At 55.1% G+C, this 67,290-nt stretch overlaps 4 protein-coding genes across 5 annotated transcripts in view; 2 read left to right on the forward strand and 2 right to left on the reverse strand.

The window, feature by feature from the left end:
• Positions 1 to 3,242: 3,242 nt before the first annotated feature.
• On the forward strand, positions 3,243 to 13,117 carry LOC104477599 (microsomal triglyceride transfer protein). The gene is made up of 19 exons (XM_010117753.2): positions 3,243 to 3,264; positions 3,718 to 3,792; positions 4,716 to 4,897; positions 5,066 to 5,209; positions 5,645 to 5,752; positions 5,973 to 6,089; positions 7,302 to 7,441; positions 7,594 to 7,747; positions 7,909 to 8,066; positions 8,394 to 8,559; positions 9,015 to 9,122; positions 9,250 to 9,462; positions 9,593 to 9,807; positions 10,417 to 10,514; positions 11,329 to 11,450; positions 11,596 to 11,823; positions 12,109 to 12,233; positions 12,489 to 12,659; positions 12,941 to 13,117. The coding sequence occupies exons 1-19, from the start codon at positions 3,243 to 3,245 to the stop codon at positions 13,086 to 13,088; spliced, it is 2,694 nt and encodes an 897-aa protein (XP_010116055.2). The 3' UTR covers positions 13,089 to 13,117.
• A 4,701-nt stretch (positions 13,118 to 17,818) lies between these two features.
• LOC147600060 (steroidogenic acute regulatory protein, mitochondrial-like) lies at positions 17,819 to 19,870 on the forward strand. The gene is made up of 7 exons (XM_086752381.1): positions 17,819 to 17,882; positions 18,050 to 18,163; positions 18,624 to 18,769; positions 18,879 to 19,040; positions 19,209 to 19,393; positions 19,580 to 19,673; positions 19,769 to 19,870. Exons 1-7 carry the CDS (start codon positions 17,819 to 17,821, stop codon positions 19,868 to 19,870), a joined length of 867 nt encoding a protein of 288 aa, XP_086608507.1.
• Positions 19,871 to 22,036: 2,166 nt separating this feature from the next.
• On the reverse strand, positions 22,037 to 48,109 carry ADAMTS14 (ADAM metallopeptidase with thrombospondin type 1 motif 14). Of its 2 annotated transcripts, none has more exons than XM_086751906.1 (22): positions 47,995 to 48,109; positions 46,956 to 47,362; positions 41,488 to 41,644; positions 40,297 to 40,493; positions 34,400 to 34,483; positions 32,774 to 32,930; positions 29,524 to 29,629; positions 29,255 to 29,398; positions 28,668 to 28,800; positions 28,438 to 28,551; positions 27,786 to 27,934; positions 27,407 to 27,582; positions 27,128 to 27,261; positions 26,786 to 26,909; positions 26,598 to 26,678; positions 26,286 to 26,449; positions 25,308 to 25,473; positions 24,477 to 24,609; positions 24,159 to 24,366; positions 23,906 to 24,032; positions 23,427 to 23,528; positions 22,037 to 22,790 (listed from the first exon to the last, which is right to left on the reverse strand). In XM_086751906.1, exons 1-22 carry the CDS (start codon positions 48,065 to 48,067, stop codon positions 22,453 to 22,455), a joined length of 3,474 nt encoding a protein of 1,157 aa, XP_086608032.1. In that variant the 5' UTR covers positions 48,068 to 48,109; the 3' UTR covers positions 22,037 to 22,452. The 2 variants fall into 2 exon arrangements, with proteins under 2 accessions (XP_086608032.1, XP_086608031.1); XM_086751905.1 differs by having other exon boundaries at positions 26,598 to 26,681.
• An 8,350-nt stretch (positions 48,110 to 56,459) lies between these two features.
• PALD1 (phosphatase domain containing paladin 1) overlaps positions 56,460 to 67,290 on the reverse strand; it is a 14,446-nt gene continuing 3,615 nt past the window's right edge. The window contains exons 2-20 of the mRNA XM_086752595.1: positions 66,645 to 66,842; positions 66,388 to 66,490; positions 66,027 to 66,206; positions 65,795 to 65,950; positions 65,506 to 65,666; positions 65,322 to 65,397; positions 64,938 to 65,089; positions 64,755 to 64,848; positions 64,559 to 64,663; positions 63,230 to 63,325; positions 62,878 to 63,012; positions 62,035 to 62,151; positions 61,771 to 61,950; positions 61,157 to 61,354; positions 60,904 to 61,044; positions 60,674 to 60,745; positions 60,344 to 60,484; positions 58,112 to 58,267; positions 56,460 to 56,677 (exon numbers count right to left, since the gene is read on the reverse strand). Of these exons, the coding sequence (XP_086608721.1) occupies positions 56,528 to 56,677; positions 58,112 to 58,267; positions 60,344 to 60,484; positions 60,674 to 60,745; positions 60,904 to 61,044; positions 61,157 to 61,354; positions 61,771 to 61,950; positions 62,035 to 62,151; positions 62,878 to 63,012; positions 63,230 to 63,325; positions 64,559 to 64,663; positions 64,755 to 64,848; positions 64,938 to 65,089; positions 65,322 to 65,397; positions 65,506 to 65,666; positions 65,795 to 65,950; positions 66,027 to 66,206; positions 66,388 to 66,490; positions 66,645 to 66,832 (2,601 nt within the window). The 5' untranslated portion in view covers positions 66,833 to 66,842 and the 3' untranslated portion in view covers positions 56,460 to 56,527. The remainder of the gene's footprint in view (positions 56,678 to 58,111; positions 58,268 to 60,343; positions 60,485 to 60,673; positions 60,746 to 60,903; positions 61,045 to 61,156; positions 61,355 to 61,770; positions 61,951 to 62,034; positions 62,152 to 62,877; positions 63,013 to 63,229; positions 63,326 to 64,558; positions 64,664 to 64,754; positions 64,849 to 64,937; positions 65,090 to 65,321; positions 65,398 to 65,505; positions 65,667 to 65,794; positions 65,951 to 66,026; positions 66,207 to 66,387; positions 66,491 to 66,644; positions 66,843 to 67,290) is intronic.

The following is a 67,290-nucleotide window of genomic DNA, read 5'->3' on the forward strand; positions in this document are numbered from 1 at the left end:
CCTTCTCTACCGCCACAATGAGGAAAAGGGAGGTGGCAAGGCAGGAGAAAGTGCTGTGAGGGGCATGATGGGGGGCTTTGCGGGTGAAGGTTGCTTAGAAGGGAAGAAAGAGGATCCAACAGGGAGAAAAAAAAAATAGTTAAATTCAGTTGGAGGCTGCTCCATCACTTCTCTAAGACCTGGGTTTTTTTGAGTGGTTTCAGCACTTCAAGAGATGTTGGGAGTCTCCTTGGGAAAAGGGAAGTTTAAAAGAGCATCTCTCAGGGTGAATCCTGCTCCCCAACCTAAGCTTTGAGCTTTCGCATCCTAAACCCTGAGCCCGTGCCATATGCATCCCTTTATCATGTACAAACTCATAGTCTCCGGAGCTCTGCAAACCACATCCCTGCGGTACTGGAAACCTGCCTTCACCACTCTAAGCCAGTGCCTCCAGCAACCAAAACGAAGGGGTTTGAGCCAAACCGAGAACTGGTTCAACACAGCCTGTTTCCCCTTCTTGAATCAGGAGCCCGGTCCTGCCTCAGCACGCAGCTGAGCCGACATGGTCCCATCTCCGACACCAGCAAAGATGGACCAGGATTTATCAGCGGCTGCACATGAAAGGCAAGGAGAACCATGAGGGAAGACCACAGAGGAACGCGGGGCATGGCAAAGCTGATATGGGGCAGGAGTGAAGGGACTTAAGCAGAAGCTAGAAGGAGAGACCTCTGCACATGGGGAATAAAGCGTGACGGGGTGCTCAGCGTCCTCTCCTTCCAGCAGCAAGAGCTCGTGGTCAGGAAAAGGGACTGGAGCGGCTGGGCAACAGGAGCTGGAGCTGAGGTGGCTGTGACAGCCAGCCAGCCTGGTTTCACAGGCTTCTGGTCCAAAGTGGAAAAGACGAGTGGCACCAGATGGGATGTAAAGCCGCTATCGGTTATCCCATCATCTGCCGTGTCTAGCAGAGCTGAGGAATTTCGCCTGGTTATCCTTGTGTTGCTGGACGTCTTCCAGCAAAGCCATCCTCCTGGCTCTGAGGTTCCCGAGGGATGGAGCATCCCCTCATTCCCTCGGCCGTTTGCTCTGCAGTGAACCATCCTGGCTGCTCAGGGGACCTGCTGCGGGATGTCCTGGTGAGCAGCAGCCGCTGTCCCTCAGCAGAATGACTCTTCCCCTGCTCTGGAGACGCACCTTGCATCCTTTGCTTTTTTCCACTGAGTCACGCTCTAAAGATTTACCCACAGGGCCTGTTATGTACTCTTTGTTGTCTCCTACTCCCACCTCCCACTGGGCTATCTGCATATTTTAACAGGGTGGGGTTTTTTCCTCCTTGCTTCCAGGTCTTTCCTAAATATTCCTGAATAATAAGAGGCTGGAGCGGATACGTAGCTAAAGTCCACGTGCGAGAAATGGGAAAGGAGCAGAGCCCTTAGGTAGCCTTCCTTTCCACCTCACCATCTGCCCTGTGGTGATCAGATACTTGAAATAGAGCTGGGAACTCCCCACCCAGCCAAAATCTGTGCTGGGAAATCCCTGAGATGGCGCAGCGACCTCCCCAGTTCAGACCCCAGTACAGTAGCCTCCAAGCCTAGAGACTGGCTGCTGGTACTGGTATTCCCCTGGGTAAGGAGCGCTGGGGTCTCATAATTTCCACTGCATGTTTTTAATGAGGATTTACACCTAAAAATCCCCCCAAAACACCCACAGGTTGGGGCTGGCATTCGCTAGGCTTTGATGCAACTGTCCCTGTTGCCTCTATCCTGCGTTCATCCAGTTCAGGCTCCGGGCACGTTGACCACCCTTTGCCAAAGTCCACCCTGACATCACAGGGTGGCGAAGTCCCCACGTGCCTCTCTGACCCTGGGGCACGGTGACACTGACCCTCTCTGCTCCGCTCTCCTGCCAACGGGTTTCGGAGCTGCCTCCGGGGATTGACACCGACCAGCCCAGTGGGTACCTGGTCCAGGGAACCAAGCAGCAGGGCTGGGGATCCTACACTCCGGGGCTCTCCCATCTATGGAGAAAGGACCAGCACGTGGGAAGAGATATGGTAGGGGATGCTGGTGAGGTTAATCTTGCACAAATGCTTTATTTCACCTCGGTTCGGCTGCGGGATGGAGTCCATGCTCTCCGACATTTATCCCATATGATGTGGCGCTGGGCGGCAGCGCCTTTGCAGAGACCCACAGCGTCGGATAGTCCCTACAGAGTGGGACTATCCCTGGGGATTTTCCTTGCCCATTGCTGTCTTGTCATGAGAATGAGATTATAAAAGAGGAGATCAAGACATGACACAGCAAGACACCAAGCAGATTTCGAGTGGGAGCTTAGCATCTCATCCTCAGTAGCAGAGGCTGGGGGAGGAGGTTTCTCCCACTGGGATTTGGGTGTGGGGCACTGGATCCACTCCCTTCCTTGGCAGCGCTGGGAAAACTCTGCTGAGTGACTATCACATGGTTCCACCTCTCAAGCTTCCCGGCGGGTGGAAATCGGCAGTCCAGAGCTGCCTGTGGGAAGGCGGGTTGCAGCTTGTCGGCTTCCCACACCCCGGTCCTGGAAGGACTCAGCAGCCCAGTCTAAACAAGCAAACCTGCCAAAGTTCAGTTCCAGTTTAGGGCCTCTTTATCAGCAGGGTCGTCTTCTATTTGCCTTTCCTCTCCAGGTAGTGTGTTTAGCTGCAACCAGCAAACACTCTGGGACGTTATTTTGGGGATTTAGAGCCTCAATGGCCATGAAGAGCATCAGAGCACCAAGTGGAGACACCACACATGGGAAACCTCTAGCTAGACTTTCCCTGAGGAGCCCACAGCTGGATCTGCCCTGCTTTTCAGCTCACAGCCACAGCCCAAAAGCCTGGTGGTGGTGCAGAGCTGGAAGATGTGCTCTTGAAAACACCGTAACACCAAAACTGCCAAGTTTTGGTCCCACCGGCTTACGCAAATCTCTTCCATAATGACATTGGTGCCTCTCAGATCCCTGTACAAGGGTGCGATGTGCCCTGCTCTCTCCCATTCTTTTTGGCAAAAAAAAAAAACTCCACAAGACGCTGAGCCACATCGCCACCGCGTAGGGACGTTGGCCCTTCGAAGCCTGTAGTGCCTTCAGGAACCAATTAAACTCATAAGCAGGAAAAAAAAAAGGAGAAAAAGGAGAAAAAAAAAATGTGTAGTTGGTGGGCCAGGGGGTCAGCAGGCTGTGTGCCGCACAACCAGCAAAGCACCCGTCTCCAAAAGCCTTTCCCACACTGTTTTTGGGGAGTAACCATGTTCACCGCCCGACCCGTTGGTGGGCTCTCCCCGTCCCCCATCCAGCCTGGCCCTTTAAGTAACTTGAGCCTCCAGGCTGCAAATCCCAGTCACTAAAAGAATGGAAAAGCAGTTTCCCTCCTTTCTGGGTCTTTTCTTGTAAATGCAACCATTTCTTCCCCTTTCCCAGAGGCGGTTCAGCAGGGGAGGGAGCAGCTTACTGAGCATCCCCCCCCCTCCCGTATCAAAGCAAATTAGCAATTTCTCCACCCTCCGATATTTCTTCCAGCTCTTTTTGTGCAGCTTTCCCCCTTCTCCCACCGGCCTGTGGCAGATTTCCAAACCCTGCGTGGCTGCTGGGGGTTGGCACAAAGGTTTAATTATTTGCTTTTCCCCGGGAGAAGGTCGGGCCCCATCGCCTGACGCCGTGACTCTTGCCCACTTTTGTTGTACGGACCCTCTCCCACCCCTTCCTTCCCCGTCTCCCGCCCAGCTCCCACCATGAATCCGCGGGCAGTTTCGGGATACGTGTGCCTGCTTTGCTTTTCCCTCGCGAGCGCAGTGAAAGGTAAGGTTTCGGGCTGCTTCGGGTGCAGGGACATGATAGGGGTCCAGGTGTTCCGGGAGGTGGGATGCTCATCCCGGCACACAAAGAGCTTCTGAGGACTCGCTGTAACGCAACATCTCCCCCATGTCCGGAGGGGAAGGGAAGAGTTATTGCCACAACAGCAAGTGGCCTGGGCATCTCCTGAGGCGGGGAAATGTTGGGGGGGGACCATGGAAGTACTGGAAAACCAGAGAGTTAGGGCTTTTTCTATATTTCTGCACCGTGTGCAGTTTAAACTCTTCAGTCTGGAGTTTAAGCCCCAGGGAGCGAGCTGGATTTCCATCAATTCATTTATCATTATAACCAAAGTAGCCAAACTGAAAAAAAAAAAAAATTTCAGAAGCCCAACAAGCGCATCAGATTTGCAGGAGAATCTAAAATTACTTTAAAAAAAAAAATAGATTAGACTGGCTAGATCATGGCAAAGGCAACCCTCTCCCCACAGTCATATTTGTATTTGAACAGAGGCTCCAAATAATTCTAGATTAAGATTAAAGCAAGGAGTTTTGATCTAAAGCTGCTCCGTCAACTTTATTTTGCTCCATCGAAGTCAGTGATTTCGTGAAGAATTGCCGGTTCTGATGGGAAACACACAAAAGGAAGAGTGTGGTTCTCCCCTAATTAAAAATGTTAGCGTTGCCCTAATTAATGCCCGAGGTTGAGAAGACACTTCAAGACATCCCTCCTGTCCGTGGGCACGCTCAGGAAGCTTTGCTTCAGGATCAAAGTGCGTTTCTTGGGCAGTTTTGAAAAGTCCTGGAAGCGAAGTGATGCAGCTCACAAGCATCTCTGCAAGTCTCTCCGGGATGGAGGACGCTGGCTGCGGCAAGCGGAGGGACCAAGCTCTTCCACCACGTGTCTTCAACCTTTGCATCTTTCCTCAGGGGACCCGCAGCCACTTTCTTTCCAGCCCAGCACCCTGTACCAGTTCCGCTACGCCCTGGATGTCCAGCTGGAGCACACGTCCGCCCCGTCCCCGCGGGGAGCCTGGCTGCGGGCTGAGGCGTCGGTCCAGCTCCGCCGGCTCTGGAAGGACCCAAGTGGGGAAGAGCTGCTCCAGGTGCAGGTACGTGAGGTGGTAAAGCCATCACAATGGCCAAGCGCTCCTTCGGGGAGCAGCGATGCTGTTTTTCCTGACCTCCTTCCCTTTCTAGCCCAAGCCACCTGAAAAATTACATCAGCCTCAGAGCAGACGTGCTTGGTCACTGCGTTCTGCCATCTTCTGCTGTCACAGATCCGCGACCTGAAAGCCCAGCATGAGCCGGAAGAGGAAAGGAGCCAGGACGGTGCGGGAGGTTCCCCTGAGGAGATTGCACTGAGCCAGGAGGCACGGGCAGAGCTCCAGCAGCCAGTGTTCATCTCCTGGGACAGCGGGAAGGTCAGCTGGACACCTCTTGGGCTTGCTCGCGCCCTCCGCAGAGCGCTCCTGCCTGCATCCCAGATTTTCCCGGCTCTGAAGCCCATGTGAACTCCTCCTCCTCCTCTGATTTCACATCAGAGCACGAGGAACCGGACAGGGCTCATTGGGGAGCATCCTGCATGAAAAGGTCCTGTGGGATGCAAGCTCCTTTCTGGCCTTTTTCTCTAAGGCTTAGGAAAACCATGGTGGGGGAGAAAAAAAAAGGGAAAATCCATGGGTACGCATCCACAAAGCCCGTGCTGTTGAGGGATAGGGTCCTCCTCGTGAAAAATCCTCAAGTATCGATTGCTTAGATTGCAGGGGAGATGCCTTTCAGCAGGGAAGGCAGCAGAAAGCACGCAGGGTCCCCAGCGCCGTCCCCGCAGCCAGCTCAAAGCCCTCTTGCCCTCCCAGGTCAAAGCCTTTTACGGGGACGAAGCAGAAAGCATCCTGATCTCCAACCTGAAGCGAGGCGTCATAAGTCTGCTCCAGCTCCAGCCCCACGCCGGCACCGCGGTGGAGGTAGGCGCAGAGCCGGGGCCAGGTCCTGCCCGAAAGCCGGGGACCGTGCCGCAGCAGGAGACCTGGCTCTGGAGCACAGCCGTCCCAAGATAAAAATCCAACACCCCCAAATATATCCCGGTTTCTAGCTTTTTGATTCTTTTCCTATTTTTTAGTTTGTCTTTTGTATCTGATCGAAACCAGTCAGCCTTAACCATGGTCGCTTACACCTGTGTTTCAGGAGGACGTCTCCGGGAGCTGCCAAGTCACATACGCCATGTCCAACCATTCCATCATGAAGACCAAAGATCTCCTCAGCTGCACAAAGCCGACCTCCGGATTCACCTCCGTAAACAAAGCAAGTCCATTGCTCTCATGGTGCTGGGCTCAAATTAGGTCAAGTACGCCAGGGCTGTCCCCAAAATCTTCCTGCGGGTGGGCTGTGAGTGCCACTCCCAGCTGGCTTCAGCCTTCTGCACCAGCCTGGGATGGGGGCTCTTGTTCTTAGGCCCGTACCCAAAGTAGGATGCTCAACATAGCTCACGAGAAACGCATGGTTCTGAGGTGGGTAGGAGCAGAAAAGATGTCCCAGGTCATCCCATCTCCATCCTTGTTATCAACTCCTGACCTGTCAGTTAATCCCGCTTGGGAAGGTGGAGATACGGAAATGTTTTCTAGACCTCAGACTCATCGGATTGGGGATTAGGTTGACAGGGGACAGGATCAAAGATTTGTTTCGTGTAAAGCAGTAGCTCATGTTCAGCCCTGAAAAACAGATGAAACTTGATGCAGTCATGCTCACCGTGATTAAAATTGATGGGTTTTTAAAAATGTAAAAATTCTGCTGAATTCAATATAAAAATGGACATCACTGCACAGAGAGCCCGTGGGCTTCAGCAGAGGTCTCGACACCTGGCAGTCAAACTCTGAGCTTTCTGGAGTGTGAATCATGGCAAACTTTCCCAAGACAGTAAGAAACCCTGCATAGCACATTTTTTGGCGATAAGGTTTTCCCACAAGCCTGCCGCTGGGATTGAGGCGGCTCCCTGGACCTTGCCTGGATCTGTAGCTGTGACAGCAAAATAATGAAAGGCAAAGTCTATGGATAAAAAAAACCTCTCAATTAAAATAGCGATATTATTATTATTAACCCCTTTTGTGGCCAAAAACCACCGCTTGCACGTGGTTCAGCTCTTCCCCTTCCCCAAGACCTGCCACCTGCAAGCCCAGCTCCTCCCATAACATCTCCCGGCGAGACCGGCGCTCCCCTCGCCGGGGCTGGGAGGTGGAGGTGAGGTCTGGCAAGTGCGTCATTTCTTTCGCAAGCCAAAAAAAAAAATAAAGTAAAAAATCCAGAGAGCTTCCCCAGGCCGTGGTCCTCACCTAGTGCTGCCTTCTCGCTCATCTGTGAAGAGGGCTCTTCTGTTTTTTCCTTTCCTACATTTTGCAAGCGAAGCAGGTGACTTTGTGGACCAGAAAGCGCTTTTGCTGCTAACAGAGAGGAGAGCAATCTCCTGGGGAGAGCAGAAGAGAGAAGAGGTTGTGGTTTTTTTCTCTCCTTTTTTTCAAGATTTTTGGAGTTGAGTGGCAGCCCAGCAGCAGAAGCCAGTATGTGGTGAAAGACAATGTCCCCCAGTTGGTGCTGGCGGAGGAACGCCACGTGCTGTCTCCAGCCCTGAGGTCCACCACCGGCGTCAAAATCACTTCAAGGTGAGTGACGTCCCCGTACTGCTGCCTGAATCGGGCGGCCTGGCACAGGATGAAGGCGCATCTCTTGGAGTTACAGCCTTCACTGCTCTCCTGCCAGCTTGGCTCGGTGTAAATGACAAAGTGCTTCCCGATGGATTCTTCTCCCTCCGCAGGCAGCAGCTCCAGCTAGTGTCACCTCCAACGCCTGGGCCGACAGAGGTGGCCAGACAAAGCCTCGAGGACGTGCTGGCTGGCACAGAGGGACGGCACCAGCCCCTGGGCATGGGCAGCCTGGCCTTCAGGAGGGTCTGCACCCGTTGCCCATCGGTCAGTGATGCTACCCACCCCCAAAACTCACCACGTGCTCTCCCCCAAGCTGGGCACCCGGGCAGGCAGAAGGCCATGGGATTTGGGGTTACGTTATCCCACGGTTCAGGATCAGGGGTAAAAAGAGGCTAAATTCCACCTAACGAACCTCATCTTCGCAGCTGAGAGCCTACCTGAAGGGTTTTGACAGCCAGCGAGTCAAGATGGACACCTCGAAGGCGGCAACCACGTGGCAGTTCCAGCGGTTCATCCAGATGCTGCGCCGCGCCAAGAAGGGAGATGTTCTGCAGCTGCTGAGGAGAGCACCTGAGGAGATGCTGTGAGGATCCCAGGAGCTGTCTTGCCAAAAATTGGTGCACATAGGGTCATTCCTGGCCCTGGCAACTAGTGTCATTTGGTGCTGGTCCATACCTGGTCCGGGTGCAGTGACTAGTGCAAACATACTTGTGAAATACCTGGGTGTGGGTGAGTTCAGAGCAAAAGCCAACCTTCTAGGATTTTTTAACCCATGGTCCAAAGCTTCCAAGAGTTAAACCAAGAGGAAAGCATGGAGAAGAGAAAGAGAGATGAAGAGCCACCAAGGCACCTTGTTTCTTCTCCAGCTCTAACAGCAGGCCAAGCCACTGATGACCTCTCTCCTCTCCAGCCCCTTCGTCGTGGAGGCAGCGGTGGCAGCGCAGTCAGAGGCATCCTTGGCAGCCCTGTTGGACTTTCTGGATTTTGGCAAGGAGCCCAAATCCCTGCTGGAGAAGTTTCTCTATGCGGCAGCTTTCTCTCCCCGGCCTTCGGGAGAGCTTCTCCGCCTGGTGTTAGTAAGTACAGACGTTTCTCTTCCTCCCTGAGGGTCCTGAGTCCGAGATGGATCCTCACCCCGTTTCAGCCAGGAGGGAATGGCAAGCATATTTTCCTGGAAAAGGAAAATATGTTTTTATAGAAATACATCTTGCTGCTTTTGGGATTATTTTATGGGCTTTTAATGGGGCGCTGGCGATGGCAGTAGATGCTCCTCAGAGAAGCATTCAGCAGAAAGTGCTTTATATCAGTGCATTACAGATAACAACAGCTTAATTAGAAGCCACTGAAAAATCCGCATTTTATCCCATTAAACCATGCATTGCCTCCTTCAAGGCAGGCAAGAGGTAGTTTTTCCTTACTCTTTTTGTAAATGCTTTGAGATAATAGGTAAAACACAGTCCTCATCTCTCTTTTTCCCCATTTTTTTTTTTTTTCCTGCATCCTAATACCCCTTTCCTGGTCTGGTGCCCAGGACAAGCTGGATGGGAAGCAGCTGGCCCCCGAGGTCTGGGAGACGGGTATAGTTGCCGTTGGCTCACTGGTCGGCAAGCTGTGCCAGCAAAAGCTGTGTGGGCTGCAGGTGGGTCCTCTGCAAACTCCTACCCTTGGCTTTTTCGGTCTCCTCCCCTTCTCCGGGGGTGCCCAGAATGTCTCCAGTCCCTCCCTTCATTCTCCTTCTCTTCTCCCCTCCTGCAAACCCCGAGCAGGAGGTGGAGCGTGGGGTGGAAACCATCCTCGCGGGTCTGAGAGGTGCCAAGGAGGAGCCCGAGGTGGTCATTTACCTGCTGGCCCTGGGGAACGCGGTGCTCCCCGAAACCATCCCCATCCTCCTGGACCACGCCGAGGAGGGTCCCACCGCCGTCGCCACCGCGGCCATCTCTGCCCTGCGGCGGTTCCCCGCTCGGCACATCTCCAGCAAGGTACAAAACAAAGTTGCCAAGGCTTGGTGCCCCTCTTCCCATTCCAAGCCAAACCGTCAGGGTGCAAACAGAGCTGCCATTCGCACATCGCCACCCTAACAGCACCATTTTCATTGCCCTCTGGCATCAGGTGAAACGAACAATGAGGAGGATTCTCCACGAGAAGAGGAAGAGCTATGACAGAACATGTCGCCTGGCCGCTGCAGAAATCCTCCTAGACAACAAGCCCTCGCCCATGGATGTCATCAACATCCTGCTGGCCGTCAACGAGCTGGAGATGGAGATGGCAACGTTTCTGCTGCTGAAGGTCCAGAACAGCCTCCGTGCCGACCACCACCCCGCAAGGTGGGTCTGGAGGGGAAGGTTGCATTTTTTCCCCTAGCTCTACATCACTTTTTTTTTTTTTTTTTATTATTCCCTTCTTCCACACTCCAGCTGTGGCTTTTGACACCACTTCTTGGAGCTGGCACTGGGGCTGGCTGGAAATTCCCAGCTTCAGGAGAAAGAAAACAGCAGGGCTGCTAACACCGATGATGCCCAGCCAGCCGAAACCCAGCGTTCCTCCTCGCCCTGCCCTGTGGCAGCGGGACCCAGGCTCGTGGCTTCGGCAGAGACCTTGGAGGCCAAAGCTCTGGCTCACGGGGCAGCGCACAATTTGTAACAGCGTTAATCTTCCTATCTGCACAAAACAAACCCAGCTCTAACATTTTCCCGAGCTAAGCAAAAGCTGCACAAGAATATCGGGCTGGTTTATCCGAATAAACCAGAGGAGAGGGAAATTCCAGGGTGGCCCATGTCTGCTCGTTTCCTTTTTTGCTCGCGTTTCTCTGGGCAACTGAAAGAAATAGTTTGGAAATTTATATTTCCTTCTTCGTACAGCCTTCTCTAATGACCACTGACACTTTCCCTTCCTTCCTTCCTGGTGCTGACATCCCCTTTCCCTCTTGCTTCCAGGAAGATAATGAAAGACATCATGAGAGACCCACGGATAAATAATTACAACTTCTTCTCGAAGGCTGGCATCTCCTCCTCTTTCTCAGGACCTCTGACAGGTGACACCAGGGAGGACACCAATCCCTTGGTCCCCTCAGATGCCTAAAGGAGGGGTTGGTGGGGAAAGGCAGCTCTCACAAGAGACCTTGGCATTATAAAAACTCCCCAAAATCTCGGTGTGAGGTTTCCGAGTATGTGTCCCAGCGCCAGCTGAGGCTGGCTGGTGGCCATCACCTGAGGTATGTGTACCTCTCTCTGACACCCCTGCAACCACACAGCAGCAGGGCTGGGCTGTGCCACGTATCTTTCCAAAATCCTGCTAATTTGGAAGAGGAACTTCAGCTGGAGGTGCAACTAATGATGGGTTGTCAGTGGGAGTTTCCGTGCTTTTCCTGATAAATCAAGATATTTGGCTCCGTTCCTCAGTTCCTTAGGTATTTTTAATAAGCTCTTCAAAGAGGAGAATCCTTGTGTCCTGAATGAATTTGCTTTATCAGATATTTAATGGCTGACACACGAGATTCGTGGAGGTCAGCCACACTGGCCATAGGTGGGACGGGTCTACAGAAGGCTTACAAATTACCAAGGAGCTCTCTAAGGATCCTGCTTTTGGATATAGTTGTGACCTCCCAATTCCCGCAGTCAGTCTGGAGGAGCTCTTTTAAGAAACCGCCTCATCCTCCTGGGCACTGAGTTGGTGGCACCGGGCACAGGGGACGCGCCTGCCAGGACGCCAGCCTTGCATATCCCACCTGTGGGCTCTTATTTTCTTGTCAGCCTTCGTCCCCTGCTGCTGCTCTTGGAGCATTTGTGGTTCACCACCGTTCAGTGACTCTTTTGCAAAGAGCAAAAATTTGTCTCTTTGCCTTTCAGTCACCCAGGACCTGCTTTCCACTTTCGGGCTGGACCTGCTGTTTTTGGAGGGTGGATTCCTGAGGAAGAGCATCTCTGACTTCTCGCTGCTCAGCCGCGGCCAGCAGCTTCGCGCAGCTCAGGTGGGCTGCTGGGAGAGCGACTAGGGGGCACGTGTGCAGAGAGGGGGTGACAACACTAAGCCAATGGTGACACTGCCCCATCTGTGTCCCCTCTTGACCTCCGTATGGTGCTTGACCTCACCACTGCAAAACCTCTGTGTTTCAGGTCACTATCGAAGCACAAGGGATGGAGTCGATGCTGGGAGAGAACGTCTTGGAAGGGGAAGAAGAGCCAGAGCTCATGGCTGGGATGTCTGCCATCTTCTTTGATGTTCAGTTGCGGCCTATCGTCTTCTTCCAGGGATATACAGATTTGATGGCCAAGGTCCTGTTAAGCAGTGGAGAACCCACAAGTGTGGTCAAAGGGAACCTCCTGTTGATGGACCATCACCAGGTATTGGATGGCAAGGGGTGACCTGTCCCAACACCAAATCCTAGTCAACCCCGTAGCATGAGCCAGTGGATTTTAGGTATCTTACTCACCACAGATACAGATCTAAGAGCCAGGTGGCACTGCCAGATGTCTCTCGAGGTTGTAAAACAGCAAGATGGCTCGGTCTACCATGGGATACACATAGCTTGAGTTCCTCCCTTGCAAGCCCAGCTGCAGGGCCGGTATCAGCCACTCAGCCAAGAGCAGTGCCCGGTCACAGCAAGGTCTACCTTCTCCATCTTCCAGGTCATTCCTCTGCAATCTGGCCTCCAAGTGGCCATCAAACTCCAGGGCGGGCTGGGGCTTGACATCTCAGCCAACATGGATGTGAGCATTTGGGATCAGGAACTGAAAACCAGCATCAGCACAAGGTCAGCGGGCAGAAAACTGTTTGGCTCCGGGGTACCCGGTGGGCTCAGCACGAGGGATGCTCCACCTTAGGCTGACTTGCCACAGCCTCCTCCTCTTCTGGTGGGTCTAGCCATTCCCGGTGGACAGGTTGGGTTGGAGTCTGGTGGACACTGGTTACACACTTCTTTTCCATGGCCAGACCTAAAATTAAGGTGCTTGTGGGGTCGTTTGGTGCCATTGCTCGGTGACCAAACTCACATGCTTCTCTCTTGCAGGGGAAGCCTCACCATGGATTTCCAGGTGGAACTGGATTCCCCTTTCCTCCAAGCCACCCTGAGAAACCAGGTGGAGATGGAGACCTCAATCCACTTTGACACCATGCTGAGGTTTTCTGGCAGCCCGGTGCTCATGTGCCTGCAGCTGAGAGAGGAGCAGGTCCCGTACAGGTAATCTCTGGATGTGGCCAGATACTGTAGAAACATCATGATGTGCTTGAGATAAAGGAGGACTTCTTGGGGAGAGGAGGGAGATAATGGTTGTACACTTATTGAGCGGGATGGGTTGAAACCGATAGGGATGGGGAAAGGACACCACAAGTTCATCATGACATGGGTGGAAGCACCATGCCTAGACCATCGGGAGATGGTGAATATGCTGGTCTGGGAGGTGGATGAGGTCCACCACCACCACAGCCTCCTGACCATCCTGCTGTCACCTTGTCCCACAGAGAAATCTTCACAGTTTCTAAGGTTGTTGGGAGCCAGAGCAGCACCACTCGAAAAGGCAGGCAGGGCACCATGCCCGGGCGGGAGTTTGCCTTGCACCGGGCTAACTCCAAGGTCTGCAACATCCTGCTGACAGCGGAAGAAGAATAGGGGAGCTGGAGGACTTTGGGACCGGATAACTGCCCCCACTCCTGCCACACACCCCAGCTCTCTGTGAACCCAACATGAGCTGTCAAGGGTTCAGCTTGACAGCTGCCCAACTCCTCCACAACCATCTTTTAATAAGAACAATGCTGCGATAAGGACACCAGAAGACACCACAAGAGGAACTGCTGCGAGACAGCCAGAGGCACCCCTTGCTTGGGGCTGGAGGAGCCAAACCTGCCCTCTCCTCCTCACCTCAAAGGCCAAGATTGCCCCTGCCTGAAGACTTCTCCTTCACAGGGAAGGGCTTGCGGGAAGCCAAACTGGCCCCTGTGAAAAACAACCTCCTTCTGCAAGCTGATACCCAAAAATGTTGTGTTTTCTCCTCATTTCTCAGAGTAGTCAGGAGGGAGCACACGTGCAGCCGGCAGGGAGGAGGTTCCCCACGGAGGGAGTCAATGACCCTCCTTTAATGCTCAGTTTTGTGGCTCCCAAATTGTCCAGGAACATGGAAAAAGTTATTTCTGGAGGAGGTGTTGAGCTTTTTAATTTTTTTTTTAAACGCAACCACAGAAAAATCAGCAAATTGCAAGAGACTCTTCTAAAGAGCATGCACCAGCAGTCTCAATCCTCATGTTGAAACGGGGAAAATTGCCTTGAAGATAGAGCTTGAAAATGTGGAAAAAAATGCTGGAGACCCACCAGCTGCTGGGGAAGGCTGGAAGGAGGTGGGGGACTGCCTGAAGGAAAAGAAGGAAGAGACATTGGTGTTAAAAGCATCTCATCACAGCTCTGCGTATCCCCTTATGATGCGAGAATCACCCAGGGGTCACAAAAAAAACACCTTGTAATTAAAAAAAAAAAAATCACAAGAGCATGGGGCAAAGATGCTGGAAGTAGAAGAACTGCTGGCCTGACAGGGGTGGCACGCAGAGCTGGATCTCAACTCAGCAGTGCTCAGCTGGGGAACCAGATGATTTCAAACCATGGGTACAACCTGGCGAGGTGTTTGGAAGAGCCTCTGTCCTTTGGGTTTTGTTTTCTTTAATGAGTTATTGGTGGCTCAATCCATCTTATGGGGCAAATGCAGATGCTGGTTGCCATGGAGGGCAAGAGATTGTGTTTGACTGCCGCGGCTCCTTTCTGGATCCGAGAGCTTGGACAACCACTGCAGCTGTCACTTCAGGTATTCATCATTCAGGGCAGATGTCATTCAACCCGAACTGAAAAAGCGAAGTAGGAGGGTCCCACCTCCGTCCCACCCACTCCCTCCTCTTCATGGAAGCCCACGCAAACTAGGGGTGCCTTTTGCTGGTGCACGTAGATTCAAAACCCATCTGGTGAGAGATGGCTTCTCCCTAGAGCCTCTCGTCTTCCTTTTTGATCCCAAGTTTACATATTAACGGGGAAGCCTCTGGCCTCCCTTATCTCCTGAACAGCAGCTCCCCTTCCCTTTCAGTCGAGGCAGCAGATGGAGATAAGCTTGCCTCAACCCTACGCGGAGGAAGGCAGCGTTCCAGCAACAAAGAGGTACAGCAGCTTCCCTTTTCTGCTGATATTTGGGCTCGTTCGGTCACCGTTTGTGAAAAATCACAATTGGCTCCAAGTAAATATTGTTCTTCAGTTTTGCCTTCTCCTCTCAAGTCGGATCGTCGTCAGCCCCGGCCACCCAACACCTCTCCAGCGCTGGAGGTAGGCTCGCAAGGAGAAAGCAGTATTGTTTCCTGAAAAGAACATGCCTTGGAATTTTTTTTTTAATTTTTTTTTTTTTTTTTAAGTAAAGAGGGACATCAGCATTTTTTTTTTTTTTAAATTATGAGCCTAACAATGTAGCACTGAGTCTCCTGGTTCGGGAGGAGGAAATGTGTCTGGTTTTCCATCTGGAGACACTAACTATGAGTCCTTTGGTTACATGCAGAAATAAAAGCCACGTATTTTTATATTTGCTCTGCTTAACCCTTAACTTTTCTGGGCGTGTAGTTGGGAAGGTGAGAGGCAGAGAGCAGGTCCCACAGCACAGGCACTTCCAGCAAGAGCAGCGCAGCCAAAACCACCTTTAAAATAGTCATGCTCCCCACAGACCTGCTTTCCGGGTCTGTATTTAGGGCCCATCACGAGATCAAGATGAGGTATGTGAGGTCTACCCCTGCTCCTGGAAACCCCCAGAGCGCCGTTAGGGATGACAGCAGCCTGGCAAGAGGGTTCCCGCGAGGCCGAAGGTGCTGCCTCACCCCATCCTGCCAGCTTCTGCGAAGGTGTTAGAGGCCATCCAAGACATGCTTAACATCAGGGCTTCCCCTCCATCAAGGCTCTGCTGATTACGGAGCGGTCTCGCTCAGAGCTGGCCTCAAGGACGCGGAAAGTAATTGCCCTGGGGCTTGCCCTCGAGCCTGAACAGGAGGATCCCTGCGTGACCGCGGGAGGAAGGAGCCCGTATCGCCCTGGTTGCACTGCTCAGCTTTCTGCTGGGCTGCCGATAGCAGCTCTGAGTCCCGCTAACTCCCCGTCTTCACCCTTTTCCCCCAGGAGCATCCCGTTATTTCCCAGTCCTTTTGTCTCACTGGCGGGATTTGGGCTGACTCTGAGCATTTTTACACGCCGGTGAGCTGCTATAACCTCTGCTGGCGTGCCCCATCCCCGTGACCGCCTTTCCTGCGGACCCGCACAAGCCCTAATCCCCATCCAAAACCACGCTGCTCTGCCGGCTGGGCTGAGGAGGACTACATGGACCCAAAACCTTTCTCAGCCTCAGCATTTGCTCCTCAGCCAAAGCTGAGGCACCAGTCCAGGTTTTACTCAAATGCTGAGCGACAGCCTTACCCTAAACATGTTGAACTTTAAGTCCTGAAGGACAATTCTCATCCTGCCAGAGGGGCCAGGTCCTATAGCTGGGGCTGGACCTGCAAATGCGCTTCCACCAGCCCCCTTGGAAACGGTGAGGAGATTTCCACAGGGATTTTACCGGTTTGCGTTGCTGCTGGAAGCTTCGCTCTCTGAAGTTTCCTGGGTTTCTCCAAGAAGGGACCTTTCCGCCCCAAACCACCAGCACTAATTGTATGGAGCCCACAGAGCCGGAACGCAGCACGGTGTGCTGCTAAAATTCTGCCTTTGCCTCCCAAGCGCCGGTTGTAGGCTCTGCGTTTCATGTTCGGTGGTGCTGGTTGCTCAGGAGCCGTAGGATGCTCCCTGAGCCGGCGCATCCCTCCCAGGAGATCCCACGCTGAGCTGCACAATCGGAAATGATGGGTCCCCCAAGGGTCCTTGCATCCAGGAGCAGGGGACAGGGATAACTGGGGAGGGCTGGGAATGCCAGATCTTCTTTCCTAGTGGAGGTCCTACATCCACCCAGCATGTAGGGAGTGTGCAAAGCAGCCCAGGGCCAGCACCTGGGAGCAGGGCTCCTGCCTACCTGCTTCTCCAAAAGTGGCTTTGCGTGTGGAGCCGCAGGCCAGCAGTGACCTCCAGTGGCTGCAGCCCAACCTGGTGGAGATGCCAGGCCAAAACCACTCTCCTGTGGCCACAGCAGGGCCTCAGGCATCCCACACCCCAGCCCTCAAGCTCACAGGACCTTCACATCAGCAGATGACAGACCAAGGCTGACCCACAGCAGCCCCTCACCACTCTGAGCTGGGCTCTCCTGTGGCAACACCAACCTCTCCTGGCCTCCAGCCTTGCCACCACAGGCAACTTTCAACTTTTTCTTTTCCCCTGGAAGTCACTCCATTCCCAGGACACCTCAGGAGAGCAGATGGACCCTGCTCACCCAACAGGGCAATAAAACCTTATCTGCCCACCTACTACAGCTTTCTGCAGAGGCAAAACCAACACAAGAACACATGTGCAAGAGCAAGGGGAATATCTGTGAGGGGATAGCCCATCAGCAGGGACCAGCTCTCCTTGGGACCTATGTTCTGGCCCTCAGTGACTCCCCAGACCCCATGAAAAATTCCAGAAAAAAAAAAAGCAGTTTGCAACTCACCAAGGTGAAAAAGAAAACTCTGGCAACAACAAACCTTCCCAGAGAGCTGCAGTTAGGCCATGGTCCCCCTCCCCAAGCCCCTGCTGCTGAGGGGGCTGCTGTTATAACCTGCCTGGCAATCAGGGATGGAAGGGGAAAGCTGTGAAACATCAATGGGATGCAGCTGTGCCATGAGGTTATCCCTGCAGGAAAATCCAATGGGAGGAAGCTCAGGGCTGGGGAAACAGGCAAGGGGTCCACGAACTGGTGGAGCTGAGCCATGCCGTGCCCAAAAGCCACCTGCAGGCGCCTCTTTTGCTCCCCCGTTCCTCATAACACGTGTAATAAAGCAACGTGCGATGTTGTATGGATTCCCTGGACCGTCCTTGTCACCGCTGCGACAGCCCCGCGGCCGCCGCGGAAGGGCCTGTTCGGAAAACCCACCAGCCACGGCCACCCCAGATCGCAAGCCGTGAACTCTCTCCTATCCCTTCAAAAGCCAAAAAAGCCCACCTGGCCCAAATATTTGGGGCAGGGGCCTGGGGGAACACAGCGTGGCTGTGTTTTGAGGGGTCAGCTGGAGGTTTTGCGTCCAACCGTCTGAGCGGGGCCGTTCAAAACACGCTCCGCTCATCCGGAGGGAAGCGTGGCCTTTCCCTCCGGTCCCTCCTCTCGCTCGCCTTGTCCTTGAGCGCTCCTCATTCCCCGTCCTTCAGACCGGCTTATAAAGGGGCGCGGGGCCGCCGCCCGCTGCCGGAGGTGGCCCTGCTCTCGCGCCATGCTGCGGGCCACCCTCAAGCTGTGCTGCGGCATCGCCCACGACCACCTCCGTCGCCCGCCCGGTAAGCGCCGCTCGCCTTCCCCCCCGCCGACCTCTGGTAAAAAAACGGAGGGTCCTACGGGAGACGCGGAGTCTGCAAGCAATGGGCATCCCCTTGGGAGACGCGGGGCACCACGGCGTCTTCCCGGCACGCTCCGTGCTCACCGAGCTCCGCATCTCTCCCTTTAGGCTTGAAGATGACGGCCGTACAGAAAGACGGGAGGGGGCCAGCGGAACGGGGATCCCGGCAGCTGCCTTCCCAAATTCCTCGTTGTATTCGGAGGCTGATGAGGAAGGAGACAGGTAAGCTCAGCCCCGGGCGCTTGGGTGCCGTCTCGCAACCCCCTTGCGATGCGTGCTGGAGGGGCGCATGTCGAAGCGCACCCCCTCTCCCTATGATTTGGCTCACATTTTGAGGGGACAGGTAACGGCCTCCTCAATTTAGCAGAGGCTCCAGGCACTTATTGGTGTTTTGCTGCCTGTCTGCTGCGTCTCTAATTCCACCACGTACCTAAAGGCTTGAAAATTGGTGAATTCATCTGTGTTTTTGGGGTTTTTTTAATTTTATTTTGACGCATGGCTTGCAATTCCCAAAAGCTTCCCAAGCAGTCGCAGTGACTGAATGCCAGGGACGCTCCCGACAGCGAGGTTTTCCTGCACCCAGCCCAAAATGGGAACCAGTTGCCTGCTGGAAACGGCGGCGTGAAAGATTTCGGGTCAGCAAAGCTTGGTTTCTCACGCCGCCCTGCCTTGCTCCCCGCAGCTGCCCGCCCCGAGCCCTCCGCAGACCTCGGTCCCGGCCGCATCTCTGGCGCGGACCGCTCCTACGTCACCCAGGGAGAAAGGGCCCTGCAGCGCGCGCTCAGCATCCTGCAGCACCACACCGGCTGGCAGGCAGAAACCACGCTGGTAACGCCCGGCCGCCCCTTCGCCTTGGCTGCTTCGTGCCCGAAAAGCTCTCGGGGGGAGAAACGAGTCTGGCTTAGCTTAGGTTGACGCGGGCTCTCCGCTCTCCCAGGACGCCGGAGCCGCCGTCGTCTCCAGCGCCGCCCTCCCCGGGCTGGGCAAGGTGTTTCGGGCAGAGGTGGTCCTGGCCGTGCCGGTGGGACGGCTGCAGCGGGAGCTGTTTGAGGGGATGGAGCAAATGCCCCTCTGGAACCCAGCCCTCAGCCGGGTGAAGGTAAGGTGGGATTTGATCATCACCAGGGTGCCAGCCCCGAGCCCCCACCTTGCTCCTGCTTCTTCTGCCCACCCCACCACGCCGCTGTCCCCCGAGGATGTGGGGGTGTCCCCGGAGGGGCTCCCACCAGGAACCTCATCCCCCCGACGACGCTCCTTGCTCTGGCAGGTGCTGCAGCGCGTCGGGACGGACACGTTGGTGACACACGAAGTCACCGCTCCCAGCCCCGGCAACTTGGTGGGCCGGCGGGATTTCGTCAGCGTGCGGCACCGGGGGAGGAAGGAGACGGCCGTTTACCTGGTGGGCACCGCCGCCCGTGCCGAGCCGTCGCCCTCGCAGGAAGGGTGCATCAGGTACAGCACCCTCCCCGAAATCACCGTCGCGGGGCACCGCGGAGGCCACCGACGCAGCCATGTTTGCAGCGGGCACGGCGAGGGAGGCACGCTAAGTGCCACCTCCCCGTTGCGTTTGCTCTGGCATCTCCTCACCCCCTTTTTTTTTTTATTTTTCCTAACCGCCCGCTCCCTCGCGCGCTGCAGGGCCGAGTCGCGGCTGAGCTGCATCGTCCTGCAGCCGCTGACGGGGGACCCCGGCCGTACCCGCTTCACCTGGCTCCTCAGCGTGGACCTGAAGGCAAGCGCCACCCGCGTACGCATCCCGGCGTGCAAAGATGGGCACCCCAACTCTTGGAAGCAACGGGACCAAATTTGGTGTTTTCTCTCCCAAAGGGCTGGATTCCCGCCTCCGTCGTTAACCGCCTGCTGCCGCAGTCCCAAGCGGACTTCATCAAGCACCTCCGCCGGCACCTCTGTGCTGCCGCGCGTCCCTGAGCGGCGGGACGAGGGGCTCTGCCCCGGCGTGAGGGGACACGGCCTGAGCTGCAGACCCCGCCGCGGCCGGCGGCGACGGTCGCGTGCCCACCGAGCAACCCCGAGCGCGGAGGGCACCCTTCACCCAGCGCCGCGCTTCCGCTTCGGGGATGGGAGCGGCGCATCCGCGAGCCAGGGCGGCCGAGGCGTTAGGGATTGCCCAAAAAAAAAAAAAAAGAAAAAAAAGCGGTGAAACTTCGGCAGGGTCGGATGTTATCCCGTGCCCTGGGAAGAAGGACGCTGTGCCAGAAAGCTGCTGCTGGCCGCGGACAGAAACGAGCCTTGCACGGGCAAATCGAGCAGCTGGGTGTCATGAAATGTTATTACGGGGGAATAAAAAAAAAGAAAAAAATCTCAAAACAGCGACGTGAAAATCCAGCTGAACGGCTGGGTCGAAATAAAATAAAGAGGTGGCGGCTTGCCGTGCGAACCAGACGCAGGTCACGCTCATCTTCCCCCCCTCCTCACACCCCCATCCCCCAAATAAATCACCAGAAAGAGATTTTGATGTGGATTTTTTTTTTTTTTACATTATGTTAGAGTTCAAAAAAAAAAAAAAAAAGAACCCAACAAAATTAATAAATATTAAAAGTTAAAAAGCTCTGAATCTCGTATGTACAAAACTTTATACATCACCGTAACACTGGACAAGGTTACATCACGGGAATGACTCGGTGCGCCCACCCGGCGCATCGCTACGTCCCCGCGGCGCAGCGTTCCCGAGGTCGGAATAAATACCCAGAGCGGGACCCCAGCCCCTCGGCATCGCCACAGCGGAGGGACCTTAAATCATCTCGGCTGGAGGTGGGGGTCAGCACCCCCAGCGCGGCCCCCTCGCCCCAAAGACCCCCCGCAGGGACACGAGAGGGGTCCGCAAAATATTCCTCAGGCCGTAAATGCGCTAATGCCCAGGGTGGCGCCGAAGGGAGGGGTGTGACTGGGAATTCGGGAGCGAGCGCGTAGGCACGCACGTCTACTGCGGCCTGCAGCTCATTTTGGGGAGGGGGGAAAAGGTTTTCATCCTTTAATCCGGGGCAGGGGGCTGAAGGCTGGAGAAGCTTCGGCAAAGCGAGCCGAGCCGCGCCCCGAGCCAGCCCAGGGCTGTCCCGCCCCGCGTTCCTCGAAGAGTAAACGAAAGTGTTATCTTTGGCACCGAAAAGAAAATAAAAATCAAAAGCCGGCAGTCCCGCGGAGGGCGGTGGTGGCGGATGGGCCGGCACGGGGCACGCGGCGGCGGCCGGCACCCTTGGGTAACTCCAGGAGAACGTAGCAGAGGCAGGGCCGCATCGGTCCAACACCTCAGGAACGCGCTGGAGCCTCCCTGACCAAGGAGATCTGGAGCAAGGGCTTGCCCTAGGGATGCCCCTTCCCGCTCCTCGGACAGCGGCCGGAATCCCGCATCGCGACGCCAAACGGGTCCATCCGCCGTTGCCTCTCCTCGAATTCCACCTCTCCAGCCCCAAAACTTCTTCCTGGGCACCCAAAGCAGGGCAGCCCCCCTCGGGGGACACCGTGAGCCCGCTCCCGGGAGCGTTTGAGGACTGTAACCCCCCGGGCAGACCCTGTGCCCCGCGCCGGCACGCGGCTCCTAAAGTGCTGTGCATACCCTTAGCACAAATAATTTTTTAACGGCGTTCATGGCCTCCCCTGCTTTTCTCCCCCTCCCCTGTGACAAAAAAAAAAAAAAAAAAGATGCAGACGAATCTTCCGCTCTCCCTTTCTTCCAAACTGCCCTTCAAATCCACTCCCGGCTTCCCAGTCATCCCCGTTCGGCACCGGGACCAGGCTGGTGGTCACGGGGAGGCCGGGCTCGAGGCGGGCGGGACTGGTGAAAACGTCACCGCCAGGTGACAAAGGCATTTTTTAGACGAATTTTTGGTCTTTTGACCTTCTTATCGCTCACTTTAGGGTTGCCTGGACCACCTCCTGCCTGTCCACCAACACGGGACAGAAGCCGGTCTGTGGTTTTCACGCTCCGTCTTCCCCCAGACACATTTCCCAAACTCTATCCCAAAGAGGGACAGCCCAGGCCAGCATTTTGGGTTATTTCCCGACATTTTTCCCCCACCCCAGCACCTCACCACCTCCCTCCGGTTGCTGGCACCCCCCCCTGTTACCACCCCCCAAGCTCCAAGCACCGGGGCTGAGCCAGGACCCCCCCTCTCCAGCACATCTGGGGCAGGGGGAAGGAAAAAGCAACATTTAATCCCTCCCTCCCAATCTTTTTAGCACCTTGGAAGGAAGCGGCCCATCGCGGGTTACCCGCAGCCAAGCCGCTGTTGCCTTTTTTTTTTTTTTCTTCACCTTTTTTCCACAGCACTGTCCCGAAAAAAAAAAAAAAATGTGCCATGGCTGGGAGGGTGGGGAAACCACGAGAAAAAAAAAGAGGTTTTCCCGGGAATTCCTGGGCGAGCCAGGTCATTCCTAAACCTGGCAGTGCCACCCGTGGAAACCATTGCGGGAAGTGGAGGAGAGAGAGGAAAAAGAGGAGGAGGAGGAGAGGGAGGCAAAAGGCTGCCCCCGGCCCTGCGGTCCCGAGCGGGTTACCTGGCTGCCCGGTCCCTGCCCGGCTCGCTCGGGGCTGGCAGCCTCCCGGGAAAAGCATCGCCGCCCGGCGTCCCTCCGCCGGCAGCCGGAGCGGGGTCCCCACCGGATCCCCCCCGGGCAGGGGTGGTGGGGCGAGGGGAGAGCGACGGAGCCGGACTGGGAGCGGCAGATGCCGGGGGAGCGCTGGGGCCGGTGGCGGGGGGCAAGCCGGTGGCGGAGGAGGTTTTCTTGCCGCAGGACTCGCAGCAGAGCTTGTTGTAGCCGGGGATGGAGCAGTAGCGGGCCAGGACCTCCATCTGGCAGAAGATGGACTTGTCCCCGAGGCAAGGCTCCCCTGGAGAGGGACAGAGCAGGGAGCGGCATCAGACAGCACGAAGGACGAGGGCGGCACCAGGCTCCCACCCCTGCGCCCTTCCAATGATCCCAAAGGACACGGGGTGCCCGATTTGCGGGGTGCTGCCAAACCTGCCATTGCCCTCTGCCCCGGGGCAGCAATTTGGGGAGGGGAGGAGAAGGGAGTTGGAAAAACGAAGCCAAAGCGCTCGAGGTGTCCGTGCACAGGAGAACAAAAAAGGAAAAAAAAAAAAACCAGAGCAAGGGATGCTCCGAACCAGCATCTTAAATCCGATGGGGATGCGCCCTAAGCAACCCCCTGCTTGGAGCAAGGAGCAAAAGCCAGAAGCCACCCGCCTGCTTGGGTCAGCGCAGGAGGCCGAAAAAACCTCAGGGTGACAAGGACACGGCATAAAATCCAGGAGGCGAAGGCGGCGTGGCGCCGCGCCCGGCCAAAGGTAGCGGAAACTGCAAGATCCCAGACTCCACGAGGTGGCAACCGAGCGGCAGGCTTCGCAACCGGCTGGGACGCAGCGGCGGAGGGTGAAACTCCCCAAAATCCCCGCTGGACGCGCATCTCGCCCTCGGGAGGGTTATCCCGGGAAGCATCGCCCTTACCCCAGCAGCGGGTACTTACTGGAGGAGATCTTGCTGACAGGGTTTTTGGCCCCGTCCTGGGGCACCCGTTGCCCTTTGGATGCGCTGTGGTCGCCGGCGTCGGTGCTGGCGGAGAGATTCCCTGCGGAGAGAGCGCCACGATGCCACGGGGGGTCTGGGGCACTCGAAATACTTTAGGAGGGTGTTTCAGTGGGTTGGTTTTTTTTGCTTTAAGGGGTCTCCTTAAAAAGGAGGTCCCTCGGGGAGCACACGGTTGGCCCTGCATTTAAGCCACCCTGAAAAAAAACCCCGAGATGAACTCCAGGGTGTCCATCTCCATCAGACCCTCAGCTCATCGCATCCCCCAAACTGCCAGAAAACCCGAAACCACCCACAGCAAATATCAGAAAAGGGTGGTATTTTGGCTGGCGTTTAACCCTTTCCCTGCCTGCTTTGCTGGCATCCCCCTGAAGCTGAGATGCCCCCACAAGTGCCACCTCCTCCTCCTCCTCCTCTCACCCGGGCAGACGGCCACCTGGCAGCCCTGGACGGCCTCCGGCTTGTCGCCCTCGCAGCGCCCGCCGCTCTCGCCGCCTTTGCAAACCACCTGCCGCTGCCGGACGCCTTCCCCGCAGCTCGCAGAGCACTGCGCCCAGACAGACAAGACGGACAGACGTCAACCGGAGAGCCGCCTCGGAGAGGGATTCGCAGACCACAACGCCTGGGGCGGGTGGATATCGTTTGGGGGCTTCCTCCCCCTTCCCCAGCTCACCTCGGACCAGGCGCCCGTCCTCCACTGCGCGGGGCAGGGCAGGCGGCTGCAGGGCCGGCGCGTCTCAGGCCGCTGGCCGGAGCAGTACTTGGTGTGCAGGGTCCGGTTGGTGCCGTCTTGCAGGCGCTGCACGCACTGCACCGCCCGCGCCTGCACCCCCAGCTTGCCGCAGGACTTGCTGCAGGCACCCCACTCCTCGGCCACCCAGCTGCCAGGGGAAAAAGATGGACGTGAGAGGCGATGCTGGTGCCGGAAAGCATCCGGCACGCTCCGAACACAACCCCAAATATCCCTGTAGAGATACCGGGGAGGACTTACGCCGGCTGGGAGCACTCCTGGAGGTTACAGCGGCGCCGGATCGGCTTCGGCTTCTTGCCGTTGTCGCAGAAGTTTCGGTGCACCATGCGGTTGACGCTTTTCCGCCGGCAGCCGTACTTGGTGTACTGAATGCCTGCGGGAGAAGAGCACCAACGGTCAGGCAACGGGTGCAGAGGTCCCACCGGCTCCCCGCTCCATCCCTCTCCTCCATCCCTGCCGGGACGCGTGCTCTCGGATGTCACCGCTCAGGTGGGACCCAAGCTGTGCTTCGCCCAGGCTCGCGGAGGACGCCCGTGTGGGAGCGGAGCCGGGTGGCTCGCTCGCTTTTCAGCTTGGCAAGTCCTAAAGCCTTCCAGCTCAAGGTGGAAGAGCGAGGTCTTCTCCATCATTTGAGGTCGGATCCCACCAGTCGCAGCGAGGCAAGGCTTTCATCAGCAAAACCCTCCCGACGCCAGCGTGCAGGCACAGGCGCTTCCTCCCAGAGGGAAAAACCCAGCAAGAATCCAGCCAGGAGCCCACATGTGCTACCTGCCCTCCATCACAGCACCTCCCGGTGCGTCCACACCTATTTCCAGGCAAGCTTTAGAAGTCACCTGCAAGATCGCTACTCAACAAGATCCCCCAAATCACAGAGATGCAAAAAACCACGGGTTTGGGTGTGGAGAAGAAAAGCCAGGCCTCCCAGCAGTACCAGGTCTAGGTCTAAAGCCTTGGGGAGAAATGATTTCCATGTTTCCAAACCAGAGATGCCCCCAAGGGCCCAAGCACCACCTGACGCACCCAAGCATCCTCCCAGGCACGCGCCATAGGCTGCTACAAAGGGAAAGTTACCTCCTCCGCACGCCTTGGAGCACTGAGACCAGCTCTTGAGGGCCCACTCGTAGGAATCCATCTCCTCGAGCAGGACGTTGTTGTTGCCGATCATGGGCAGCAGGTCTTCGTGGATGATGTAGCGGTACATCAGGCTGCTCCTGGCCTCCTCCTCCTGAGGGATGACCTGCAGGCAGAGAGAGGACCATCAGAGAGGGGGACAGAGTGATGCCACGGGAGATGGAAGGGAAGAGGAGGCCATCAAAGAAAAAAAGAAGTGAAGAATGACCACACGGTATGGTACACACAAGAGTAGGAGAAACAAATCCTGTTACTACCTCCAACATGATTAGGTGGGCTCTGAACGCAGAGTCTAACCTTCAGGAACGTGCCTCTCCAGTTGTGGAGAAAAAAAACAAACCACACATGTAGATGCAGCACTTCAGACATGGTTTAGTAGGCATGGTGGTGGTGGGCTGACAGTTGGACTTGATGATCTGAGAGATCTTTTCCAACCTTAATGATTCTACGATTCTACGAAAAACGCTGCTCAAGCATCCCAACTCCAGCCCTGGGTCGCGTTCCCTTGGCCTCTCCTCTGACCTGCAGGACCACAGTCTACGCCCAAAGCCTCTGCTGGCCACAGGGATGGATGGGAGCGCAGACCTACCCTTCCCTGGGCACCCAGAGAGCCCAATCCCTAACTCCTCCAGACACCAGTATAACTAAAACGAGACCTGGTGTCGTAAGCAATTGCTGCACAGAGCAAAATACAGCTGGATTCAAAGGCAAACAGCCAAGCGATGCGACCTTATGCTTCTCCTGCATGCAGCTCATTGCCTCTTGCTTTTGGCTAGCTCATTTGCCATGCCCTACGCCCTTTCTCTACCAAAATCCTTCCGTCCCCTCCTATGCCCTGCCTCACACCATCTCCTGCCCCTGTACCTCTGGGTGACGGTCAGCCCCGAGGCGCCCAGAGAACGCATCAGCTATGCTCACCAAAACGCTGATGGCCTCGTGCAGAGGACCGCTGGTTTTCAGGCTCTCCTTGCCATGTTCAACGGTGTATTCCCACTCCAAGCCCATCTCAATGAACACTTGGCTTTTGGCTTCCTTGCCTTTGGCGTCCAGGATGAAGTTGCCCGTGGCTTGATTCTTAACGGCTGGAGGAGAAAGGAGATATTTCAACGTCATTTCCTCCGGTCGCTGCCTTTGGAATGACCCAAATAAGATCCTTTGGGTGGGAATTGTCAGAAGAGAGGTGAGAAAGAGCTAGTGGGCGAAGGAAGAAGTGAAGTACGGCGTACTCACCGATGCTGTGGGACGCCGGCTCCACCTCTTCTATCTGAAGGTGCCTCGCCCCAGCCGGAATCTCAAACATCTTCAAAACACCTGCTGAAAGGAAGGGAGGAAGGATGGAGGGAAGGCGCGCTCACACCCACGTGAGAATCCAGCTGACCCTGACCAAATCTGCTCCCAAACCCACCCAGCCTGCTCACCCAGCTGCTTAGGGGTCTTGGCCAGCGTCCCCTTCACCGTCCGGCAGTGGGAGTTGTCCCCGCCGCAGACCCCACACTTGTCGTCCTGCTTCAGGGAGCCGACCTCCTTGTCGCAGCCGACATGCTGTCACCCGCGGGGAAGAGAAGACAAGCGCGACGTCACATCCCTGCAGCCCATCCCATCGTTGTGCCCTCCACGCAGCCCTTTGCTGCACAGGGGGTCGGTCCCCGCGCTAAAACACGCCGTTCCCCAAGGGGTAGCGGGGCAAGGGGATGCGCAAGGTCTCTCCTGGGCTGGAAAAGGAGAAGGGGACGGTCGCGCGGCAGCCCTCGGCTCCTCACCACGCACTCGCCCCGGACGCAGATGCTGTAGGGGTCTCGGTAGCTGCAGCGGGTACCGTCGTGAACGACCTGGTTCATGAACACCACGTCCCCCGTGCCCTCGGACTGGCAGATCAGCTCGCACTTCTGAGCATCTGCGGCAAAACGGAAAGTAAAGAGAGGGTAAAAAGGGAAAAAAGGGGCTTTGTGGAAATACGTGAGGGTGGTTGAAGATGGAAACCCATCTCAGCTCGCACCCGTGAGGGCGGCTAGATTTCCAAAGCCCGCTCATGTGCTCACCGTCGTGATGCTCATAGGGAAGCCAGGAGTGCTTGCTGTTCTGGTGGGTGTAGTAGGAGTTGCGCTTGGAGCACTGCTGGGCGCGGAAATCCTGGTAGGGCCCCGGGCACTCCTCGGCGTTGCACACTTGGTACTCGTAGGTGGCTCCTGGGCAGTGGCGCCCGCCGTATGCCGGGCTGGAAAAATAAAGCAGGTGGGTTACGAGAGCGTCGGGACAGGGGATGCTGCTCAAACGTGACGCAGCTCAGCGCCCACATACGCACGGCACGGCGCAGGAAGGACGTGTCCTCATCCCCCCCCCCGACGCAACGCGCAAGAGGAAGAGTGAGGAACCTGTGGCTCTCGGCCGCGTCCCCCGCGAAAAGGAGGCGGAACGTACGGCGGGTTGTCGCAGCTCCGGCTGCGCGAGCGCACGCCTCCCCCGCAGGTCCTGGAGCAGGAGCCGAACTTGGACCAGGAGCTCCAGCTGCCGTCCTGGCTGTACGGCTGCTCCGACGTCTTCCAGATGCAGTGGCCCTTGAAGCACCACTGGGAAGGAGGAGAAAGAGGGGCGAGCTCCACGCCTGCCCCTTCCAAAGCGCTCGGCGCCCAGAGCACTACGAAAATGGCTTGCGGTTCGCAAAGCATCCATCACACCCTCAACCACCTTCCTCCCATCGGCAGCAGAACGGTTTGGGGATGAGCGGGCTGCGCTATTCCGTGACCGACCCAGGAGGGCAAACAGCCTGCAGCTGCAAAAACCTGCTCAAAAACTCGTGCAAAAAGCAGCTGGAGGGGCACACAAAGATCCCTGGGATCAACCCTGGGGATGTCTCCCCGCCGGCGCAGGGCGGGATGAAGCCAAGCTTTTGCGCGGAGCGCCGCAGCAAGCGGCTGGGCGTTTCGGTGGAATGGAATCGGCAGCACCACGCTTCTTCCCGCGCACCTTGCCAGCGCCCGGCACGAAGCTGCGGTGTCACCCCACGGCCCTGCTGCCCTCGAGGGCGTCCCCGTCCCCTCCCGAGGAGGGGGCAGGCAGGACCAGCCCCTACCTTGCCCGGAGAGCACTCGGTCCCGTCCAAGGGTGGCCCCTTCTTGGTTTTGCAGAAGTAGGGGTTGTCCGGGTGGCTGCACCACAGCTGCTTGCAGGGGTCAAAGGTGCGGAACTGGGGAGCACAGAGCAGCTGGGCTGGGACGGAGCCGGCGCTCACGGCACCCCCTCGTCGTTCCCCGCAGCGCCTGGCTGGGGGTCCCGCTCTGCGGCCGTGCGACCCGTACTCACCGCCGTGCAGGTTTTGTAGCCCACGCCGAAGTCGAAGCGGCACTGCTCGTCCATGGAGTAGTTAATGCCCGGCAGCTCGGGCAACGCGGGCCACTGGTGCTCGAAGGGGTCGTCCAGGAGGCAGTCGTAAGAGCTGCGGAGACGCGGGGCCGAGTCAGACGCAGAGGATTTCCGTCCTTCGTCCCTTCCCTCACCTCCAGCCCTCTCCACAAATTCAGATATCGAGAAATCTGAACTATCTTGGCGCCGGTGCTAACGACCCGCCGCTGGAAAACATGTTCCCGGACCTGCGCCCCACCAGCAGAGAGGTTCTGTAAATTTTTGCTCCACTGACATCTCCAGCTTTTATCAGGCTCCGATTAGCCTCCAGCCTCCGCGGCCCAAAACCAGTTCAGACTCCTGGAACCAAAAGCTGGTAGTAGAAGAAAAAGGGAAAATAACCTCCCAAGGACCCATTTTTGCTATTCCAGCCAAAACAAGGAATCCCAACAGGGACTCATCCACTGCTTGCTTCACGCAGGAGCTGCTGGGTACAAAACGTGACGTAACAAAACGAGAACATCCCCTCCTGGTTAAAACTGCCTTACTGGATGTAGCGGTTGAGCTCCTGCTTGCTGCAGCGGGACCAGTGGTAGCGGTGGAAGGCGGCCTGGACCAGCGGTGCCATGATGCTCCCCATGCTGGTCTCGTCGGCGCAGCGGTTGCCCTGGCCGTCGTGCTCCATGCCTAACCTGGCGGGAAAAGCCGGCGTAAAACAGGGGATTTACGCCGTCGGTGCCGCGGTGGCGAGCACGAAGTCCCTTTCGCCACCCCCACTGCCGAAGGGGACGGCCAGCCCTGCACCATTGTGACTCACACGTGGCCGGTCTCATGGGCGACGACGAACGCCGAGGAGAAGCCGTCTTCATGGTTGAGGGTGCAGCTGCGGAGCGGGTGGCACATCCCCGTCACCGGCGCGTAGCCTGGGGCAAGAGAGACGGGAAGGAGACAGGAAGAGAGGAGAGAGAAAACCTTTGAGAGGGTGGGAGGGGAAAAAATGAAAAATTAAAAAAAAAAAAACCCTCACAGCCTGGCTTTACTGCAAGAGGAGGAGAAAACGAAGAGGAAGGCGCTGAAGAGGAGGAGCCAATGTGCCCAGGCTGGAGAGAGGGCAGAAAAAGGGACCCCCGGGCACCTTCACCTGTGTGGGTGACCACCACCTCCCAGCCCAGAAACGGCATCCCCATGCATCCTTCTTTATTAAAAACAAATAAAGAAGAAAGGAAGAGACCCCTGCGACGCACCCGCGCATGCACCCGCACCAGCCCCGGGCGCGGGGCACCCCCCTCCCCGCTCCAGCCAGCACCGGGGAGGACCATGCACCTCCCCAGCCCCCAGCCCTCGATCAAGTGCAGTGCAGTGGGGCAGCTGTGGGCAGGGAAGCCTTCCCCCCGCCCATCCAGCAAGGCGGCACCTCGATTTTGGTTCATTTTCCCTTTATTTCCTCACGTTATTTCTGCCCAATTCAATTAATTCCTTGGCCTTCTAGAATTTACTTTCCAATTTTTTTTTTTTAACAGATGGGGTTTTTTTGACCCTTTTTGGCATCGAGGGGAAGGAAGTTAGTGAAGGAAGGGCTTACAGGTCCGAGAAGCATAAGCAGGGCAGGACCACGCTGGAGAACTCCTCCCTGGGGATAGGGATGCTGAGCTGCGGCACGAGAGGGGTGCCGATGAGCTGCCGGCGGGTGCGCACCCCTACATCCGCCCTCCTGCACGCCCCCCCGGCCCCAGCGAGCGTTTCCCTCCATATTTCTATTGATGGGCTGAGCGGTGTCCACCTGCGCTGGAACTTCTAAAGGAAACTTCTCTCCTCATAAGAATTTAACTTTTCCAACCAAACCCAGACGCGAACCTTTGAAGGGCTCGCTCACACGGTATTTGTTGGGAAGTGCCGGATGCATTTTTGTCTGCGCTCCAAGTGAAGGAGAAGCCGGGTGAATCCAAGTTGCTGAGCAGAAAGCCAAAGATTAAATAAATACCCACTTCTCGTTACGTGCAAAACAAGTTCGCTTCTGCCCGCAAAGCACCAGGGAACCTCAGAGAAACCTCCTCTGCCACCTCAAGGATCTCTTCAAAGCAGCCTGCTTCAATAAATAGACTCAGAATTTTATTTACTGGGGGATGTGTTTCTTTTTCAACTTCTCCACATTCACGTGGGCAACAAGACTTACTCCAAAGAACAAATAAATCTAAAACATCTCAAGAAAGAGAGCAGAGAAATGACGTGCTCGATGGGCACTGCAGTCAGAAGGACATCAAAAGGTAATGGGTAAGCAAATATTGTTTTGTTCAAGGATGAAAATGGGACAAATTCCCAACCAAAGAGGCTCTGGATGTCTGGAGATGGTGGATGGATGCTCAGGAAGGCAGACACTGGTGTCTCATAATTAAAGCCCCAGTGAGAACTGGAAGAAGTATAAAGAGTTCTCCACGGGGAACGATGGTGAGAAGTAACTACCTGGGAAGTACTTAATTGGTAAAGACTAGATGAGCCCGCAAACGCTTGCCAGACACGCACACAGGAGAGGTGGCATGTCCTCATCGCACCAGCAAGACACCAGCCAGGCTTTATTCTTCTTTACGGACATTTGCTACTTGCTTTCAGCCTCTCTGACCTTCTACGTGGACCATCAGCGTGCTCAAAGGCCAGCCACGGGTGGTCCTTCCTCTTTACCCCTTCCAGCTTCCAAAGCAACAATTGCATCAGCTTTCCAAAATCACTCCACGTTGGCCACAACTGCTCCCGTCCCCATCAAGAGGTGTTGTGAACAAGGCTGGTGCCAGCACCGAGAAGTTTCTGTAAACCTCCTCATGGCTCGGCTTGGACCTGCAGAAGAAAGACCATTCCCCGGTCCCTGTGACTTGGAGGACTTCATCCTCAAAAGCTGCCTTTCTCCTGGCTTTTTGATTTGGGCTGTAGGGTCTTTGGGGCAGGATCACCTCCACCTTCAGCTCAGCTTCAGGGCACGTACGAGCAGGGTAGATGCTTCCCAACCGGCGCATACGCTCTACAGCAGTAGCTAAAGAAGCCAGTAGGTATTTGCCATCACCTCAGCAAAGCTGCTTAGATACCACCAGCGAACATAGGCCATGAGCAAGTATTGGAGGTGTCACGGTCTGGTCCTTCATTGCACATGGCCCTGAGCTGAAAAAGGACATCGTTTTGAGGAAAAGAGGCAGGACGAAGCAAAGTGTTACTATTCCAGCAGCCCAACAAGAGGGCAGCTCCTGGTGGGTGAGGAGCACCCACACCTTGTGCCATGCAACACAGCCAGGCAAGGACATGGCAGCCACAGGGACTCCTGCAGAAAGCAAACGGCCGTCCCGGAGATGTGTGAAAAGCAAGGAGCCAAGGAAAAATCAGGGAAGGAGCTGGAACGAGCATCCCAAGAACAGGGCTACTCCATCGATCTCATGACTCCTTCTCAGCAAGTCTCCCCGCTTTGCCGACATGCCAAAAAAGGTCCTCTCACCAACGCCTTTGGACACAGTCGCTTTGCCAGGAAGGGTCTAGAAAAACGAAACAAAACCTGGTCTTTCACCCACGCCATCGTGCAGCTCCAGACAAGGAGCCCAAGGCAGGTCAACAGCTCAGCGGGGAGGCTGCTGGCACAACCCAAGCTCTGCTCGTTGATGGCCAACAGCATGTTCAAGAGGCCTTCCGGTTGGAAATCTCCTGTGGCTCATCCCCTGCTGTGGGGAGACCCTTTCCAGGGACGTAAATCGAGGTGAGGACTCCTTCTCCATCTCTCACTCCTCCCATGTGCACCAGCAGGACGCGTGCTACAAATCAGCATGACACGACCAGCACATTCATGGCAATCAAGGGAGGCTCCTGATGGGAAGGTCAGACCTTGCCAGCAGTGTAGGAAGGAGGAGCTGGCAATTTAGAGGCAGCGGGCTCAGGAGAAGATTTTCCTGCTTTTTTTTTTTTTTTTTTGCCTTTTTATAACCTTTTTCTGGACCTTGCTGGCCAAGAAACAGACTGTGTTTGCAAGAAATCCTCTCCCCTCGCTGCCTTTCCCCCAGCGAACTGCACATACCTGATCGAGATAAGTACAGTACCTTGCATACCTGCGGGACCAAAATCTTGCCTGGTGAGGAATACGGCGTGGTCGTGGTACTCGGCGTGCTCCGGGTCGGAGCGCTGCTGCGAGTGAGCCCAGCGGCAGACCTGCTCCAAGCTCCGAGAGGGGTTCCCTCGCTCTATCAGGCTGACTGACTGGGTAAAGAATTTTTAAAAAAAAAAGAAAGAAAGAAGAAAAAAAAAAACAATTAAAAGATGGGTAAGTTAGTAGGGGAGAAGGAAGCTGCCAAGAGCAGGATTCCCAGCTCCTGCATGGGCTCCTCGGCAAGACGTCACAAGATGCTTGGCCCACAGAGACTGGGATCCCGACAGGAAATAGATGGAGGTGTCCAGGACTGTTTTACAGCAGCCACTTTGTCCTTCATCGTTGTTTTTTTTTTGTTCAAGATTAGCATTTTGCAAAATGACGCTCTACAAAACAAATGATGCTGTACAAAATAAATTACGCTCTGAGACAGGTACCGCTGAGCTGCAGCGGCGGGAAGAAAGGTGAGAAGTGTTTTCCTTCCCCTGGCCCTTAAGCGGAAGCCACGGAGGTTTTTATCCAACCAAGTGCAAGGTGGGAGACAAGAAGCCAGAGGAGGGCTCGCTCAGGAAGCATCAGACCCAAAGAGCTGAGACCTCACCTGGATTCAAACTTCTCCTCATCGCTTCCCACATCACCCCCTAAACCCGAGCAGTGACGTAACCGGACAAAGCAGCTGCCTCCAGCGCAGGCTTTTGGGAGGGTAAATCATCCTAAACAGAGTCTCTCAGTTCTCATCCCCGAGGTTATTGGCTGAAACACTGCAGCTGTGAATCTCTTCCCCTCCGTATACCACCCTCCAGCCCAGAGCACAAACGCTGCTGGGAGGAAGCCCCAGACTCGTGTCTGGCCTTCTCAGGTGGAGATGATGTTCCTGGTCCCTTAGAAGCCTCCAAAAAAGAGCCTTGTCCTTGTCCCTGCTCCTGAGAACCTATCCCTGGGTCTCTAGGATGTGTCCGGTTTCTGCTGGCCAAGCTTTTTCCAAGACCTAATGGGGGTCAGGTCTTGACTCAACCGGGTTGAGTCATTAACACCCTTGCTAGAGCTCTTCACGTAGGATAGGGGCTTGCCACAAAAAGCACAGCAAATCACATCATTTTAAAGAAAATTTTCTGCCTGCCACGCTCAAACGAGCCTTAAAAATCAAATGCAAGCTGAGGAACCACATGAAACTTTCCCACACACTTTCTGTCCGTGCCTAAGCCACCTGAGAGCCGGTGAAGGCCGGGGTACAGGAGATCCTGGCCTTGGCTTCTCCTCAAAAATATCCAGCTCCTGCCAAATTCATCCCTGCTCAGCACACTGTCGCTTGGGCTTCGATGGCTGACCTGAACAGCCACATTTTTCCAAACCGGGGCTTCCCTAAGTGCTAAATATTACGGTTGATGAGACACCAAGCCATGGTGTAGCTGCACGTTTGCCGGCCTCGGGAGAAGCAGCAGCTGCCTGCTGTGCCCATATTGCATTTCGGCAACCCTCCACCCCTCACGGAACAGGGCTCGAGCCGGGAAAGCGGCCGAGAAGCAGGCACCAGCCTGGACAGCATCTCCTCCTCACCACGTCCGAGCGCTGTATTTACCTGGCGGTATCCCACCATGATCATCCTGACCAGCACGATGTTGATGTGGACGCCCAGGGACTCGTCGTGATAAATTTCATCCACCTGCAGAAGAGAGGGAAATGAAACAGAGAAAAAATTAAGACCGTCCCAGCACTTGAGCCCCTCCTGTCCTCCACGCTCCCACATTCAGCATCCTACCCTACTTTCCAAGACCACACAAGACCAGGTGCAAAGATCTCATCTCCCTCCTCCCACTCCCAGCTTTTTTTTTTTTTTATTTTCCTCTGTGCAAAACCCACCAAGTCAAAAAGCCGAGCTGGAATAAGCCAAATTTCCCCAGGATGGGTGGCTCAGATGGTCAATGACGTCACCCATCCCACCAAGAGAGCGGAGGAGGGCTGCGTTTCCCATGGGGGCTGCCTCCACCGCCAAGCATCTCGCAATGAGCTGTTGCCCCCTTCGGAGTACGAATTCCTCAGATGGAAGGAAACGCTTCGGACTGCATCATCCTTGCGTTTGGTGGAAAGAAAAAATGTGGGGTTTTGGGGGAAGAGGTGAGCGATCGTATCAAAGCAAGGGCATTACTCAGTTATACCAGTGAGTCAAAGTTGACCTACCACTTCAGAAGCCCCAGGAGAAGACAACACAATGAAAAGAACTGGAAGGGCTCGTGAGTCAACAAGATATCTATCAACCTCGGCTATTAGAGAGACTGCGAAGGAAATAATGCACTACAACCTTTTCCTTCTGCGTCTCTAGGACGAATAAACAAATTCTACTCCTAAGCACTACCAAGAGAAGACGCCATCCAGACGAGAAAGGTCCCTGCGAGCTGAGTGTGGTGACGTTTCTCCATGAGAGAAATAATTTGCCTCAGCTCTACCACAGCTTTCCAGACCAGACAAATATTATAAAGCCAGATTTATGGAGCTTTTCTCTTTTTTCACCCCATTTCTCTATTTTTTTTTCCTAAGCTTACGCTGGAACTCGAGGGTTGGGTGACAGCTACCCCTTTCCTGCTTCCTGCATCCAAGCCTGCCATTTCCCAGGCTGCACGAGTCCCGATTTATAGGCTGTGCTTCTGTCTGAAATACCCACTAGGGGCACGTTGAAACCCAAAAACCCAGCATTAACGTTTCCCCACGACTACTAATACTCCCGCAGAGTGGCTCGGAGCTTTGCAGAGAGGTGACGCAGCTCCTGAGCCTGCCATGTCCTGAATGCAAAATTGATTTAAAAAAAAAAAAAAAAAAAAATCAATAAATAAATGGCCAGTCCATCCCCATTAATGCATCCCATTGGATGCACAGGCCGTAAGCCCCGCAGGGTCATTTCTTCATCAGCGTGGAAAACGAACACGGCGCAACCCATCCTCAGCTCACCCGCGCTCATCGCATCTGGGATGCTGCACCAGCCCCTTTCAAAGGCATTTGGTCAGAAAAAGGAGAACACGACGGATTTCTTCCACCTCTGGGATGCACGCAGATGGGAGGAAGGTTGTGCAGCGTTGACCCCAAGAGGGTCTGGCTCAGCCCCAGGGTTTGGGATGTAGGAGGCTTTGGCATCCTGGAGAAAACATTAGCAGATCTGAAAAGTCTCACATCAGGAGTTTGACCCTTTACAAAAATATTCCAGCCCTAACGGGGGTCAGGAGCTCCGGCTGCCTGACCTCGCTGGGATATTTGGCGGGATGCTCCGCAAAGCCGGTGGGCAGCGGGGAAGGATGCTCCCGCTGTGCCGATGCATGCCGGCAGAGGGGATGGAAACTTGGCACAACTCCCCCTGCCCTCTGCAGATGCCATTAAGCGAGTCGAGGTCTTCAAAGAAAATTCCCCAAACCAAAAATACCCACTGAGCAAAGGGCTCTGGTAACGGGACCGGCCTCCCTGAAGACAGATGGGATAACGAGCTTCTTATCCCTCTCGCCCACACGATGAAGTGCCCGGCCCGTTTCATACTCCCACTTGGCAAGAAAAGCTCTCCTATTTCATTTTAAAGAGGAATTTTCTCACCTAAAAATAATTAAAGGGGCCAAGCTCAAGACCTAGCCCTGCATCAAGGCCAAACCAACAAGGCCAACCAGGCCGCAGGACCCCCCCACAACACCAAACCCCCCAGCCCCACAACACCAAGGGGACAAAAAGGACGTTAAAACCCTGGGTATCCTCTCCAAAACGGTCAACAAATTCACCGAGCGCATGGGAACCCCCCTCCTTCTCCTCCTCCCAGACCCTGGCCTTCCCCCAAATCCCCGCCGAAGCCCAGCCCGCCCCAGACGCCAGCTCTCGACAGCAAAACCGCGCTGGCAACGTCTAGACCCCGCCGTTCTTCAGGGAAAGAAAACAAAAGGCAGAGAGACACGCGAAGAATTCGCCAAACCAGCAGAATCGCTACGCATTTCAAAACCCCAGACCGCTTACTCAGAACAGCCAAGTCATCTTTAAGCTCCTCTCTTTTCTCGCTTTCGCGCTGGCGGGTTCGCCCCGAGCCCGTTCGCAAAAATCCTCCCGACACGCGCCCGCGTCCCCGCAAAGGGCTGGCCCCACGTCACCCGCGTTTTCAGGAGAGAGGAACGGAGGACAAGGGGAGGTTGGCTTCGCAGAGCAAGACTCTAGATTTTATCACGGCGCTGCACTGTCCCGAAAACGTCCCAACGAACACGCAGGTCTATACAGGGAGGGGGAAAAAGCACGTGCGTGTGTAACAGACTTCAGAGGTATTTTTTGTTATTATCAGTCAGCAAGGAGATGGCTCACAAACCACCAAAAAAACCCAGAAGGGCTATAATTTGCCCATTTTTTCAGACTGGCCTCCCTCCTGAAACAGCATCAAGCTCAGCAATCCGTACTCCGGCTTGGTTTTTCAGATAATCCCAGGTTAAAATTAAAGCCAGAGGTTTTGGTTTGTTTTTTTTTTCCCTTTGTTGCTCGGCCCCTGGGAACAATAATTCGGTCGATGTGCCGGGCAAGTCCCAGCTCGGAGAGGGCTCTGACTCATGGGGGTTTCCCTAGTAACCCGAAACAATGGGAAAACACCGAGCACCTTTGCATCCTTAACCAAATCCCGGACGATATCCTAAAAAAACCCAGCAAAGCAGTTGACACCAGGGCCAGGCTTAACTGAGCTTGGCTTGTCTCCTCCGAGCGGCTCCAGCCCCGGCCGTGAGAGCGTCAAGGGCGAGATCCGGAGGAGAAAACCAAGGAGCACAACTGAACGGCGAGAGGCTGAAAAGCAAAGGAGGACACGGCCAAATATTCATCCCAAGAGGTCAGCATCAGGGAGAGGGATGGGTTTTGCCCGGGCGGCCGCGGTGATGCTCGGCTCGGAGTTACGAGGTACGCTCAGATGCGCCTTCCCCAGCGCGCGCAGCAGGCGACAGCGAAAGCACTTTGGCAAGCTAAAGTTCTAAATTTTGGTGCAGAGGTTGGCAAGCGACTCAAAACAAAGAAAGTCAAGCTCACATCAAGCTTGACTGCAAGGGCAAAAGGAGAAAGTGAGAATATATTGAAGTCAGGATGCATTTCCCAAGCCTGCGATCCATGCAGTGCCATTCCCTTCAACCTGACCCAAAATCCTCGGGCAGCCTCCCAGCCAAGAAGGAAACGGCGGGCTGGGAACGCCGGCTGGGAGCCAGCGAGGGCGGCAGCCCGCGGGGAAGCTCTTAGGTACACAAAAGGAGCAGTCATCTTCATGTCAGCTTCCCGGGATGGACGCAGCGCCGTTTAATGAAAAGCCTGCCATCCACATTTCTGGCAACGAAACAAGGGGTTGTTTTTTTTTTTTTTTTAAAAGTTCTCCGTGACGAATCATTTATCACCGAGCTTCAGCCGACACCGAGTTCCTAATAAAAGGGTTTGTGTCTCGGGGAGAGCCCCAGGACCCTACCTACAGCAGCGCGGCGTTACGCCGAGCCCGCGCAGCACCAGGAAGGGGGGTACGTGTCCCACCACCCCCTCGGCACCCAACCGGCACCCCAGAAAAGGCCACCAAAGTTGATTATCAACGTCCAAACTCGCTACCCCCTTTTCCTTGGGATATATCTTGGAGAGGAAACCTCCTGGAGGCTTTCCCAGCTGGCTCCCATGCAGTATCTCCCCAGCGTCCTCCAACCCAGCTCATTAAGCCCTTTCCTCGTTAGCAGGCTGGCCAAGCCTCTCCTTCTTCTCCTTGCCTCCAACTAATGGGATTAGTGTTCAGCTGTGTGGTCCCAGCACGCTCCTCCCCATCACCCCTCCTCTCTCTCTCTCTCCCCCTCTGCCATCCAGGCCAGAAAGTAAATTCTTTTTTTTTTTTTTTTTCTGCTGAATCGGGTATTTTAAGGCAATCCGAGCCGGTAAGGAAACGAGGCGGCGCCGAGGGAAGAGGAGGCGGACGGAGGTCACGGCAAAGCTGGAAAGAAAACGCGCTGAACGCCAGAAAGAAAGACGGGGAAGGGGGTGGGGGAAGGATGTATAGAAGGAAATACTACTTGGGGAAGCGCTTGTTGCGTGCATTATCCTGGTTTTTCCCTCCCTTTTATTGACGCTGCTTCCCCCCCCACCTTCATTTAATTCATTAAAGTCTCCAGCGCTGCCTTTATTTGAAGAGTCGGCGGTCCTCCCTTCTCCCAGCCCGGCATCCCGCGCATTCACTCCCTGAAAAGTCCTGCCCGCGGGGTACGAACCATGAAATGCGCCTGAAAACCAACCTTTTGATCAGAGCTGACAATCCCCCGGCACCCGAACCGTCCGTCCGGGGTCGGAAAGGAAAAATGACATCATCTCCCACCTCCGGAACGTGGGAAGAGCCTGCTTCCCCCTCACAGCAGGATTTAATAAGCCAAGGGGAGAAACTTTGAGGGAGCGAATTTAAGTGATGCTGAGAGCATCCTACCCCAGGCATCGGCATAACGCGCCGGAGAAGAAAACGTTGCAAGGAGGGCATTTGCTTTTTAAAACCAGCACCTCTCTTTGCAACCGGCCGCGTTAACGCTTGGCCTTTAATTCCGCAAATCCTTCGCCCTTACGTTGGCCGTTTCCCCTTCGTTACGGGCAACGTGGCTCTGAGCCCGCCTGCCAGGGCAGAAATAATGCCCAAAAAACTGAAAAAGCAACCAAAAAGCCAAAGCATCTCTACAGCTTGGTTATTTCTGAGCTGGTTGCGCCTTTTGAAGACTTCTCATCACCACGCAAAAGAGCCCTTAGATAAAAATCAATAAATCGAGGCGAGGATAAAGCACGGAAAACAAAACAAAATTGGGACAGCGCACGAAAGAGATCTTTGAATGATCTGCAGACATTCAGGTGCAGGCGGAGCAAACCTCCTGCAAGATGAGTAGCTGTATAAATATTGATCCTTCGGCATCGATCAAGACGCGCGGAATATGCATGTTTTCATCTTAAAAAGGAAAGGAAAGCGGTGTAGGGAATCCCCACATGATAAACTCATTTTCAAACGCATCTGACTGATCCTCAGGCTGCACAGGTTTTCCAAGGAATGTGACAAAACTTCTGAAAATCTACAAAAAAATTCCCGCTGTATCAACAAATATTATTCAAAATTAATCACAAACATCATAATTGCAAAATAAATATCATCATTTCAAGCGAAATAACCGACAACCACTCTTTCCTAGCTTTTGCTGAGATTTCGGGCACGAGGAGGTCTTGGCCAGGAGAAAGAGAAGACGCTCTTAGACTCGGGTGACAGACAGCGACGGCAACCAACATGCTGGACCTTGCCGTTGGCCAAGGCAACGTGACCGCAAGGAACGTAAAAAGGCTCTGCTTTCCATCCCTCCGGTTGCCACAGCTATTAAATGCCAGAGCCGGCTGTGTGAAAATTCCTGCAGTGAATTTTCCCCCCTCAAACCCATTTTTTTCCAGGGTAACAGATTTGCAGCATCAGAAGAGCAGTAAACCAAAGCCAAGCCTTACTATGTTCATGAGGGTGAGGACGTAGTTCTGGACGTGCTCCTTCCCATGGAAGCGTACGACCGAGTCGTCCACGGCCAGCAAGACCTCGATGTTGTAGTCGTCCTTCCTGGCATGGCGCCTCTTGCGTTCCGCGTCCCCCAGCCGCTCCGTCATCAGCTCCAGGGAGTTGGGGAGGTCGCCCACCTGCACGTCGGGCACTGAACAAGGCATGGGGGTAAGAAAAAAAGAAAGAAACAGTCATTGAGGTGACCTGATATCATGACGATACTCAACAGAAATAAAAATTAACCAGGAAAAATAAATAGGATATTTAACTCCAACTAAACTCCAATTAACTCCAATTAATGCCAATCTCAGGGGAAGTTTAGATTGAATATTATGAAATATTTCTTCACTGAGTGGTCAGGCACTGGACCAGGCTGCCCAGGGAAGTGGTGGAGTCACCATCCCTGGAGGTGTTCAAAGAACGTGTAGATGTGGCGCTTCAGGACATGGTTTAGTGGGCACAGTGGTGTTGGGTTGACGGTTGGACTGGGTGATCTTGGAGGTCTCTTCCAACCTTAATATTCTATGATTCTGTGATAACTAGGTCGCTAATCCAGATTGCTCTGGAGCGAAGAAATGGCTCTGAACTTTGGGCACCAGCACTAAAAGACACATCTATGCCACAATGGTCCGACACGGTCCGTTGGGTGGTGGTGGGACACCTGACGAGGTGGTGAACAGCTCAGGAGGATGCCTGTGAAACTGGGGGCTGCTCCTTCAGAGCAGATAGCTGCAGCCAGGGCACCCTCCAGCCTTCATCGCACCCTTCACCCCATCACCCAGTAGCACCTTCGAAGCTCTCGACAGCAATTCCATCAGTGACGCTACAAAAGCGCCCAGCACATCCTGGAAAAACTTTTAAACTTTTTTAAAAACCAGGGAGCTGATTACGGTGCCACACATCCACACCCACCCAGGAGATCCTTCCTCTTTGAAGAAAAGGAAGCACAACTCATCCAATTTTAACTGAATTTGGAAGAATTCCAAAGTTCCCAGCAAAAGCCCAGCATTTTCTTTCCTTTCCACTTGCTGATGACACAAGGGTGAGATGTACGAACCAGAGGGCAGATGGAAGGAGAAATCCTCCCCCCACAAGAAATAACTATCACCAATTGCTGGGAAAAACTAGATTCCAGCAGCCCCTACCTTCGTGGTGGAGGTCCCGGCTGGGCTCAGCGCCGTCCTGCCGGATGGCCGACCGGCGGTACACCACGTGGGCCCTCCCGTGCTCCTCCGTCTCCTGCTGCCCCCTCTCCAGGGGCTCGATGAAGAACTCGTTGCTGTCTGTCCGTATCAGGCCAGCCTGGACTCCACAAAGAAATAAAGAAAAGGGGAAAAAAAAAAAAAAATACGTACTCAAGTTACGTCTTTCCATGGCTAGGAAACTCCGTTCCTCCTCATCAACGATGAGTTTTTCTGTTTAACTCTGTGCATGGGGCACCTCCTTGTGCCTTCCTCATCCCCATCCTCATCCCCATGGCACCACCATGGCGAGAAGGAAGGAAAAAAGAAACCAGCCTCTTCGCCCCACGAATCCACGCAGGGGAATCCCTTTGGAGGAGAAGCTGGAAAGCGCTAGGACTCCCCCTCCCAAAGAAGGGGAAGATGAATGAGAGGGCAAACATCGCTGGAAATGTTGTCCTGGCTACCGATCTGCTCCTAATTAGCACCAAGCTCCCACCAAATCCCCCTTACATCAGTCCGAGCGCTCACGCCCCGCAGCGCCGGCCGGCTCCGACCTCGGGCGAGCAAAAGGATGGCCAGGATTTGGCTTCCATCCCGCGGGCAGCACCCCCCTCACCAGCCCGGCATTTTTCACAGCTCCCTCCAGGGCGCACGCGTGCGCACTCCTTCCTCCGGCGCTGCCCGCCGCTGCCTGTTATTGAAGAGCTGCCCGGAAAGCGCAGGCAGAACATATGGATCTGTTCTTATAAGCGCGGACCTACTGGAGCCCTCATTAGGGCCGGGGTACTGGAACTCTTTTCATCAAATAAATTATTTTTTTTTTTTTTTTTGCACAGAGTGGTAGGAAGACGTGAGCTGGGCTCTGTAAACAGCCAGGCAAAGCTGGGGCTCTTCCAAGCCCGCCTGGCTCATCGGATCCCCTTCGCATTCACGTACCGTCGCGTTCACCGTGGCACCAGCCAACCTGGCTCTGCTAGGCTTCATCAAATTTCCTGCTCCACTTGGGTTTTATTAGCTGCTTAACTCCTCTGGAAAGCAGGTTTTTGGCTGGGTTTTGTTCTACCTCCTTCCCGAGGAATCTTAAGTACGGGCAGTTGTGCTAGGACCAACTTGCCCAACACACGTATCTCAGGTCCTTCCCGTAGGAGACGTTCGGGTCAGCAGGGCAGGACCTCGCCAGCCAGGGCTTGTCCTGCCACCCCCAGCCAAGGAGATGAAGGCCACAGCCAGGGTGGACCAAGAGTCTGGAGCACCAGGCAAGGTGGTGGTGATGAGGCAGAGATCAAGCCATGGGGTCAACCTACAGGTCAGGTCCAGTGATGATTGGGCAAGTCCATGATGATGGGGCAGCTCCAAGCTGTTGCTCTTTAAGATAGGATAAGACAATCATAGAATCACTAAGGTTGGAAGAGACCTCCAAGATCATCAGGTCCAACCATCAACACAACACCACCATGTCCACTAAACCATACCCTGAAGCACCACGTCTACACTCTCTTTGAACACCTCCAGGGATGGTGACTCCACCACTTCCCTGGGCAGCCTGGTCCAACGCTTGACCACTCTTTCAGTAAAGAAATTTTCCATACTATCCAACCTAAACCTCCCCTGCCACAAGTTGAGGCCATTTTCTCTCATCCTATCACTAGTTACCTGGAAGAAGAGACCAACACCCACCTCCCTACACCCTCCTTTCAGGGGGTTGTAGAGAGCAACAAGGTCTCCTCTCAGCCTCCGCTTCTCCAGACTGAACAACCCAAGTTCCCTCAGCCGCTCCTCACAAGACTTGTGCTCCAGACCCCTCACCAGCTTTGTTGCCCTGCCCTGGACACGCTCCAGCAGGTGGGCATCCATTGCTTAACCCAAAAACAAGTAGCTACGAAGGGCAGACTGCTGGGCATTCAGAACAGGCATCGCAAACACGCTTGGATTTCGTACTACGCTCACAATTTCCCACCAACCAACACGCTTCCAGCTTGCACATCGCTACAAATTTGGGCTGGAGGGTCACTCCTGCTACCCGAAATCATCTGGTGTGGTACTCTTCCCAGCATCCTACTTTATCCCGGTGACAGAAGAAGGCTCTGCCGCAGGAGAAGGTCTGCTGGGACACCGCTACCCGCCTCGCAGCCCTACCACGGGGCATTTCACCCAGGACCATGCACCCCAAACCAGTTTACGGCGAAAGCCGGGACTTGCTGAGTCAGGAAAGCCGCGCTGCCGCGCCGGGGCAAGGCTGGATTAAAATATGAAAGAGCCTGGTCCCAAGCCACAGCCCACTTGGGTTTGCGTTGCTCTACAGCGCGTGACCGACGACATTCGGCTCAAGAAATAAAGCGGCCCGGACTTTCTTGCCTGTGCTTTCTCCCAAAGGTGGGATGCAACACGCTGCTGATTTCCAGCGATGATCAAGGCAAAGCGGGTACTGCGAGGACTCGTGCGCTCAGCTGATCAGAGCAGCCTCAAAACCGAAACGGAAACGGCAGCAGTCACCTTGGCGTTTACAAAAATTAAAAGAAAAAAAACAAGAAGAATAATCCAACCCAAAACCACCGTCGCCAAGAGGCACGCACGAACCTGCTCAGTCTTAAAAAGGGAGCGGCTGAGGTTGTGTTTCCGCATTTTGGGAAGGTTGGAACCCTGGGGAGGAGGCAAGAGAGGGCCAGACGCCACTCAAAAAAGCCCCAATGAGTTTTCCTTGGGCTCTTGCCGAGAGACGGAGCCCATCCTCAACGATCGACATGCCAATAACACCAAATCACACGAAATCTGGCGAGGCGGGACTATCGCCACCCGTATTTCTAACGTGAGATGCTCCCGCTGAAGGCAATTCCCAAACTGGAAAATGCCCCTTTGCAGACAATTCCGCTGGAAAGAGGGAAAATGACCTCCCCCCGCCACCAGCACCCCAGTAAGCGACTCCTCCACCAGCGCTGGGTAAAAAAGCCCCAGCTCCCAGAGGAATTCAGGAAACTCTGACACCTCAACGCAGCCAAAATGTGGAAAAATTAATAAAGCCGCTCCGCTCGGCCAGAGAAGCCAACAGCGCCGAGGAGGGGGAAATCCAGCTGCGTGTGACATATGTGTTTTTCCTACGCGATTCGCACTTCATTTGGACAAAAAGTCCCAGAAAGCCGGGCCCTGCGAAGGCAGGAAAGGAGGACCTGGACCTGGACCACGTTGGCCCGGAGGTGCTCAGTCACCGGTTTGGTACCTCTCCGTCTGCAAGAAGGCATGGAATCTGGTGGGATATTTAACCACGGAGGCGTTCAACCCAACGCTCTTCCCCGGGCAGGTGGCCTGGTATCGCCAAAAAGGCGAGGTCAACCACAGGCTGTTAAAGCCGGCGTGGAAAACCGGGATGGGACGCCTTCGCCGCAGCGAGATGCGTCCGCCGGCGGAGATTTCTGACTAACGCGACTTTACCCGGCAGGAATTTGGTGGCTTGGATCAGCTTTGAAATTATGGGATGGACGACAGCACCATCCCTCCCTGGTACGAGATGGGGAAAAAAAAAGAGGGGATGGATTTTCACGCACGGGTGGCTGCAGCAAATAAGTTGTGGAAGGTGGCATGGGTTTGGCATCTGGGGAAAAAAAAAAAAAATCAGCTCACTTCCATGGCTAAATATGGATTTAGGAAAGACTTAATGTGCACTTTCTTTTCCAAGAACCGGCTTTTTTTCCTCTCGTTATTTATAATCTCAGCCTCCGTTTATACACAGCGTAATCTCTTTGTGTACACAGCCTCCATCCGCAGCATCCCAGGACGCTTCCTCCCGGCAGAAACAGGCGGCCAAGCGCGGTCCCGCGCCTCCCACGCGCGCCGCGCTGGGGGTGGAGAAGCCACAAGCCCCTTTCGAAGCCGGTGGGGTGATTTCCGGAAAAATTCCACAGCGGTTCCAAGTTACGAGCAGCAAAGCGACCCACAGCCGGGCATCCCGTACCGAGGACATTGGACGGAATCGCAAAAATCCTCTCCTCCTGACCTCCTCCCCCAGCCTGCAATCGCCACATGTGCTTCGCCGGATGATGGGAAATTGCTGCTTGAGGCCACGGCGTTTATTTGTTGGCCACGGAGCAATAAATACATTGCGGGAAGAAAAAAATCTAAAAAAAAAATCCAATTTTTTTTTTTTTTTTGGTCTCTTTCCTAGAGCTCAAGATGAAGAAATAAAACATCTGCGAGGCAACACACCACGACGCTAACACCGCGTCCCGGGATGGCCTCGGCCCCAAAACCGCCCCGCGGAAGCTCTCGGCGTTCGCGAACCGCCGAAGCCCCGCGCATCGGCACGACGCGGCTCGGCTAATCCCAGCCCGCGCAGCGGCGGCAGAGCCGGGAGGGTTTGGGAAGGTGAAAAGGGACGGAGCAAGCGCCCTGAGCCGCTGATCCGGCGGGAAGAGCCGCTTCTTAAGAGCTTGAGGTACCGTGCGTGGCAAGAGGGGGACGGCGGCGTAAATCCACGTGCAAAAGCATCCCGCGCTACAAGCTACGCCCCAAACAAATCTCTTCAAAGCTCTCAAGCCCGCCCAAATTCGCGGTCCACGTCACGGAGAAATTTTTCTCAAAATTCACGGCTTCAGCCAATTCCGAAAAAAAAAAAAAAGATGCTTCGAAAGGTGTGGATGATGTGTGCTAAAATTGTTGGCCAACCAAAAAAAAAAAAATAAATAAACGACTACACGTAGGCGAAATACGTATTTCGAGCTGTGCTGCTCTATCATTTCTGCTCGTATAGCAACACCAGGCGCTGTATAAAAAGAAAGGAATGCCAAATTCTTTGCGCTGCCAGCTAAAACTGGCTAAGGACCTCCCAGAATAAAACAACCGAAAAAGAAATAGAGAGAGGGGAAAAAAAAAGCAAAATAAGACGTTTACTCCAAGCTGGGAGTAGCGGTAAGTGGTACCAGGAGAAAAGAGTAAATGCTGGCACTTAAAACAAGAATTAAACTGGCTCGCAGGAAGTTTGAAGGTCAAAGGTATAAAAAATGAATTAAAAAAAAGAGAAGCGATTCCTCAAGCGTATCAAAGGTAGGAAACCCAGGGGCAGCGCGGACGCCAGGGCTGAGGAGGTAACAGAGCCATTTAAAGGAACGAAAGCGCTGCGGCAGCAAGTTACCGACGCTGAACCGCCCTCGCCCTGCACTCAGAAAGCCAAAAGGCTCTGAGCACGTCAGCTATATCGGGGGAAAAAAAAAAAAAAAAAATAGGTTCTGCCCCAAAAAGATGCTGAGCGGGAGCAAGGACCGCAGGCGAACGGTGATTTGGCCGCAAGCCACGTGGGGGAAAAAAGGAAGCGGGTAAAGGTGCAGCTGCCTAACGCGTCACCCAAAAAAAAAAAAAACAAATCAAGTTTCGGGACACCGCGACCTGTGAGAAAAATCACAGGCGACGCGTTGAAACCTCCCCGCCGGCCTCGAGCTTACCAGTCCATCGCAGTTGCTGATGGCCACGGCGGCGCCAGGCATGCCGGAGATGTCGCCGGTGAAAAGGCAGCGCCGTCGGAGGGGTTCGCGGAAAAGCACCTCAAAATCTTCCTGCCATTCAGCCACGGCGCCCGGTGGCACCAGCCGTCGGTTGGGCCTCAGCCGGAGGTGCAGCTCCTTCCCGAAAACCGTGACGTTGAAGTAGAGCAAGCGGCGCGGTGCGGACTCACCCAAGGGGCTGCGGGGAACGCGATGGCGGGACGGGGGTGGGGGACAGGTGGCTCTGCCGATCCCCGCCGCCACCGCCGCCTCGCCGGACACCACGTGCGAGAGGAAGCGACCCCGGCAATCGGCGCTGAAGGGGACGATCACACCATACTCGCTGAGTTTGCCGGACAAGAGGAGCTCTGCGGAGAACGAGATGGTGGGTGGCAACGGGCTTGGCAGCAAGCACAAAAGGTCTCGGCGATGGGCATGGCGACGGGCGCTCGGCATCCCGCTTGTGCCTTGGGATGGCAGCGGTCAACCCAACACGTGGACTCTCGGATGACGGCGACCAACTCAACGTGCGGACCCTTGGGTGGCGGTGGCCAGCCCAACACACGGACCCTTGGGTGGTGGTGGCCAACCCAACGTGTGGACCCTTGGGTGGTAGCGACCAACCCAACATACGGACCCTTGGGTGGCGGCGGCCAACCCAACGGACAGACCTTTGGCCGGAGCCACCACCGGAGCTCGCCAAACCCGACGCCTGCTCTTCCCTCCCAAGGCCAGCCCCGCTTTGTCGTTTCAAGCGGGCGCGTCAAGCCTAGCAGAACAAACTCGCCCTGACGTCCCCCATCCCCACGCCAACTCTTTCTCGCCCAACCTCCATCTCCCCCAATTTTCGCCCCCGCCGAAAGCGAACCGCCCCGCTTGCGGCAGCCCTCTCCTTTCTCCCCCCCACCCTCCCCGGGCTGGATGGGGGGGGGGATCCAAATAACCCCCCAAACCGTCCCCCCAGACTCCGTCCCCCCCCCGCGGGGGAAGGGGGCCCTACCTGGGGCGCTGCCGGCGGCCAGGCAGCCGTGGAGGGGGACGAGGCAGGAGAGGACCAGCCGCAGATAATCCATCGGGGAAAACGGCGGGACGGGATGCCGGGGCGGGAATGGGATGCCGGGGCGGGAATGGGATGCGGGGGGCGGGCGGCGACCGACCGGCGCCCCCGCCTCCCCCCGCCGCCGCCGCCGCCGCCGGGGCCGGGGCCGGGGCCGGGGCCGGGGCCCGGGGGCGGGGGGGAGCCGAGCGGCTCCGCGCTGCGCGGCCGCGGCCCCCGTGCGCGGCGTGGGGCGGGCCGGGGGCAGGGTCTGCGGGAAGGGGTGGGAGTTAGGGGCGGTTTTACCTTTTTTTTTTTTTCCCCCAATTTTTTTTTTTTAACTTTTTCCCATTTAAAAAAAAACAAAACAGCTTCTCCATTTTTCTTTAATTCTTTACTCTAATTTTTTTTAATTTTTTATTTTATTTTTAACTAGCCTTCCCGAGCTCCCAGCCCTCTCTCCCCGCCCCGCTCCAGCCCTGCCCGAACAAAGGCGAGCCGCGCCGGGCAGCCGGATGCCCCCCCCACACCAATGCCCCCGCCCCTGCTCTGTCCCTTCCCTCCGCTCCCTGCTCCAGGCTTCTCCCCAAAATCCCTGGCCCCAGGCTGGAGCGGGACCCCGCACAGAGAAACTCCACAGGGAGAGCCAAATTCATCTCCCAGCGCTTAAACCTCATGAAGTGTAGGTAAACATCCTGTTTAGAAACATCTGGGATGATTTTAGAAAAAAAAAAATAAAAAAAAAATTTTTTTTTTTTTTTTTACTCCTTCCTTACGTTTTTAGGAAGAGATAGGATGGGAGAAGGCGCTTGCACGAGCACAGCGCCTTGTTTCCAGACACTCTTGGGTTTTCCAAAAAGCTTCGCAGCTTCCGGACGTGCCGCGCACATTTTCAGGTTCATCGCTAGCGCCTTGACGAGGGGCGAAAAAAAAATTAGGTAGTCCCCTAAAAAACTAAACTAAATTTCGGCAAATCCAAGGCCAGGGCTTCTCTCGTCGCTTGTTTTCATCATGGGAGACACTCAAAGCACGAGGCAGCGGGCGGGTGGCCGTCAGCCGTGTAGAGCAGGGATTCTCATCGTCTTTCTCCCAAACGTCTCCTCCATCCACGCAGAGGAGCGTGCCTTCTGCTACTGCTTGCATTCCCTAGGTCTAGCTATTTTTTTTAATTTTTTTTTTTTCTTCTATACATCTCCTTCTGGACAGGACTGAAAGGCCAGCTGGGTAATACCGGTAATACCAGTTGCGCTGGTTGTGCATGGATTATCCTTACCTGGGGCCTCAGGAGCAGTTCGGGTTACCCTGAGCAACCCAAAGCCTGTCCTAAGAGGTAATCCTTGCCTGGAAGACCTCCTTCTCTAAACCGCCGCAGCTGCCGGAGAAAACGATGGGCCACGCTGCGGGCTCCACATCAACTCTACCCTTAGAATTTTGGATCTCCTTGGTGGGACCATCGCCAGCCACACGGCGATGCAAGGAGCAGCAGGAGAGGACTGCCATTTGAGAAAAGCCACCTTTGGAAAACCCCGCTTGACCTCCTCCGTGGATGGCAGGGTTGCTGGGAGGAAGGATCCGGATGCGGGGATGGCAGACAGCGTGGAGGTGGTCCTGCTGCGGACTTTTCCAGTGAAACGCTGAGGGCAGCGGCGCTTCGAGGGGTCTGCCATGGCGTCGTGCGGAGTGGACGCTGCCCAAGCTGCGATTGGGGGTGAAGAGCTGGGTGACGGGGTTGGTTTTTGGAAAAAGCAGGGGAGACTGAGTTCTCGGGAATCAAAATCCAACCGAGAAGCCCCAGTAGGTAAAGTCACAAAGATAAATGAACTTACTTTGACTAGAGAAAGAGAATTTCAAGCCAGAAAAACAGATTTTGTTCCCCGCTTTGAGTCCTTGCACGCCTCTGTTGCTTGGTGCAATACGTAATTAAACACAAGAAGTGATATGTGAGAGATTCTTTGTGTTTAAGGTAGAAGAAGAATGTGCTCCAAGCATTTTAGGTGATTTGGGCAGATAGGCCTGAATTAGAGCATTACAGCTCGATCAAGTCCTCGTTATGAGTAACTAGATTTACGACGAAACACATAATAACAAGCATACTTTACTCCTTAGGAACAGCTCCGCAAAACATCATTTAATTCCTTTTTTTGAGGAGGCAGAAGCAATTTCTTCATCCAGGAACTCATCCCATCCCTCTAGGCCGTTAACGCTTCCCCAGTGTCACCAAACCGTTGGCTTGGGCAGCGTAAATCTGGGTCGATGAACGGTTTTGTGCATTTAAATCGGGCTGAACAATGGCGGCCGTAGACCGAAACGCAACTGCCTCCCACCTGTGGACCTTCTCAAGGCTACGCGTGGCAGGAAGAAGAGCCTTAAGTGGGTCTCGTGAGCTCCAAGGTGCTGAGATGTTGGTTTGTCACCCCAGCAGGGCCATCAGCCCTACGCCTTGGTCTCGCCTGCTGGAAATAGGAAAACGATCAACTGTTGCACGTGGATTTTTGAGTTATCTCTGCCGATACACCCCGACGGCGGGAGGGGTACCCGGGCATCCCACCGGGTTCCCCGCCAACGCGTTCACTCTTGCTCCCCGAAAGCCCCGCCGTGCCCCGTTTCAGCCAGGAAGAGCAACCCCTACGGCCACCCCAACCCCTCTGCCCCCCATTTTGTCCTTTCTTTCCCTCCCTGCTCCTCCTTTCCCTCCCGCACCCTTCCCCTTTGCTTTGGCCTTCTCTTTGTCTCCCAGCTTTGGCTCTGCCCTGACCCTTTTCCTTGACTTTAGGCTTAACCTTTTCCTTTCCTTTTCCTGTTTTTCCCCTCCCCGAGCCCCATTTTATCTGGAGCCCCCGCTTCCTCCGTCGATAATACGCTTTGTAATTCTGCTTTCTGATTCAACAGGCGCTCTTCTCTCCGGCCTTGAGATCCGCCAGCTATGTCTTTTCAGGGACTTTCCCATTTATTAGGTGACCTCTCGGTCTGGGGTGGAGCAGTTTTTTCTTTCAGCTTCCAGAGAAGAAAGCTGCCGGCAGCTGCTGCTTTTAAAACCCCAAACCGGACTCTTTTTCCCTCCAGGAGACTCCGGCGTGTGTTCCCAAAGCTTGGTTTTGATCTGGCCGTGCCAAGCTCTGCCCATCCCGGGTTGGGTACCACGCTCTGAGCCGGAGCCCCAAACTTCCGTTGCCATCAGTAGATGCAGCTGTTGGCACCCAGGTGCAATTAATCCTGAATTTGAGGGCTGGGAAAACCCTCACACCAGGCTGGAAGGATTTCTTAAAAAAAAAAAATAATGATAATTAAAAAAAAAAAAACTTAACTGGGTGTATTTTTTGTGTTTTATGGGCAGTCATCGTTTTGCTCCCTGGAGTGGAGCGTGTTGGGTCTAATAAAATCAAAATGATCTCCACCAATTACCTAAACTGGATTTTTTACCCATAATATGAGGCATTTTGGAGCCAGGAGCTCGGGATCAACCGGAGTGAGGAGCAAGGGCTGTGTTTCCAGTTGTCGGCCACCACATTTCTTCTTCCCAGGGATTTCCAGCTTCTATTTGTTAAATCCGAAAGGCCAGGACATGGCCTAGGAGAGCTGGACTGGCATTTTGGGAGAGATGGACTAGCATCCTGGGGGAGATGGGCTAGCACCCAAAAAAAGATGGACTAGCACCCCGGGCATGGGTGCGATGGGCAGCGGGGTGCAGCCAGGGTTCTCACCTAACCCCATCCCGGTTGCGTCGCGCATCCACGTCCGGAAAAAGGCACAGGTCCGCGGCGTTGCTCGGTGGACAGGGAGCCACCCCACAGCCCGTGGACCCAGGTAAATCCCACCCAGCAGGACCAGCAATCCCATCCAGCCACCCCCAGCTCCCGAAGCGGAGGGACCGACGCAAAAGCGGCGGCAGGCGGTGGGTGAGCGAGCATGACCTCATCCCTCAGACACGCGGGGCCACCGCGAGATTAAACCAGAAAACAGCTCCCGCCGCAGCGGCCGTGGCAGAAGGGGAACCGCGCTATTCGGAGAGGAGAAAAAACCCCTGAGCATCTTCCCCTCTCACCTTGAGGAAAGACATAAAGACATTTCTTTTTTTTATTTTCTTTTCTTCCTTTTTTTTTCCCTTTTTTTCTTTTTTTTTCCTTTTTTTTCTTTTTTTTTTTCTTTTTTTTTTCCTTTCTTTTTTTCCTTTCTTTTTTTTTCTTGCTTTTCCCATCTTGGAAAGTTCTTCTTCCTGTTTTACCTGAATATTTCTTGCCGCTGCTTACACTTGGGAGTTTTTGTGCCGTTTGCTTGGATTTTCTTGCCTTTCCTTCCTTCCCTTCCCTACACAAAGAAACCCACCATGCCCCTCTGCAGCCTTCGTTCCAGCCAGCGCTCTCCTGAGCCGCGACGCCAAGGATCCCAAATAAAACCCAACGAGCTGTCCTAATCCTCCGCCAAGGTCCAGGGGATTCGTCTTAAAATCGCAGCGCAGACCCTCCTGGGGCAGACGTCTTCCCGACGGAGCTGGGCAGCCTTCGCTGGGATCGCTCCCTGCACGTGGCCCTGTCCGAGGGGAAGCATCTCCCGCTCGTCCTGCTTAACGGGACCGCCCCGCGCCTCCCAGCATCGCTTCTCCCTTGGTTTCCAGTTTACAGTGGCCTTCCTCCCATGGAGGCCCAACGTTAGCCTGGCCCACCCTTCCTCCAGATCCGCCTTCCCCTCTCGACACGCTGACCGTCTTATTAATTTTTAATCATCCTCCCGCTAAAATGAAGCTCACTGGTGTGTAAAACTTGTGTCTTCAAGCTAGGCGTTGAGCATTTCCCATTCCCAAGGGCCTCGCTCGTCCCCTTGGCCATCGCCAGCCAGCGAGCGCTTTCGGGTGAATCTCATCGAGCCCCATCTCCAGGCTTGACCCAGAGAAAATTAATTTTTCATTTGCGTGGGGCCAGAAGCCCCCTGAGGTGGCGGAAAGCCGGAAAGCCTGTGGTTTATCATTGTTCCTGCCCCCACAGCCCACCCCGTACCTGCTGCCCCGCTCCCCAAAACGACGGAGGGGCTCAGCCGCGCTCGGGGCTCTGATGAGAAGGGAGGGGGAAAGGAAAGCCGAGGGTGCGTGGAGGGCTGGTACGGCGCCTATATGGCTTTTTATTTTTAGTTTCCCAAGGCCTGGCTCCGCCAAAGCATCTTAATTACTGTTCTGCAGCTATAAAATGAAACGCAGATGCGCTGTCTGCAGACGTCCAACAGTTTGGGCAGGAGGGGGTTCTGCTAGAGAGGTGCATCGCAGAAAGAAAAACCCGTGGAAATTATCATTATTCTTATTATTATTTTAAAAGAGCTGCTATGTCAGAGCTCCTCAGTGTGGTTTTCACCCCGGCCCACCCACAGCCCCCATAAAATAGAAATTATATCATCCCCAGCCCCAAAACACGCTTGATTTTCACTGGCATTTGGGAAATACTCTCATCCTAGCGCTTGGAAAGCCGACGTCCAGGAGACACGGGTACAGCTGACTGAGCCGCCACAGCTGGGTGGAGAAAATAGGAAAAAAAAAAAAGGTTTTTTTTTAAAAAAATCACAGCCCTGAAGCCCCCGATAGCTGCGGCGGTTCAGCTGGGGCTGCGGCAGGTTTCCCCTTGCAGCCCCGCGTGCCAGTGGAACGTTGGCTCCTCGGCGTATTTTCCCCTTTCGACGTACCAAAAAAACAGAGAGCCACGTGAATTGCAGCTTCCAAGGATTTCTACTCACCCGTAGGAGAAGGAGGGAGGGGAAAATAAAATCCCCCGGCTGAGGGAAGAGGAGCCCCATCCCCTTTACCTCTGTGGAGCGCAAAGAGGGGGTTCCTTGGCCAGGGCCCCGATTTGATGCAAAGATGCGGAAAGGGAGAATCAGGCCAGGAACAGCTGTATTTTTGTGGAAAAATGAAAAAAAAAAAAAAGAAAAGCCTGTTGGTCATCTTAACAAAATAGTGGGGGTCCCCTCAGAGGGGAGTTTCGCGGATGGGTGAAGGAGCTGGGCCACCTTTTCACCCTGCCCAGGCAGTGATTTTCTGTATTTATTTATTTATTGCACATATTATACGCTTACGCAGCAACTTTTGGCCCCGAATATCCCAGGGATCAAGCCGTGAGGCTTTTACGCAGCTGCAAAAAGGTTTACCCCTTTTCTTTTTGTAATTATTTTATATTAAAATAAATTTTAATAGGGATTTAGAAGACAGCCTTTATCCCTGGATGGACGGCAAATACCAGTTAGCGCTGCCAATGGTTACAGGTTCATCCCGTCTCGTTATATATAAGTGAGGTTTTTAATTCTCTATTTAAAAAATAAAATTTGTTCACCAGTAGCAGAGCACAGCTACAAAAGCGGCCGTTGCTGCGTTACCCCCAGAAAGAAGGAAAAAAAAAAAAAAAAATCACTCACTGCTTTTACGATGATGGAGCGGGACTCCCAAACTGGCCAAAAAAAAAAAAAACAAAAAACCAACCCAATTTGATGATGCCACGAACGGCTTTTCCCATAGCAGAGTAAGGAGTCGGTATATATGTATATATATTTTTTTTTTAACGCAATGATAAGAGTTTCCATGAGCCACCCCCAGCCCGCGCGTACAAACGCGGGTGGAACGGCAGGACGCCGGGCGATTTTGGGGGAGCGTCGGCCGTAACACGGAGCCTGGCTCCACGTCCTTAGGCAGCGCGGACATCACGTCCCTAAAGCCGGCTCTTCCCCATTTTCCCAGGAGCCTGCAGGTTTGGGGAAAAGGGCTTGGAAAGAAAACAAAGCCCCCCAAAAATAAATAAAGGGTGATGGTACCCAGAGCTGTAGGGATGCCCTGCATCTCTCCATGGAAACAAGATGCAGAGCTGGGAAGACCTTGGAGATGTTCTACCATCCGTAGATGGATGGATGCTCCTCCATCAGGACGCTCCAATGGAAAACCAGCCAGAGATCCGCGTTTCCTTCTCCAAAATCAATCCCTTAGGATTAGGATCAGTGGCTGGGCTTTAAATATTTCCTTAGCCACCCCGAAAATAACCTTGGATCCCCTTGGCTGCATCCCTGCACAAAGCCCTGAGCAAAAAGATGGAGAGCGCAGAGGAACAGGAGTACGGCATGGTGAAGTGAAGACAGGGTCAGAAACCTGCAGAAAAGCAGTTTGTGTGAAAATCAATGGCATCAATCGACGAGTTTTCCTCGTTTGAGCAAAGCCAGCTCTGAAAAACCTGGGTAGAGGGGAGTCAGGAGTAATAAAGAGGTGGAAAAAAAAAATAAAAGAAAAATAAAGGCTTGTTTTGCTCCCTGCACCTCACACTACGTGATTTCCAGTGAAAAGGTCAGCAGATCCAACTGATGGAAAACAGCATTTAAAAAAAAAAATATATAAAAGCACCCTTTTGAGATTTTTTTTTTGTAAATATTTTTGTCCGCAGACCCCTTGCTGATGCCTCCCTGGGTTGAAATGCCGCTCCTGGCAGCTCGTTAACCCCATCTCACCAATAGCTGCTTTTAAAATATGGTCTATATAAATATCTATTCTATAGGATACAGAGAGTATAAATAGAATATAATGGAAATGTAAATGCATGTAGATATAAATAGAATATAATGTAAGCGTAAAGCTTAAATTGAAAGCCCCGCTCCCCCTACGCTGGGACCCCCGATCACCTGGGAGACTGAGCTGGCTTTCTGCCTCCCCAGCCTGGGGAAAAAGAAGAAATAAATACAGCACGGTTGATTTTCCACGTTCAAACGCGTTCCCATCTCCAAGGCTTTTTTTTTTTTTTTTTTCTCTCCCCCACCCCCCCAGGCAATTACTTTTGGAAATCGCTTGTTAGGACGGTGGGAAAGCAGAAAGAAACCTTTGAGCAGCCCCCCCAGCCCAAGTGACGCAAAGCTTCAGCCTTCGTTACCCAGATTAAAGGGGTTGGGATTTCCTAAGCAATTAAAAAAACCCTGCTTAATTAAGTCAGGGCTACGGGGCAGGACTTTCAAGAGTTGGTGCCGGGGGGCAGGTCCGCAGCCCGGCAGAAAGCGAAGGAGCCTGCAGGAGACGCGCTGCGGCTCCGTGAAGACAGAAAGCTCCGTTAAAAAGAAAAAAAAAAGAGGGAAAAAAAAAAAAAAAAACCCCAGCATCAGCAGCCTCTTGTGTTTAAAAAAATAAAAAGTAAAACTAAAATGCATGGTTAAGTCGAAAAAAACGAGGGACCTCTTGGGAATTGGAGCCCTCCTCTGCATCTTAACGTTTTTTAACATTTTTTTTTCACTCTTCCCTTTCTCCTTTCCTTATAATATATATACACACATAGGTGCGCACATAAATATATATTTGTGTGTGCATGCTGCCTAAAAGGATTGATTTTGGATTTTTTTTTTTTAATTTACAATATTTTTATTGCGTCCAAAAGAACCCCAGAAATCCCCACGCTCTACGGCAGTTGCGGGGCTCGCCCCTCCCCTCCCCACACCCCCCAGTTTTGGGGAAAACGGTCTTTTTCCTCTCTCCCACCCCCCCCCCCCAACCCCGAGCCTACACGAAGTCGCCGCGGAAAGGGCGGGAGGTGGCCGCCTGCGCCTGCCAGCGGCCCCGCAGCGTGCACAGGGACTTGCCCTCCAGGCTCTCCAGTTCTGGGAAACCCAACTGGTTCAGGATCTCGTAGACCCCCGCCACCGCCGCCACCTGAAAAACAGGAGGAGAAGCAGAATTTAACTCCCCCCCAGCATCCTTGGGATGCTTTTTATACGCCGCTTCCCGGCTGCCGGGGTCAGGCGCTGCAGGGTTTGTTGGCTTTGGCACCCTCCCGCCAAAAAGCCACAACGGTGCCTTGTTTTGGCGAAAAACGCCGGGATTATGCAGCGGGAGCGGGCGCTTTGGGGGTCAAAGGCTCCTTTTATCCGCGGGCTGGGTGTGTTTTCCCCCCGCCTCCAGAGAATGGGAGGGCCGCGGGGCCGAATGTAAAACCATGCATGGAAGATGCAGCAGTGAAAGATGCAGCAGTGAAAGATGCAGCAGCATTGGAAGGTGCAGCAGGATTGGAAGGTGATGCGGCAGTAAAAGATGCAGCATTGGAGGACGCAGCAGTAAAAGATGCAGCAGCATTGGGAAGGTGCAGCATGGGAGAGATGTGGCACAGGAAAGATGCAGCACGGGAAAGATGCAGCAGCATGGAAAAGATGCAGCAGCATGGAAAAGATGCGGCATGGCATGATGCAGCATGGGAAGATGCAGCATGGGAAGATGCAGCACGAGGAAGATGCAGCATTGGGAAGATGCAGCATTGGGAAAATGCAGCACGGGGAAGACACGGCATTGGGAAGATGCAGCACAGAGAGAAGCAGAATGGAAAGACGCAGAACGGAGAGATGCAGCACTGGAAGACGCAGCAGCATTGGAGGATGCAGCAGTGAAAGATGCAGCAGCATTGGAGGATGCAGGATTGGAGGATGCCGCATGGGAGGATGCAGCACGGGAGAGATGCAGCATGGGAGAGATGCAGCATTGGAGAGATGCAGCATTGGAGGGTGCAGCATTGGAGGATGCAGCAGTAAAAGCTGCAGCAGCACCGGAGGATGCAGCAGCAAAAGATGCAGCAGCGTTGGAGGAAGCAGCATTGAAGGAAGCAGCATTGGAGAATGCAGCAGGAAAAGACGCATTTCAGCCCACGCAGCCGGCATCGCACACCTCCGCTAAAACACGCTCCAGCCCCAGCCGCCGCCTCCCCCAACGCCGCCCGGCAATGCAAACAGCGGCATAACCGGGATGCCGCGCCGGGGTGGGCACCCGTCCTCGCCGCGGCCCCTTCCAGCCAGATGGGGAGGGAGGCGGACGGTGAGCGGAGCTGGCAGCCGCCGCTTTCATCTCCCGCCCGGCGGATCAAACACGCCAATACGAATTAGCGGCGCCGGCGGAGGCGAGCGAGAGGGACGAGGTTTTTCCCACAAAGGCAGGCGCTGCCCGCTTAGCGCCGGGCAAACCCGGGGAGAGAAAAAAAGACTCCTGAGCTCTCCACAATAAAGGGCTGCGTATAAAAAAAAAATAAATAAAGATGGGGGGAGTTGCTTCGCGGCACCCTGTAAATACGAGGCCGGTGGCTCCGGCAGGCAAAAGCCTCACCTCGCGCATCCAGAGGCTGAAGGGCCGCTGCCAGGAGGTCTTCTTCTCCAGATGCAGGTAGGAGTTGAAGAGGATCAGGTAGATGTAGCGCTCCAGGTACTGCAGGCTCCTCAGCCGCAGCGTCCGCGTCCCCTTCTCGTCCTTGCCCGACTTCCCCTGGAAGGAGCAAGACACCGTGGGCTGAGGCGGTACCCGCATTCCCGGTCCGCATCCACGGCCCCGTTCTCCATCCCACGTGAGATCTCCATCCTACCACCCCGGCTTCCCGCCGTGGAGGCTTTGGGGACAAAAATAAGCCTCTGCCACCGGGGCTTGGCGGTCCAGGCTCTCATTACCTCGTGGTTTCCAGCGGATAAAATCTTCCCCTTCACTGTCCAACCCCCCCAAAATAGAGGAGGGAGCGCTTAAACGCGTGCCCGAGGGGCAGGAATAGATGCCCAAGTGCAAACTGTACCCGAAAGGGTGAGCTCCTGGGCCGCGAAGCGTTTCTCCAGGGGAAAATAAAAAAAAAAAAAAATGTAAAAGGGTCCCTTTCCAACATCCCCTGGTTGGATTCGGCCTCCGCCGCCGGAGCAGGAGAGGCCACGGCAGCCACCCAGCGCCCCGCTCCGAGGCTGGGGACCGTCACACCTCCTATTATTGTATTATTTAATACATATAAAATAATATATACTATTATTACAGCCCTTATTTTAAGGACAGATGAGCCCTGCAGCAATGCCCCTGCCAGGAATTAATAAATAATCGATAATCAATAAGGAATAAAGAGCCAGCCGGCGTAAAAAAAAAAAAATCCCCAAAAGCAGCAATTCCTCACTCCGGTGCCAGCACCAACCCGCTCCCAGGGGGACAAGCAAGCTCCGCTTTCTCTACGTCCTGTTATCCTATTATTTATCATTTTATTATCTTATCCTCTTTACTTTTTCTTTTCTAGAACTATTTTTATAATTTTATTATCTTATCCTCTTTACTTTTTATTTTATTGTCCTATTACTTATCATTCTGTTATATTATTCTATTTAATTTTTATTTTATCATCCTGTTATTTATCATTTCATTACCTTATCCTATTTAAATTTTATTATATCATCCTATTATCTATCATTTCGTTCTCCTATTATTTATTATTTTCCCACACCCTCCTATTTTTTCCCTCCCAGTTAGGGGCGGGAAGGGGTAGGAACAAACCCAACCAAGGACCAAAACGCCTTTTCCTTCCCTCCCGCTCGCCCTATCCCTGGGAATCATCTCCCGGCACGCTCCAAAACGGCAAAGCCTGGGAAGCCTGCCTAGGGCTATGCAATTCCTGGAGTTCTCCGAGCTGCCCATCACTGGGGGAAAAAAAAAAAAAATTAGAAATAAAAATTGAAAAGCATTTGCGCGTGCATCCCTCCAGCCCAGCCAAATCCGACGGGATGGATGAGGGAAACGCAAAAGGCAGGCGGCGACGGAAGGCTCGTCCTTGGGCAGAGCGTGCGGGCGGAGCGGATGACTCCCTGCTTATCTCGCTTCCCACCCGGGGCGAGTTGGATACGGTTTGTCTGGAAACAGGATACGGCCCAGGAACACCCACGCGCTGGTCCCGGAGAGCCAAGCGTCGGGATAAAGGGGCGAGGAGGTGGCGGGAATTGTCTTCCAGAAAAAAAGAGTTAAAAAACCCCAAATCTAAAAAAATTATATTTTCTTCCCTTCATCAGCTGCACAGAAGCTCCCAGGTAAAACCAAGCCGTGGCCGGCCGTGGGACGATGGCTCTTGCGTGGGCATGGATGGGTCCCCTCCCGAAAATGGGGTCCCTTCTCCAGCTCAGAGGAGCCTTCGGGGCTGGGAATGGAATGGGATGGACCGGCCCTGCCCTCTGCCGGCTGCACGGCACTGGAGGGCTGGGATGCAGGATGGGATGCGGGATGCCGGGTGGGATGCGGGAAGGTGCCAGATGGGTGGGATGCGGGATGCCGGGTGGGATGCGGGATGTGGGATGGCACCAGACAGGCAGGATGCTGGCCAGGATGCAGGACGGCACCGGGCAGGTGGGACACAGGACAGCACGGGGTGCAAGACAGCACTGGGTGACCAAGACCAAAAAGAGCCCTGGCACCTCTCCAGTGACGTGCCGGAAAGCTTCAGCCCAAGAAACCAGCCACCTTCAGCGGGGCTGGTCCCGGAGCCGGCTGCAGCCTCCGGGATCGGATCCCGTGCCACCGGGGAAGAGAAGGCGCGTGGGAACGGCTCACCTGCCGGTAGGTGCAGATGATGATCTCTCGGAGGTGGTAGTGCATGGGTGTCATGGTCTCGCTGACGGTGTCCAGGGCCATGTCCACTTCCTTCTTCATCCGGTGACCGTCGGGCAGGAGCTGGACCACCTTCATCACCACCTGAGATGGAGACGATGGAGATGATGGAGATGATGGGGCTTCACCGGGTGCCTCCTCGCCTCCACCTGACTGCTCCGTCCCTGCCCGGAGAGAGGACCCAGCCCCTCCAAAAACACCGCTGTGGCTAGGGAAGCAAGGTGCAGGCTTGGAAGGGGGACCCCTAAACCCGAGTCAGGCCCAAGGACTCACCTCGAACTCCCCTTTGGTGTACTTGGCGTCAGGCACGCTGACGATTTCCTCCTCGCTCATCTCGGGGATGCCCTGGGGTGGTCAGAGAGGGTCGGGACGTTAGGGGCTGCACGGCACCCTCTCCACTGCCCACCAGCAGAAATGTAGACCCTGAACCCAAACCACCAGGACCCCCGGCATCCTCCACATCTCCCCAGCAGCCCCGGCTCCAGCCCGACCCCGGTACTCACGTTGAAGTGCCAGAGGGTGAGGACAGCAATGACCATGGCCGTGGTGGTCCTGCCCTGGCCACTGGAGCAGTTGAAGACGAAGGCTGCCTGCGAGTCCTCGGCCAGAGCACTCTTCATCGCCTCCAGCAGCCGGTCAAAATCCTGCCGGGAGCAACGTCAGGGTTTTTTTTTTGGATGGGTGCAGCCCATCTCCCCCGTAGCAGCAGGGACGATTCGGGGAGGAGGCAGCGGCGCCATCCTGACCCCGGGGTACCTGCTCCTTGGGAGCGCAGAAGTCAGGGATGGGGATGCGGCGGTAGGTGAGGCCCTGGCAGGCGTTCTTCTGCTGGCTGAATATCTCCTGCGTGGTCAGGCAGCTCTTGAACATCTTCATCTGCTTCTCCGCTTCCAGGTAGACCTCCAGCCACTTCTGGCACTTCAGCAGGTCGCCCTTCAGAGTAGCCTCCAGTTTCTGCAGAGGACCGAGAAAACCTCACCGTAAGACTTGCTCGTCTTAAATTTTTCAGGATTTTAATCATTTTTGGTGTTGTTTTTTTTTAAATGCAGGCTGACACTCCTCTCAAACACCCCGCAGCCAGCGCAAAACCCCGCACCAAGTCCCGGCCACCGCTTCTCCCACGACCACAGTCCCCACCGTGCTCAACGGGAACCCTCAGGAGCATCATCTCCCCAACCGTCCCGGGGCAGCTCCTCCACGCTGCCGCCGGCAGCCACGCTCCTCCGCTGCCTGTCTCCTCTGGAAACGCAGCTGGGAACATCCGCTCTCCTTTTCCCGGCTGCCTTCTTCCGGGGAGGACCTCCGCCTCGCTCTGCCCGAGGCAGAAACCTCCAGCACACCCGGCGTCTCCACGGTGGGCAGGAGCTCACCTCCAGTTGCTGGGGCGAGGCGACGGGCACGGGGATCGGCTCCTCCAGGTGCCCCGGCTCCCGTAGCGTATAGATCTGCTCGTTCCCCTCCAGGACAACTTCTTCCCGGAGGTTGATCCAGAGGACGCGGCCGTGCTTCCTCTTGGCGTCCGTCAGGTACCGCAGGACGCTCCCCAGGGTCTAGGGGAAGGGGGGGGGGCGAGGGTGAGGGGAGGGCTAGGAGCTCGCCCGCCCACCCGCCCGCAGGGCGCGGGCACCCCTCACCTTGGAGCTGGGCTGCGCCGTCCCGTAAACGGGCATCTTGGGCACCCGTCGGAAGTTGGCCACGCTCATCTCCTTGGCGGTGCTGAGCACGTCCGGGCAGAAGCGTTCATCCGCCACCTGCAACAGAGCGAAGCCTGGGCAAGGGGTTCGCGTCCCCTCCCACCGCGCCACAACCTGGTCCCCGCTCAGGAGAAGACTCCAAACCCTTCCAATGCCAGCAAGCTGGGGCTCAAAGCTGCACGGCCACGGTTCGGAGGCGGGACCCCAACAGCCTTGCCCTCCTTCGCCCCATCGTGGTGTGAGAAAGCTCACGTCCCGGGATGCTCCGGCATCCCGGCACCCTGGGTCCATGGGGTTGGACGCATCTGTGTGCACAGGGGGTCACACGCCCATCCTTGCAGAGGATGCAGGCAGGACGTGGACTGGAGACCCTAAAAAGTACCTAGAGACCCCAGCACGCCCATCCTTGTGGAGGATGCGGGCAGGACATGGACTGGAGACCCCAATGAGGACCTGGAGACCCCAACATGCCCATCCTTGCGGAAGATGCAGGCAGGATGTAGAACGGAGGTGGCCAACACAGACCTGAACCCCAACACGAACCTGGAGACCTCCAACAGAGACCTGGAGATCCCCAACACAGACCTGGAGACCTCCAACATGGACCTGAGACCCCCAATACGGACCTGAGACCTCCAACACGGACCTGGAGACCTCCAGACCCGCCCTACGACAGGGGAAACCCCTCGTTTCTCCTACCCCCAAAACCTCTTTGAGGGTGAGCGTCCCAGGAAGGCGCCGTTCTGGCCAGCCCCATCCCAGCATCCAGGACGGAGCACTCACCAGCACCCGTGTCCCCTTGGTGACGATATCCCCGGTGAGCGTGAGCTCGGAGGCGTTCATCTCCGCCTGCAGCCGGTACAGCTCCGGGTGCCGACACATCCACCTGCTGAAGCTGAGGGCAAAGCCCAGGGGGTACTGCCGGCGGCGGTGGGGGGGGAGACCGGGGAAGCGGGGGGGACGCGCCGTCAGCCTGGGCTCACGCGCATCCCACCGAAAAAAAATACCCCTGCGTTTGCTTGGGAAACTCGGAGCTGGAGACCCCTTCCCTCCCGTTACGCAGAGAAATAATAAAAAAAAAAAAAGCAAAAGAGGAGTTTTTTGGGGTGGGGGGGGGGTTATTTTATTTTTTTACCTGCTCGTGAAGGTAGTAGTTGAAAGCAATCAAGTAGAAGTAGCGCTCCAGGCTCTGCAGGGTCCTCTGCAGGAAGTATTCTTTGGTGCTGCTGCCCTGAAAGCGAAGGCCGGTGGGATTCGGGACGCCCCACGCCCACCGTTCCCCCAGCCCTGAGCCGGAAAAAATCCCTGCGCACGCCTGCTTGCGGCTGGCTTGGAAGAATCAAGAAAGAACCAAACAGGCCCGAGGTATATATATATTATTTTTTTTTTTAATGCAGCAGGTTTTGGGGAGAAAAGGGGCAAAAATACCATTTAAGCCTCCCAGAATGGTTTTTTAATGCCTTCACCAAGCTGCTTGTCCAAAAAGAACCCACTTCCACAGCCGAAGGTGAGCGGGAAACCAAAAAATCCACTCTGGAATAATTTTTTTTTTTTTTTTTCTTCTTCTTTAAACGCAACATTTCCCGTTTTCCATACGAAACGACGCGTACGGACGTAGATTTGCGTTCCGGCTCGAACAAGCCCAGGGACGCGGCGGGAGCGGGTCCAACCGGACCCGACGGGACAATTCCGTTATCCAGAGGCTAACGGGAGGTTGGAACCCGAGGGAAGAGGGGGGGTTGCTTGATGCAAGGTCCTCCCCGCACCCCGACCACCTCCGCGGCCCGGTGACGTCCACGAGCGTCCCCCCCATTCCACTCAGGATCCGACGAAAAATCCTACGGGATGGGGTTTTACAGGCCAGGTTTGGGGTGGTTTTTTGACGGCCGAGCATCAGCCCTCCTCCCTTCCTCATCCTCCTCGGCTCTCAGCAGATTTTCCTGGCCGCTCGCCATTGTTTAAACCTGTTCTTGCTCCGAGCGGCCTTCAAATAAACACAGCCTGGCCGCTAATTTACGGCAATCCCCCTCCGCCCCGGCCTGTTCGGGTTCCCCGGCGTCGAGGATGACACAGAGTAGCCTTCCTCAGCGGGGAAAGGCTCGGAGCTTCACCCGCCGCACACGAGAGCGGCACCAAACAGACCCAAATTTGCCCCAAAAGGGGGTTAAAATTTGGGGTTTGCCACAAAAGAGGGTGGCAAAAAAAAAAAAGGACTTACTGTCAAATCCCAGCCTGCTCCATTTTATGGCTCAAACAATTGGGGAAAAAAAAAATAAATTAAAAAAAAAAAAAAAAAGAGAGGAGCTCCACAACCTTCCAGGTTTCACGTCCCTGGGAAATTTCCAGCTCACAGGAAGCTTCGGATTCCCAGAATTTACATTCTTCTGGTCCTCGTGCGAAAACAGCGTGATAAATCGCCCCGCGCGGGCAGCGTGCGTCCCAGCGCTCCCCCTCCTCAGCGTACCTGGATCTGATAGTCCTCCCCGATCCCTTCCAGCTTCTTCTTGTACTCGTAGATGGCCTCCTTCATGTCGTGCATCTCCGAGCAGGCGGCGACAGCACCGTCCACCTTGGCGGGAGCAAGCGGAAAATCGCTCAGCGAGCCCCGCGTGGAGGGGGGGGGACCCCATCAGTGCCCACCGGCGAGGGCACCCCCTTACCTCCTCGACGATCTGCTGGCCTTTGGGGACCGTCTCGACGAAGGTCTGGATGACCCGAAGCCTGTCCCTGGCTGTTTTTGGCGGATGGGGGAGGCTGGGTGGGGGGAAGAAGAGGGAGATCAAACCGGCCCCAGGGGCATGGGCATCCCCCCCGTTCCCAGCCCCGGGGGCTGCCCCACTTACTCGAGCTTCTGGGTGGCTCCTCGGTGGTGGTGGTGGAGGACGAGTGTGCCCATGGCCATGGCCAGGTTGGTCCTGCCCACGCCGGTCTGGCAGCCGAAAAGGAGCGCTGGCGGGGGTCTGCCGGGGTCCCGCAGCAGCAGGCTGGGGCTCTCCTAGGATTGGGGGTGGAAAAAGAGATGGGGAGGCATCCAGGAGAGCCGGGTCTACCACCACCATGCTGTCCTCCAGCATGGCCAACAGGAACGGGAACGGGATGCAACCGCGGGTGGCACCAAGCCAAAACCAGAGAAGATGCCCTCAGGGAGCCACACTCCCCAGCACGGCATGGGGAGCAAATCCCGAAACAACGCGGGCCCGCAGACGGGGAGCTTCGGCTCGGCTCACCCTGAGGCAGCAGATGAAGGCGTCGAACTGCTCCTCCAAAGGGGCTCCCTCGGCAGGCAGGGGCAGCCGGTGGTACCTGCCGGGCACGGGGACAACCCTCGTTAGGAGGAGGGGGCCGTGGCGTCACGGGGAATTTGTCCCCACCATGGAAAGGCGTGAGGATGAGGAGGAGGAAGGGCAGCACCTGTAGGAGGGCAGGAGGAAGACGGGCCGGCGGTAGACCTCCTCCGTCACCTGGATGTCCTCCTCGCGCTGCACCCGCACGGTGTGGGGCTCGTCCCGCAAGCGCTCGACGTCATTGTAGACGTAGTAGGCGCCCTCGCTCAGCTGCGCGAAGTCATGGATCTACGGGAAGGTGGGGACCACCATCAAAACCACCACCTCCGATGACCCTCCTCCATCCACCTTCGAGGCGGGGACGGTGGTAGGGACAGACGCTGGGCTGATGACCCCCATCCCGCCCCACACCTCACCTCCTTGCGGATGGCCAGCTCCAGGCTCTCCGCCGGCGGCCCCCGCTGTAGGTTCTCATGAAGGTTCTCCTTGCCCCGGGGGGTGTAGGACACAAAGTCCCCCTCTGACCTCAGGAAGACCACAGGCTCCTCGCGGACACAGAAGAAGACGCACTCCTGGAAAAAGAGGGAATTGAGGCTGCCCAGAAGCATTCCTGCCTTTTTCCACCCCAATTTCCACCCTCCCACCAACCTTGTGGCCTTCTCTCTGCAGCTTCTGCAGCACGAGCTTGAAGCCATTGAGGCTGGGTTGCCCCATGCCGAAGACGGCGTAACCTCCTCCGGCTTGCCGGAAATTGGGAGCGCCGCAGCTGCCGGTAGTGTTCAAGACGTCTAATTTGCCGTAAACATCCCTGACCATGAAATATTTCCCCTGGAAAACGAGACGGGCAGAGAGGAGATGGGGAACGAGCGGACTCGAGCAAGGAGGCTTGAAGGTAGGTGGGAAGAAGAGTGGCTTTGTCTTGGTGGTCTTCAAAATCAGACCCAAAAAAAAAGAAAAGCTGAGGTCACCAAACCCCAAGGTTTTGTCACGGGGCGGCGGCGACGCTCACCTGCACGAGGTAGTGTTCCAGCGCGGCCTCGGAAATGCGTCCCACCGTGTAGTTGGCCTTCAGGAGGTCGTCGTGGATCTGAAACTCCTCCCTGCAGTTGTACCTGCCGAAGCCACGTGCAGAAAAAAAAATAATAATAATGGCATAGGTAAATATCATTAAAAAAAAAAAAAAAAGCAGTATTTAGGGATGATGGCGTAGAAAACCGAGGTCCGGAGATGACAGCGAGGTGACGCAGGAGGCTGCTGAGGACTTACGTGATGACCACGGGCGCCACTCTGTTGGTGATGATGGACTTGGCCTTGCTGTTGTGGAGCCCCAAGGTCTGGAAGGAGTGGATGCTGAGGGAGCGCTGGTCCTCCATGCCGCCGTCGCCCGGCGCCCCGCTCTCCGGTTGGGATGGCGAGACCGTCTGCTGCGCCGCGCTGGCCGTCGTACCCATCATCCGCGGGCGGCTGCGCCGGGACGAGGAGGTGACGGCAACGACGGAGGGGAAAACAAGGAGAGAAGGAGAGGGAAGAGGAATTATTTTTTTTCTTTTTTACCCACTGTCCCCAGGGAGTTTGTCCCTAAACGTGGATGAAAGCCGAAGGGGCAGCCCGGGGCGGGGAGGCTGGCGGCGGCCAGGAGCATCCTGCCACACTCCAGCGATCCAGGACAATGCGCCGACTGTCCGCGCCAGCCGGGGCCGGATCCCCGCCACCGACGGAACGAGGGGTGGCAAGGGGGTAGCCTGGGAGAGAAAAAAAATTTTAAAAATCCACCAAAAAAACCTCTCTGCCCGCCCGTACCCAGGTGGTTCCCAATAAAATTCTCCTTCCTGCCGATGCTGGATGGGGAATAACCCCGGTGGCATCCGAAAGGGGATGGTAGCTGCTCTCGGAAGCGACGGGCGGCGCTGGG

Source organism: Chlamydotis macqueenii, chromosome 7 (assembly GCF_036417535.1).
Source record: "Chlamydotis macqueenii isolate bChlMac1 chromosome 7, bChlMac1.mat, whole genome shotgun sequence".
Classification (NCBI taxonomy): Eukaryota; Metazoa; Chordata; class Aves; order Otidiformes; family Otididae; genus Chlamydotis; species Chlamydotis macqueenii.

Coding starts and splice junctions, on each gene's coding strand:
- LOC147600060 (XM_086752381.1), top strand. CDS start 17,819: ATGCTGCGGGCCACCCTCAAGCTGTGCTGCGGCATCGCCCACGACCAC. Junction 18,164..18,623: donor GCTGATGAGGAAGGAGACAG/GTAAGCTCAGCC, acceptor TGCTCCCCGCAG/CTGCCCGCCCCGAGCCCTCC. Junction 19,394..19,579: donor TCGCAGGAAGGGTGCATCAG/GTACAGCACCCT, acceptor CGCGCGCTGCAG/GGCCGAGTCGCGGCTGAGCT.
- LOC104477599 (XM_010117753.2), top strand. CDS start 3,243: ATGTTCACCGCCCGACCCGTTG. Junction 9,463..9,592: donor CTCGGCACATCTCCAGCAAG/GTACAAAACAAA, acceptor CTCTGGCATCAG/GTGAAACGAACAATGAGGAG. Junction 9,808..10,416: donor GCCGACCACCACCCCGCAAG/GTGGGTCTGGAG, acceptor TCTTGCTTCCAG/GAAGATAATGAAAGACATCA.
- ADAMTS14 (XM_086751905.1), bottom strand. CDS start 48,067: ATGGATTATCTGCGGCTGGTCCTCTCCTGCCTCGTCCCCCTCCACGGC. Junction 26,682..26,785: donor CAAGACCCCTAAGCAGCTGG/GTGAGCAGGCTG, acceptor CCTTCCTTTCAG/CAGGTGTTTTGAAGATGTTT. Junction 22,791..23,426: donor TGTCAGCAAGATCTCCTCCA/GTAAGTACCCGC, acceptor GTCCCTCTCCAG/GGGAGCCTTGCCTCGGGGAC.